Below are 67836 nucleotides of genomic sequence, written 5' to 3' on the forward strand. Positions count from 1 at the left end.
GATGTGAGACAGACGTTCTTACAGACACGTCCCTCCCAGAAGACCTCACTGGAATCGGGGGGTTTTTCTTTTTTTTCTTCACACACACACACACACACACATTTCTCTATCCTGCCAGTGCACCTGGTTCTTTCTCCTTGCCCACTCAAGGCCTTCCTCTGGCCACCTATTTGTTAACTATTTGGCTTGGAGAAGCAGGGCTGTGTGTGTGTGTGTGTGTGTGTTTGTGGCTCAGCCCATCTAAAAACACTGTCCATATGGTGCTCCATTGAAGAGGCTGTGATCTAATGGACAGGCCCAGTGATGGAATTCAGCTTCAGTGTCTCACAGACCATTGGCCATGACTGCTTTCTGGAAGGCTGTGAATTTCCCGTGGAGAATGGATATTATGCAGAGCCGCCCCCCGCTCTGGTTCACACCATAGTATAGAAAGCAGGATCAACACCTCTCTGATTGGGTGAGTTCTCCCGGCACCTCCAGGCTGTTTGGGCCCTCATCCATCCAGAGAGAGGTTGCCAGATTGGCCATAAACCCTCAGATTAGGGGGAGAGTGTTTTAAGGGGGAGGGCTGGGGGGTGGGGGGGGGGGGTCATGCTCCCCCAGAGATTAAATGATCTGATATTTCACTCCGAGCCCCAGATGGAAGGGGCGGGGTCAGGGTGGGGGCAGGCTGGGGGGTTGGGGGGCTGGAAGACAGATATCCTGGGAGGTGGCGGGGTGGGGTGTTGTTGTTGCTTTGGTGGAAAATATAGTGCTGCTGCTCTGTCCTGCTGATGGAAATTATCCCCTTCTCCTCATTGGCTCGTATCTCTTCCTCACACCACTGACTCTCCCTCTCTCTTTTACTCTGTTCTTGGCCATTAACCACATAGTCTGTCACAACCCAGGCCAAAGTTATTACTCTTATTATTATAAATTATGTCAGGCTTATTATCTGAGCAGCGCACGTGCAAGTTTGGAGCAGTTGACAAAACTGTGTGTGTGCTTGTGTGTGTGTGCATTTGTGTGTGTGTGCTTGTGTGTGTGTGCATTTGTGTGTGGTTTCGGATCTCTGTTCCTGTGTGTCCATCCTGTACAAAAAAGGAATGTGACTGGTAATTAAAACTCCTTTTTATCTTACATGATCTATCAGGAGGTCTGTGTTCAGTCTCCTATATTACTTCTCAGATAAACCTAAGATACACGTACTCCCACTCAGAGGAAGGGCTAAGTCAATAATTTATATTCTGTGGAGAGTTCATTTAATTTGAAAACAGTTGAACTATTTTTGACTAGGTACACTGCACCTCAGGTAAACTTAGCATTTTTGTGGGTAGGAAGAAAGGCTTTAGTGTGTGTTTTAGTGTGTGTGTGTGTGTGTATGTTGAGCACTGTGGTCTTGGAGCTTTATTACTGGAGGAAGTGAGGATTAGGCGGGGGCAGTGGGACCCCCACCCAGGGGGGAGACAGTCAGACAGTCAGACAGACAGAGACAGACAGACAGAGGGGATTTGATCCAGTCTGTCATTATAACTCTCATTCCTGTCTCATTATTACCTGCCCCTCGATCTCATTTTCACCTAATCCTCCTAGTCCAGCCTCTCAGTGGGAACCAGGAGGCAGGAAGTCTGGGGGCAGGGGTCTGCTCTCCAGGCTCAGACAGACACTTTAATATTGATGTGAAAAAATGCACGTTTCTGCGTTAGTGGGAAAGCAAGTCCCTAGTCCCCAGTCCCCCCACCCCCTCAGCATCTTTACAGAACGCATCCTAGAACGGGTTTGTTCATGTCCATATGAATTTTGTCTGTCTCTCCCTGTCGTGATTTGTAATCGTCGTAATCTGCAGTGTTGGAACCTAATGCCGCACACACGATCAGACGTGACATCGATGGCTGAACAGGGAGCAGATGGTGTCTGTTATGGGCCAGAGAGGGTCTACGACCCTCCACCAGGAGCCTGCTTCCTGTCTGTAGCTCCATGTAGACCCTCCACCAGGAGCCTGCTTCCTGTCTGTAGCTCCATGTAGACCCTCCACCAGGAGCCTGCTTCCTGTCTGTAGCTCCATGTAGACCCTCCACCAGGAGCCTGCTTCCTGTCTGTAGCCACAGTAGTAGGACAGCAGGAGTAAAGCTATGTCATGCTCTTTCAGGATTGGGCATGTGGAAACAAAGGAGGGATGGAAAGAGTGATAGAGCAAAAGGAAAGTAGAAGAGAAAGATAGAGTCCTGGGTTGGTATTGGAGTCAGGTGGCTGAGCGGTGAGGGAATCGGGCTAGTAATCCGAAGGTTGCCAGTTCGATTCCCGGTCATGCCAACTGACGTTGTGTCCTTGGGCAAGGCACTTCACCCTACTTGCCTCGGGGGAATGTCCCTGTACTTACTGTAAGTCGCTCTGGATAAGAGCGTCTGCTAAATGTATTGGCTAATGAGAATTCTGCTTTATTGCTGAATTGATACATCCTCCTTTTCTACGAAATGACCCGTTTTGGCACTGAGCTGTTTTTTCCTGAGTGCTTCGTTTTTCTCTTTTAGCTCATCGACAGCCGCCAGATGGCAACTGTCTGTCTTGGTGATGGTTGTTATGGAAACCGAAGCGGGTTGCGGCTCTGCCACAGATGTGGTGCGACGGTGAGATACGGCAACCAAAGAGGGACAGAAAGGGTCTGTGTGTGTGTTTGTGTGTGTGTGTGTGTGTGTATGTTGACGGGGACGGGGGGTCGGGGTGAGACGTGAGTTATGGTTTGAATCACATGAATAAAAGCTGTCTCAAGAATGATGGAAGCAGTTCTATACATATCTTGTCTTTCTGTACATCCCCCTCCGGCAACTCTAGTAAATAAACCCATCCCATGATCCCTCATTCTCTTGCAGAAAAACAATCCCATTCAGTCATCACAGACTTCTAGTCTCCTGCTGGGTCTACCAAGCCGATGGCCTTGTCAGAGATCTGACAGTCTCAATCCATTCCTGCCCCTGTCTATGTGTCTGTATGTGTGTGTGTGTGTGTGTGTGTGTGTACCACCCCCTCTGAGGTCGTGTCTGGGTGCAGGTCTGACTTCCTTGGGGGGCCCCCCTGTCTGGCTGTCTCTCTGATCCCCTCTCGGAGTCGGTTCCCACAAACTCAGGAACCTCCGCAGGAACAAAGACTTTATTAAACTACCACTGATCTCGGTTTGCTGTCCCACCTGCTGAGAGTGAGTGAGCGGAAGGGAGATCCACACACACACACACACGGGCAGACGCACACACACACACACACAAACATGTGGACACATACTCACGTGCAAACAGACACACACACAAACACAGGGACACACACCCACCCACGTACGGACACACACAAAAATACTAAGGCACCTTTCTCTGACATTTCAAGGCTTTGCTTTTCAGTAAACAGTTTGACTGTTTTTGGAGTAAATATAACTCCTAGTCATCTTAGTCATCATGTTTTGGAGACAGAACAGTCTCGTTTTGGAGGCTGGATTTCTTCCTGTGTGATATGAACATCTTTGATGTTGTCAGTTTATAACACATTTCTGTGTGAGAATGGAACAGCCTGACACTGTGAACCCAGCGCTGTGAGAATAGACCAGCCAATGGAATTAGATCAGGTGAGACTTCTGTCATTGTTGAGTCCAGATCCGACACCCAGCCTCTCACTGAAGGTGTGGGAAATACTTGGTCCTTGAAAGTTTGCCATGCAGTTGTAGCCGGTGTGTATCGGTGAAACTCACTCCTCAGGTATGTAACAGGCCGTTGGCGTAGTTGGTAGTGGTGGCGCTTGGGAAGCCAGAGGTGGTAAGTTCGAACCCAGTGCGGGACGATTTGCCCGATACCTCTGACGGAGCTTGCAAGACCACGTCTGTTACACAGTACAGTCTCAACTCTCCATCCATCCATCCATTTATCCATCCATCTCTCCACCCATCTCTCCACCCATCAATTCATCCATCAATCCATCCACTTTTCCTCATTAGAAAACACAGTGCAATGTTTCCTCCCACCATTGAATCCGGGGCCACAGCTCTATCTGTTTTGCTCTGGTGGAATCTATTTTAGAGGTGAACACATTCTCAAACACCTTGTGTATTGGCATATTGAAATGTGCCCCTCCAAATGTCACGGTGGTCTTTTCTTCCTGTCCACAATGACAGGCGGGTGAGTGGGTAGATCCACCAACAAATAAACAGATACATATGAATGAGAGGGATGAGGGACTCCTCAGGGGCAGGCATTGTTACCACGAGTATGGCAGGTTGCATGGCAGACTGAAAGGTTGACAGTAATGGGGTCTAGGGGCTGGGGTTGAGGCTGAGGTTGAGGCTGGCAGACAGGCCGACAGACAGGCCGACAGACAGACAGACGGGCAGGCCGACAGACAGACAGACGGGCAGGCCGACAGACAGGCCGACAGACAGGCAGGCAGGCAGGCAGGCAGGCAGGCAGGCAGGCAGGCAGACAAACAGGAGCGCAGACAGGCAGGCAGAAAGGAAGCCTGGCTCATAATAAAGTGATTGATGTGTGTCTAACTGCCTGTCCTCCAGGGCAGCCCTGACTGTTGATATAAGAATAAAGCCATTGAGCCATTTTCTCAGCACTTTCGTGTCAACTCACTGTTAATAATGTGGCCTGGTATCTAAACCTGCCAGATAAACAGTTCCTGTGACACACTCTCACAAACATGCATGTGCGCACACACAGTCCTCTGTAAACACAAAGGAAAACCGCAGGGATCAATTACCATCCACGTCTTCATCAGAAGAGCACCTTGAATATGAATAAAGCCTGTCTGCACTGTGGGTGATGCACACACACACACACACACACACACATACACACAGAGACCAGCCCAACGCAAAAGACATTCTCATAACCCTGTGATTGCAACTCCGTAAGCCTCTGTATCTGTCCAATTCAAACTGCTCTGTCGGAGAATGCTATCTCCCTGCACAGCTATCGCTGAAATACAATAGCAGCGTTGTGTTGATTGACAGAGGGAATCATCTTCTATTCAGCCTGTTTACCTGTAGAAACATCAGCCTCCACAGCAACAGACCAGAGCTGCTCATGCTCCCTGGGACAGAAGGGACGATAGGAAACAGATGTGACACTGTGTGTGTGTGAGTGTGTGTGTGTGTGTGTGTGTGTGTGTGTGTGTGTGTGTGTGCAGGAGAGGGAGATAGACAGAGTCAGGCTTACGGTTGATTGAAATCGTAGTCGCTCCCAGTCCTTGTCTGGCACAGCAGGAGGCTATGAAGAACAATCTCAACCGATAATTAGTGAAAGAATCCCATATACCTTAACATGGCGACACACACACACACATACACACACACACACACACATACACACACACACACTCACACACACACACACACACATACACACACACACACACACACACACACACAGGCACACGCTTTCCCTTGCCAGTGAAGGTAAACAAACAAAGACAGTGTCCCTCTCCAGATGCTGCAGCATTTGTTCAGCTTTGCTGCTGAAGTTTGCTGTTGGAAACTTATCAGAGGCTGAGAGAGGAGAGTCTGTCTGCCCAGCGGGGAGTGGAGATGCTCCTTCCTCTAATGGTCCCTCCATCGCTGGAGGTTCTTGCTGCCCTCTGATCTGTGGTTCTCATATCATCCCTCTGTTGCGGCGCAGCCTGTTAGGACCAGTTATGAGGCCTGTTATGTATGTTGTTAATCATTAAGGGAAACATACAGTAAAAACATTCCATCTGTTGAGGAAATGTTCTTTCATGTGAGTCCCAGATGTCTCTGTGTGTGCCTGCGTGGAGCTGGACTGCCCCCTAGCGGATGCAAGGGTTGGCTCCACTCTGATTCACACAATAGGCTGGGACTACAGACACCTTTGGTTTACGCCAGAAAATCTCTCTGTCTCTTTATCGATTGTTCAGTTATTTTCCCTCTTTATGTCTCTCCCTCTTTCTCGCGGCTGTAAATAAAGCTTGTTTGTTCCCTGGAAGGTGATGCCGGTGGATCTTGGTATTTAGGTGATGGAAACAGGTCATCAACCACAGAGTGAGAACTATTGTGTTCTGGTAAGAATCTCTTCAACTCCCATAGATCTTATCCTCTAGATGCACGCAAGCACACATGAATGCCCGCACATGCACAAGAGCACACACACACAGACACACACACTATCAGAGTGTATTGTGCATCTCAAACCTGTCTTCCTGTCTTTCGTTGCCAGCTTCATTCAGAGATAACCTCTCCACTTTCCCTCCTTTTCACCTTCTCAAACATCACCTACACACAATGCTGTTGTACAGGGGATCATCAGATAAGGGTTGATACCTGATGGGAGAGATATCTCCATAAAGAGCCATTGTGAGGGGAAAGTGAAGATCTGATCTGTTCTTTCTTCACACTGATCTGGACAGATCCTCAGTGGGCCTCTGTCATACAGAACAGAACAGCAGCCAGAGAGAGAGAGAGAGAGCGAGCGAGAGAGCGAAAGAGAGAGAGAGCGAGAGCGAGAGCGAGAGAGAGAGAGAGAGAGAGAGAGAGAGAGAGAGAGAGAGAGAGAGAGAGAGAGAGAGAGAGAGAGAGAGAGAGAGAGAGAGAGAGAGAGAGAGAGAGAGAGAGAGAGAGAGAGAGAGAGAGAGAGAGAGAGAGAGAGAGAGAGAGAGAGAGAGAGAGAGAGGTGGAGGTGTCAAGCAGAGCTGAGCAGAGAAAACATCCTGCATGACATCATTTGTTTTGTTGTGGTGTAATGTTGTAAAGTATTGAGCGATATGGTGTTGTGTTGTGGTGTGAGGTGTGTGGTGGTGTGAGGTGTGTGTGCGGTGTCTGTGGTGTGAGGTGTAATGTAAGGTGAAGTGTGTATGGTGTGAGGTATGGAGTGGTGTGTGTGAGGTGTGGAGTGGTGTGTGTGTGCGGTACAGTGTGGTGAGACTAGAGCAGTGTTAAACCCAGCAGGGGTGTGTTTTGAGGGCGGGAAGCAGAGCAGGAACATTATCAAGATGTGATGCGCAGAGCAAGATGATCTGAGCTCAGACAAAGAGTGACTGAGATGGAATAAAGCTCAGTCCTTTGTGCTGGGCTCAGACTAAGAAATACACCAATCATCTCTCCAGCGGACCGGTCCATTATTCCCTGCAGACAAGGATCCCAAGGATTAGATTGATTCCTACCACTCTCTCTTCTCACCTCTCCCTCTCCTCTAAATTGCATTTCTCGTATTACAAAAGGAGGGGAATCAGTGGCAGATTGAGAGAGAGAAGAGGTGTGTGTAGGTGTGTGTTTGTGTATGTGTGTGTCCATGGGGCATGGTAATAAGACTGAGAGTGATGAAGGAGGAGGACAATGAGATGAAGGGAGGAGAGACGTGCCAACTTGACAGACAGATCTGTCTGACTCCCAGTGACAAAGACCTGGAGTGTTAACCTGCTGAACCTCAGCTGTACTATCACATGTATTAAGGCAGGACAGATGGACAGAGACACAGAGCCCAGCAGACAGACAGACAGACAGACCTGAGAAAGGAAGACACCAATATGCTCTACAGAGACTAGGACTAGCCTTAACGTGAGTCCTTCCATGCTCCAGTTTTTTTATGCCAGAGTCAGTGTGGGATGTTGTGGGCCTGAGTGTTAGTATTAGTCCCTCTGTGTGGGATTGTCTAATAAAAAACAAAACAATATTTGAATATTTGTCAGCAGCATACAGGTTAACACGCGTTCATTTCCATTAAACGTGACCTTGAAACATTTCAATAAGTATACCAAATGCTGTTGATTGCTGTGTTGTGTATTAGTCAATTGCATCCACACGGTGGGGCAAGTGGCTCTCATATTCCACAGCCACGGCGAAGTAGCTTGAATCCAAGCTATAGCCTATTTTTCAAAATGTTTATTTTATAAATGTAGCTACTAAAAACACAAGTCGTTTAGAATTTCCGAACCCACAAGTTGTTAGCATTTCCGGACCCACAAGTCGTTAAATAATAAATAATGCCGCGAAGAAAGGATCTGTGTCTCGCATGGTTTTTCACATGACCGCACACACATGTGAAGTGTTCACTATACTGTGATCATACTACTAGCTATACCATGTGAAATAATGTTTAACTTTGTACATGTTCAATTAGTAATAGAACAATAGAATCTCACTCAGGTTTTTCCATGTCCCGTGCCTTGCATCCCCCTTTGCGCGCATCAAAACGCTGACATCTGCAGTTTCTTTAAAGACTAAAACCGCCTAGAAAAGTCGACATGGTCCGTTGACCATTAGCTAGTTTTGCTAGTTTAACTTGTAGGGATGAAGAACAAACAAACCAGAAGAAAACCACTAGGCAGGAGAATTATCTAATGGCTAGCAAACTTGCCAAAGGAGATGGAATCACTCTATCTGTTGAGGTTAACGTATGTATCGTTATTTCATTTTTGAGAGGTAGGCTAAATTGTTGCATATACGTAGTCATGTGAATGTAAGCCTAGGCTACATAACTTTAATTTATTTTTCAAAACAAACAAGGCATGGCTTACATAATGTACAGTGAATGAGAAAGAGACCCGATGTAGTGAAGGGAATGAGAGATTGTAGGCTATAAGTTGGATCCCGAATACTTCAGTGGTCAGATCTCCATTCCTCTGAAACCTCTCCACAGCCCAGCAGAGGTGATCAGCCCGAGGTCCGAGAGGGCAGGGGTGTCCAGGAGAAGAGCCCTGAGTCTACGTGGCATGGCTTCAGGCAGAAGATTCGCTTTCTGGTGCCCTACCTCTGGCCCCTGGGCAGTGCCTTGCTGCAAGGGTTGGTGATGCTGTGCCTGGCCCTGCTAGCCACTGAGAGACTCATCAATGTGTTTGTACCCATCTACTCCAAGAACATAGGTGAGACTCAGAAGACTGTTCGTCTGCCTGTTTGCCCTCTTGGACAGGCCTCTTCTGGCTATATTACAGTAGGTATGACGCCAGTAGGTCTCCTTATGTATTTTACTTGGATTCTTTCAGTACTGCAAGTTACATTTTATATATGTATACATATATATATAATTTTTTTCATGGTGCTGTTGAAAGTAATAGACCAATGAATGCCTGTCATACTTCTTACAACAGGGGGCAGTGTAATCCAACATGTACTGAGGATAGGTTTTAACAAAATATTTGATGAAAGGACTCAAGGTTTCCAATGATCACCTTCTGATTATGTTATTTTACACACACCCACACACTTGTTTGATGTTGCACTTAAGATATGATGCTATGTTGCACTAGTTGGGATACTTTTATTGTTTCACCATACCTCATTCCTGAGAGGCTGTTATTTTGTACTGTACCTTGTTATTTTGTAATGTACCTGGGAAATACAGACCGTTTCTTAGCTTTTCTTAACCACCGAAACAATGTCTTTTCTGACAACTTTCTGTACTGTATATACGCACCATATAAATGTCCCCTATAAACGTGTCTGCTAAATTAATAAAGAGGAAATGTCAATATACACCTAACTTCAGCCCCTCAGCAAGGGGCTGAAGTTAGGTGTATATGTGAAACCACCCTTCACACCACTTCGTCAACTCCCACCTCTGTTCCCCACAGCCAACAAACTATTTTGTCTCCCTCAAAGGCACCAGCGCAAAACCATCCACTCTGTCTCTCTCCGAGTGTCTGTGTCTCCTCTTTGCTTTCCCTCTCTCCGGTTTCCCACCCCCTCCCCCTCCTGCCACTAGCTGTAACCAGCCACCCTGTTGAAGCTCTGGAAGCAGAGGGGAGAGACCAAGTCGCACCGTTCAAGGGACTTGTCTGCCGATTGGCTAGTCGCCGCTCAGGAACGACACGATAACAGTTGGGCATTTGGAGCCACATGAAAGTGGAGTGGGGAGAAAAGTGTTCTTTTGTGTGGCGAGGGGCGAGGTGGAGGGGTGGAGGGGTGGGAGAAGGGGCGGTTTGGAGAGGTCACTCACCCTGCCAGTCACGATTAGGGGGCATTAGGGGCTTTTAGTGGAGTTAACACGGTGGTACAAGGGAGGTTTTGTCTGCGGCCCCCATCGCCCCCGTGCCAGGGCTGAAAATCAGGACCCCCATATCCCCCACTCCCCTCCTCCCCGTCACATCCCCTCTCCCGCCCAGCTGCCCCCCCCCCCCCCCTCCCAGCCACCAAAAGGCAGAAAGGGGTGTATTTTCTCTCAGGGCATTTACACTCATTGTTTCTCTCTTTCTTTCACCATTTCTTCCCGTCTGATTCTCAGCATCCATTCGTAATGGTAATGAATGTGAATGAGTGCATGTGTGTGTGTGTGTCGTAAGGATAGTTTTCTGCCAGGTTGCTTTTGGCAGGATTTAGAGAGCTCTTATGTGACTTTGTCTTTGGAAGTCAACCTCAGAGATTTGAAGCTGGTATGGTACTTAGCTAGTTTAGCAGCAAGAACACTTTTTTTTAGAAGCTTGAAGTTAGTCATAAGGTAATTCCATATGACATTATAGGTCTCATCACTTTATTATTCTAATCAAATTCTCTTGTCTGACTTATTTAATTTGTTATCACTTCTACTGATATACTTGGGTGTGTGTGTTTCCTCAGTAAATGAGTTGACTTCAGGGAGCAGCTGGAGCTCATTGGCCACAACGGTGTGTGTTTACACTCTGCTGAAGTTCCTGCAGGGCGGAGGGGCAGGTAGACACACTCACGCTGACACTCTGACATCCCACAGACATCAGACTGAAATTATTCCACTCATATTCAATCACCAGTCCTTTTTCAACACTTCAATTTTCTCATCCTCAATCTCAACTTCTCGCCCCAACCCGCATCTGCCTACACACCCCTCTCATTTTCCCATCCCTCTCTCCCTCCTCCCATCCTCCTCTGCTCCGCCCAGGCGCGTCGGGGTTCGTCAGCAACCTGCGCTCCTTCCTGTGGGTGCGGGTGCAGCAGTACACCAGCAGGGTGGTCCAGGTGCGCCTGTTTGCCCACCTGCACGGCCTGTCGCTGCGCTGGCACCTGGAGCGCCACACCGGAGACGTCCTGCGGAGCGTGGACCGCGGCACGTCTTCCATCAACAACCTGCTCAGGTGAGACGCCGCCGGCCGCCACCACGACCAGCTAGCACGCCAGACTTTACCATACCGCTGAGATTCACGGGGTTTAGGTCAGTGTTTCGTGTTCAGTGCCTACAGTATTGGAACTAAAGTCTTCTCTGTTTCTTCTTCCTCTCCTTCTCTGTCTCCTCTTCCCTCCTCTCCTATCTTCTGTTTTCTTCTCCTCTTCCCTTCTCCAGCTATATCCTTTTCAGTATCCTGCCCACCATTGCTGACATCATCATTGCCATCATCTACTTTGTCTCTTACTTCAGTGTGTGGTTTGGTCTGATCGTCCTCATCTGCATGGTGCTCTACCTCAGTGAGTAAACTGATCGCTCAAACACAACCCCCCTACCAAACCCAACCGAGCCGTAAGCACTCCCTAAAAAACCCTTAAGCTACCCTGAACCCTAAGTGATGGCTGAGTGTGACTACTCATCCCACGTGTCTGCGGTTGTTCTTTCCTAGCCTGCACCATCTTGATCACTGAGTGGAGGACCAAGTACAGGCGCGCCATGAACACCCAGGACAACGCCGCCAAGTCCAAGGCTGTCGACTCTCTGCTCAACTTTGAGACGGTAAGAAAGACCTTTCTAGTACCGAAGCACTGCCTCATTAAAGAGCCAATATTTTTTTTTACTGGAAAACAATGTGCGGTTTGTAACTTGAGAATGTGCAACCCTTTATTCTAGGTGAAATATTACAATGCAGAGAACTATGAAGTGTGTTGCTTTGAGGAGGCTATTCTCAAATACCAGGTACAGTAAAGCAAGAAAAATGAAAAGAATTCCAGTGATCTGGTTCCTTTTGACTGCTGTTTGTGCTTCATGTGTGTGTGTGTGTGTGTGTGTGTGTGTGTGTGTGTGTGTGTGTGTGTGTGTGTGTGTGTGTGTGTGTGTGTTTGATGTGTATGTTGGTCTGCATGAATGTGTGTGTGTAGGAGAGTGAATGGAAGACCAATGCTTCCCTTGCCCTGCTTAACCAGACCCAGAACCTGATCATTGGCTGTGGTCTTCTGGCAGGCTCCCTGCTCTGTGCCCACCTTGTATCCCAGAAGACCTTTCAGGTACAACAAGACCCCTCCACCTGTCCTCTCACCTTCAGACTACTATCCACCTGCCCTCTGACCTTCAGACTACTATCCACCTGCCCTCTGACCTTCAGACTACTATCCACCTGCCCTCTCACCTTCAGACTACTATCCACCTGCCCTCTGACCTTCAGACTACTATCCACCTGCCCTCTGACCTTCAGACTACTATCCACCTGCCCTCTGACCTTCAGACTACTATCCACCTGCCCTCTCACCTTCAGACTACTATCCACCTGCCCTCTGACCTTCAGACTACTATCCACCTGCCCTCTGACCTTCAGACTACTATCCACCTGCCCTCTGACCTTCAGACTACTATCCACCTGCCCTCTCACCTTCAGACTACTATCCACCTGCCCTCTCACCTTCAGACTACTATCCACCTGCCCTCTGACCTTCAGACTACTATCCATCTGCCCTCTCACCTTCAGACTACTATCCACCTGCCCTCTGACCTTCAGACTACTATCCACCTGCCCTCTCACCTTCAGACTACTATCCACCTGCCCTCTGACCTTCAGACTACTATCCACCTGTCCTCTCACCTTCAGACTACTATCCACCTGCCCTCTGACCTTCAGACTACTATCCACCTGCCCTCTCACCTTCAGACTACTATCCACCTGCCCTCTGACCTTCAGACTACTATCCACCTGCCCTCTGACCTTCAGACTACTATCCACCTGCCCTCTGACCTTCAGACTACTATCCACCTGCCCTCTGACCTTCAGACTACTATCCACCTGCCCTCTGACCTTCAGACTACTATCCACCTGCCCTCTGACCTTCAGACTACTATCCACCTGCCCTCTGACCTTCAGACTACTATCCACCTGTCCTCTCACCTTCAGACTACTATCCACCTGCCCTCTCACCTTCAGACTACTATCCACCTGCCCTCTGACCTTCAGACTACTATCCACCTGCCCTCTGACCTTCAGACTACTATCCACCTGCCCTCTGACCTTCAGACTACTATCCACCTGCCCTCTGACCTTCAGACTACTATCCACCTGTCCTATTACCTTTAAACTACCATCCACATGTCCTCCTTAATCCATCTTCTCTCCTCTCTATCTCGAAACTCTGGCGATAGTATGCTAAAGATTGCATTTCAAAATTGTTCATAATTGGCTAATGATCAGGTTGGAGACTACGTCCTCTTTGGAACCTACATCATTCAACTGTATACTCCGCTCAACTGGTTTGGGACCTATTACAGGTGAAACATGCAGCATGCAATCCCAGCAAACTCTCTGTAATGCTAATGTTTTACAGTCATGTCTGTATGTAACTGTCTGCTTCCTTCCTTAGACTGATCCAGAGTTCCTTTATTGACATGGAGAACATGTTTAAGCTCCTAACAGAGGAGAAGGAGGTGAGAGGAGGTCCTGGAGAATGTCAGGTTCCACTCAGGGTTCTTTTTCAGCTGCTGAAAAGCAACTTCATGAGTATTAAAGCTGGGGTCAGTTAGTCAACAGTCAGAGGTGTGTTACTGTAGCTGTCTTGGGTCACTGTGTATGTGAGAGTGTGTGCATGCGCACGTGTGTTATTGTGAGTGTGTGTGTGTGTGTGTGTCTGGCGCTTGTGGAAGGCCTGGCCTCTCTGTGGGAAAGCTCTCCCTGCCTCGGTCACCCTGCTCCTAGCGGAGGGCTCAGCATTCAAAGCCTCTCCAGATCCCCTTGATATGGTAATAGCCAAATGAATATAAACAAAGCCATTATTTGATGTTGAGATTTCTTTTTTTGATTTGTCTTGGGAAGCTGTAACCGTTCTTTAGCAGGCTCTGGGACCCTGCGTAGGAGGGAGGGGAGGGGGTCATTTAGTCGAGGGAAACCTTTTTTTTTTTTTTTTCATGTGGTGGCTGTAAGGTGGTTGTTAATATGCCTGTTGTGCTGCTCTCTGTGTAAACCCTGAGAGACCACCGCTTCACTCACTTCTCACTCACACGTTCTCAGGTACACGTCTTGGTCTCGTGCAAAGACACACTCTCTCACATTGTGTGTGTGTGTGTGTGTGTGCGGTGTCCAGGTGAAGGACGATGTGGACGCCGCAGAGTTGGTGCTGACCTCCGGCCAGGTGGACTTCGACAGAGTGTGTTTCAGCTACTCTGAAGGGTGGGCTAGCGCCAATGATGTCACAGACTCTGACTGCAGCTGCTGCCATTTAGACGCGTTAACCAAAAGTCTGGTCCTGGACTTGCTCTGGTGTGTCCTCCCTGTAGAGCTAGCCTGTTCTCTGAAGCGGTCTTGTATGTGTGTGTCAGCAGGAGTCTGATTCTCCATGACGTCTCCTTCACTGTTCTGCCTGGTCAGACTCTGGCTCTGGTATGTACAATACAAGCTGAACACCCCAGGGAATCACCGTAAAAATTTTTTTTAAAAAAAAACTTCACTGAAGCTTGTAAACAACATTTGTTCAATAGACATTTTTCTCTCACTCTTGTGTGTGTGTGTTCATGTGTGTGTGTGTGTGCGCTCGTTATGTGTGTGTTTGTGTGTGTGTGTGTTTATGTGTGTATGTGCGTGTGTGTTTATGTGTGTGTGTGCGTGCAGGTTGGCCAGTCAGGGTCGGGTAAAAGCACTATCCTTCGTCTGCTCTTTCGCTTCTACGACCTTCAGGCAGGAAGTATCCACATCGATGGTCAGGACATCTCTAAGGTGAGTGAGCTCACTGAGGCTAGACAGACACACACATGCACATGCTCACCCAGAGGTGGCCTGGCCAGCAGACTGAATAACAGATGTACTTCACTCTGTAAAGATAAAGATAGTAACCATGAGAGAGTGACTCTAAACTGTGTACCGTTTCAACCTCTCTCTCTCTCTCTCTCTCTCTCTGTTGGATATACTAGTAAAGCCAACTATAAATATGTATTTATATGCACAGTATATGGATGTAATTACAGACATGCCAAAGCTGTGATTGCACACATACACACACACACGCACACACACACACACACACACACACACACAGATGAACTGGACCAATCTGCCTCAGTGTCTCTCTCATCACCAAGTCAAGCTGCCCCATGTGAATAAAACATCCTGAAAGCCTTGTGAATAATGAATCTATAACTTGGGCAGCCAGCCACCCGCTTTTATTCTGACGTGTTGGTCCGACTCTGAACCCATTTGCACGAGCGTGGTCTCTGCGGAGCTGTGGTGAGCTCAGCACCAGGGAAGCGCCAGTCTCTCTACCCTGGGTCTTAGAGAGTATGTTTGGTGCAGTGGTGCTCGTCTCTGTACCCAATGCTAGATGTCCTATGCTAATCCCTCTACTTCATGTTAGCCTTCACTTATGCAGGTCGAGCTGGCTGCGCTGAAACGTCTTTTCAGTAGAGACCTAGGTGGTAGGCAGGAATGCGTTTAGTTGATTGATTTGACTTCTTTTTGGCTGAATACCCATAGAGGTGCTATTGATCTTTAGGAAAGTCTTCCCTTGTTGGCCGGGTAGTGCTGTAGCAATAGCAGCTCTCGCTGTGGCATGTTCAGTGATGTGGTGAAACTGTTGCCGTTGGACCAGGTTTCAGGGCCAGGTGTGTGGAGGGTTTTGGGCCCCGATGGTGCGGTTGCGGAGTGTGTAATAAGCTGTACTTAGTGCTTAAGGGGAAATTGTAAACATGTTTACAAACGAGTGGGGACAGTTGTTTACAGAGACACACCTGTCGGTGAGGGATTAGAGACCTGAACGCTATGAGTTCTAATTACACCACAGGAGAGCGCTTTAATTACACGGACACACACACGAACACCTACACACCATCTCACAAGACTCACACGCACGTTGTTTCACACGGACACTCACGCTATCTCACACACACACGCACTATCTCGCACGGACACACACACACACACGCACTGCCTCACGGACACACACAGTGTCTCACATGAACACACACACTCACTTGGACATGTTAGAGAAAGAGCTCCGTTCGCACAGGCGGATGGATGCCAGGGTGTTGGCTTTCTATCTCAAGATTTATGGCTTAGTTTGTAAACGGATCCATCTCTCTGTCTCCATCTCCCTGTCTCCATCCCTGAACTCTACTTGTGTGTCTGTGAGACCTAAATAGCGTTTACCCTGGAGTCGGTGATAATTGCCCATATGTGAAGCTGTGGTTTTTTGTTTGTGTGTGTGTGTGTGTGTTTGTGTGCTGAGTGCGTGTCAGAAAGAAAGGAAGTGAAGGATTATTTGGTGTTGGGTAGTGTTGACAGGTTTTTCAAAGGCGAGGATGACGGTTGCATGTGTCCATGTGAATATATAGAGAGAGAGAAGGAAAGAGGGGGGGGAGGTGAGAAATAAAGGGAGGAATGAGAGTATTGCTCTATTCATAGCCTGTCCACATGTTCCAGGGGCAGAACTCCAGATTCAGCTCCCCCATAAAACCCTTGACAGTTGGACACCATGAGAGATACATTCCCAGTACCAGAAAGACTGAAGGTCTGTCACAGGCCTGACGCCAGGGGTGAAGGGTTCCCACCATATTAAATAACAATCAATACTCTGTCTAGTTGTGTCCACCGGAGCAGGGTATGATTGTTTTCTGCTCTTTGCTCTTCGGAACTCAATTTAGATCCTTGTTCCTGCCCTGCAAAAGTAATGAGTACCTGGGTAAAGTTCCTAGTTACGGGGGAAGGTTCCTGGGGTGGTACTTACATGCATTGAGAAAATGATCTAAGATCAGTAATACAGTGTTAATAATAGTTGTGTCTGGCCATACTAGAAAGGAAGTAAGTAAGAAGTGAAATATGGTCTTTCCTGGTTGACCACCCGGTCAACTCTGATCAAAGACACCCCCTATTTGCGGTCAAGAGGTTAGTGCTACCACTTACATTCCACTCATTACCCCAAACCTAAAGGCAAGGGGTCGAATATCCCAGCAGTTTCTTCTTATCCTGCTGTCCCTCTCTCAGTTGTCTCTGGAGAGCCGGACTTTATCCTTCTGTTTTTAGACAACAAAGGAATGAGGCTGGCATTCATCTTATCTTAGAATGTCTTTACTGGAAGACAGAGAACAGCAGGGCCAGTCCGGGGATGAAAGGGGGCAATCTGCACGTGGAGGGTCTAGAGATGAGAGGAGAGGGAGGAGATGAGTAGAGAGGGAGGAGAGAAGGAGGAGAGGAGAGGGAAAGAGGGGAGAGGAGGAGAACAGAAGGGAGAAAAGAGGAGTAGAGGGGGGAGTAGACGAAGATTAAAGAGGAAAAGAGGGGAGAGGAGAGGGTAGGACTGGGGAGAGGGAACGAGAAGAGGGAAAGGAAAGGAGGGGTGGACTGGGACTGTAGCAACACATCTGTCAGCTCCTCTGTCGGCAGCTCATTTCCCATGGAAGCCCCTCCTTCCTGGGCTGTAATGGACCGGGATGGTTGCGGCTGGCCGCGTCTCTTTGATGCCTGTCCTGTCACCTGGGGCTGGGCTCATTCTTCTACCGGTCAGTGATTCAGCCTGGCACGCTGCACTGTTGACGCCTGCGAGTCTGTGTTTGGAGAGAGGAAGCTGATGTGTAACAGGACACTGCGGCCCCAGCTGTCCAGGCAGGAACACAGAGGTGAAAACAATACAGGATGAGTGAGGAGGGGCAAGACCACAGTGTTCTGTGAACATGGCTCTGGGCAAGGCCCTTCCCAGTGTACTCCTGGTGCAGAGATCATGTCCTCACCCCCAGTAAGCCCCAGTCAACAGCTCAGGTGTCTGACCAGACAGAACAAACTATTCTGAGCATAGTGAAGTTGGTATAGTTAACTACATGTATGTATGTGACTGATTGGAACTTAGAAGTAATTAGTATGAGTCTATTGAGGCAAAGCCTTAATGTGTAAGCTGATGGTTTGGTCCCTGTGTCCTCTGAGATCATCCTTCCTTCCGTCCATAACCCTCCAAAGAGGAAGAGGGTTGGGGGGTAAAATAACTGAGGGACTGATGCCTTGTAACAAGGCCCTTAGATAAAAGGAGCGTGAAGTATTTAACATTTCATGTCAGAGAAACTCCGAGGGTCATAAAGATTTTTTTTTCAAAGGCATAACAAGGGGCCTTTTGATGGTGGAGTATCAAAGTTGTTTTGCCAGTGTGCCGAAGGAGGCGGCCTGCTGAGGCTCATTGATCTAGTGAGCGGCGAGCGCCGAGGAGCCTGAGGAAAAGGGCGCAGGCAGCCAGGCTCACTAACAGCTGACGGACCACATGTTCTCCTCAGCAGCACATGTGGCAGTGCTCTCAATGCACTGCTAGGCTAGGCTAGAATATGCTAAGCTAAACTAAGCTAGGCTAGGATATGCCAGGCTAAGCTAAGCTAGGCTAGGCTAGGTTGGGCTACACCAACACATTCCAAGACATCAATGAGGACATTTTGTCATGTTAGCCATTGTTAACAGTTCATGGCACTGCATGTCTAGCATCTTGCAAACCTTAGGCTAGTGTGGGCTGCAGGAAGTAGTATTAGCCTGAAAACAAACATAAACCAGACCACAAAAAAGCTGTGGGTAAGCTCTGGTTGTGTTACCATGGGTTTGACAACCACAGTTTAGGAGAAAGTGTGTTTAATTACAGGGGAATTGTGAATGGAAAAGATGATGGGGAATGTTACTACCAGTCCACAGCTGTATGTTAGTCAGACTGTAGATGCTGATATGGGGTCATTATTAGCCTGACTCACTTATTTGTGTTGTATAAATGCTGAGTCTTAATCTTCGTCATCTCCAATGTTATTTACGTTCCCTTTGTGACGGTGTTGTCTTATATTGCTAGCATGTGTAACATAGTGGGGAGCAGAACTAGGACCTGAACATGTGGCGGGTTCTCTCTGAATCCGTGACTTGCCTTTAGCTCAGCAGGCGAACACTGTAGATATTGGTAGACCCACCATACTGTAGGTAATGACCTCAACCTGTATATATGGAAAGTGTTTAATGGAGCCTGAGGTTTGGCTCTATTTAGGTCTTAGGACTGACTAGTGGTGGTTGTGGAGTGTGGAGTTCATATAACAGCCCTGTGAAGTGTTAAGCAGAGCAGGCTGTGAAGGTTTCGTGTAAACAAGATGTTATTCCTACATTTGGTCCAGGTTAGGCACACATGGATAGTTAGCGGCTCACAGGAGCCGGTGGGTGCCTTGTGAGTAAACGGTTGCAGCCCCAGTGCGCCAGTCACATGTTGCCACGCAGGGAAACTATCAGAGGAACCCAGGCATGGATAGAATTTGCTGTGGATGGAGTTTCGTGTTGTCCGTATCAGAATTTCATACGTTTCCTTTCATTCATCAGACTCCAACCTTCTGTGACAAACGCACTATAAGTGGACCGCGTCTGCTAATGTAACAAGGCAACGTTTCCAAATCAATGTCATGTTCCATCAATCTCTTGCACACCCTTTCATTCCCCCCGTCCTTCATCTCTCTCTCTCCTTCTCCTTTTTTTCCTCTTTTCTCGTCTCTACCAGCAGACGCATTTGATCTGCGGTTTCTCTGTCTGCTTTGTCCAGACCAGAACGGGATAAATACGAAAACACAATAAAAATGTAATTAAGGGAAACTGAAAGATAACCCGCCAAGAAAGGCTTCCAGGAAATGAGAGCAGTATTGTGGTGGTTTCAGTGTGAAGTTTTGATGGATTCCAGCTCCAACTGAACCTAGAAGTCATTGTGACTGTTACACTCACAGAACATCAACTTGATAATCTCTCCAGTCAGAGCCCCCTGTATAAGTCATGTTTATTTGTTTATTTCTCAATCCATCTTGGAAGAAGTTGAAAGAGAGTTGTAGTCATCCACTTGTGTGCACTTCACATTCTAGAATTGGGATTGCCAGACACTAAAGGACAACAGCAACGACATCCCTTCCAAAAGCACAAGATGTGATCATTGTCATCCAGAGTGATGTCATTTCCTGTGTGTGGCGTAGCAGCAGACTGAGCTAGGCTCACCAGATGGGCCGGTGGAGATGCTGTGACTTCAGCTTTAGTCCTGTATCATATGGCAGCAGTGAGTTTCTCCCTAGTCGCTCAGCCTGTGGATGCACCAAGCAGGGGGACTGTAAAAGTGTGGAATTAAAGTAAAACACAAGGTTGGGGAGGGGGGGGGGGATTTAGATCAAATGTTTTGAAAGGTTAGAAAAATATTTTCAACAAAAGGTTTTGAAGTTTAAAAAAGAATCTACAAAAAGTTTGGAAAAAATATTTGCCATTTCTTTTCAAAAATATGTTTGCATCATTGATGAGGACTTGATGAAAAACTCTACTGTACTTTATTGTTCTCTTCTCTGCTTTACTATACTCTGTTTTAGGGTTCTCTGTTCTCCTCTCTCCTCTCCTTTCACTGTGTGTGAATAACAGTTTTTGGGAAAAAAGTTTTGAAAGGTTGACAAATATATATTTTTGAAAGTTTTGAAAGGTTACAAAAATATTTTTGAAAAAAAGTTTCAAAAGGTTGAAAATATTGCGATATACTGTATATATATATAATATCACTGTATTGCTTTATAAATGGCCAGACTGTAATATACAGGGGGGGAACCACTTTCCTCTGGCCTCCAGGGAAATCTGTTCCCCCTGTGTTGTCAGTGTAAAAGACTGGTGTATTGATCAAACTTGAAACATCAGACCTGCGGAGGATTTCAGATCCTCTCAAAGGCACGCTCCCCCCCAAGGCTCTCCCCGACTTACCTCTTGGAGATTCTCGGTTCAGTCATCATCCACCACAACTCCACCTTGTTGGTTGTAGCTGTTATCATCGGCAGACATCTATGGCTAATGACATATTGACTGTGGGGCCGTAGTAGCCTTGTTGGGTTTTTCAAATAAATACAGCTGCCCAATCAATACAGCTGATAAGAACCATTTTTTTCCTGTGTGACCATGACCAGGTTGAGCAGCATGGTAAAACCCATCCCTGACATCCATCCTGGCTAGAGAGGGATGTGCTAACCTCAGCTAGCTGGATCAGACTGGGAGAGTCTGGACAGCAATCATGCAATGGAGGCCAGAACAGTGATGAATGGTTGGATTAGAGTTAGACCAATCAACACTGATGAATCCGGTTTTTGTCGGGGTCTAGAAGACAGACATTTTCAGGGATAGGATTTTTGTGGTCTGAAGGAAGTTATTGTTAATTCGGCTATAAATGTAATATCTATACATGGAAGTATGTGTGACTGTGAGAAGCTTGGAGCTAGAAGTATGGAACTGGAGAAATGTGTCCTTTCACCACAGAGTAATGGTGGATGAAGACTGAGAAGGAGATGAGAGACAACAACTCAGACCACATGTTTAATGGCCCATCTCAACAACCCAGGCATCTAAATTCATATATAAAAATATAAGACAATAATAGGAATAAATATCTGTGTGAATGCGTGTCTTATGTGTTTGTGTCAGAGTGAGACCCTCAGTACTGTACAACACGTGTCCCATATTTCCATATTCTGTTCTAGATTATGTTGCATTTGATCATGCAATACGGTATCCATTTAGGACCTCAGTCTCTCTGACTGACTGACGATGATGTCAGTCATACAAGCCAGCATAGACAGAGTGCATCTGCCTGAAACTTAATGCCCAGCCCCAGCCCTTCTCCCAGCCCTTGAAGTCAGTTGGCACTACCCCGCAGAGTCTGCCAACCTTTGGATCTCAACAGGGGGGCTACCTGAGCAGCCCTCTCTACCATCCCCTTCCAAAAACAGTTCAACATGGGGAGATCGCCATGCAGCCCCAATAATTGGTTCTTTCAGATCTTCAGAGAAGAGGGCTCTTCCTTTACCCCCTGTGCACCTGGCTCTCTAGAGCTTTTCAAAGTACAGAGATGGGAAGAGAGAGAGAGAGAGAGAGAGAGAGAGAGAGAGAGAGAGAGAGAGAGGGGGGGGGGGGGCGGGGTCTGAGGTGTTGATTTGTTGCTATGAGAGAACACTAGGAATACAGCAGCAAACTGAATGGAAAAGCTGCGTTCACTCACACAAAGACACAGATGTACATACTCAATAGGGCCATATGGCATATCTGTCATAAAGGTTTTGACCCTCCCCCCTGCCTGCTCCCCTCCCCCGGTCCAGGTGAGCCAGTCGTCTCTTCGCTCCTACATCGGTGTGGTTCCTCAGGACACGGTTCTCTTCAACGACACCATCGGCAACAACATACGCTACGGGCGCGTCACCGCAAGCAAACAGGAAGTGGAGGACGCGGCCCTCGCCGCTGACATCCACGACAAGATCCTGACTCTGCCTGAGGGTGAGACACCACCGTGATGAGGATGATGAGGATGATGAGGATGATGACTGTTAACCTTGCCCCTCCAGGCTACGAGACTCAGGTAGGGGAGAGAGGTCTGAAGCTGAGCGGGGGGGAGAAACAGAGAGTGGCTATCGCCCGCACCATCCTCAAAGACCCCCGGATCATCCTACTGGACGAGGTTAGAGACCGGACAGAGGGCTTCTCGAGTTGTGGGTTTATTTACAGTCTTGCCTCAGGAGTTCCACGTCTTTCAATTGTCTTCACCTCCACGTTCCCCTGCCCCCCACCTCAGGCCACCTCCGCCCTGGACACCCAGACGGAGCGCAACATCCAGGCCTCTCTAGCCACCGTGTGCTCCAACCGGACCACCATCGTGGTGGCTCACAGGTGATTCTGCCGGCCTGCATGGGAGGAGGGATGAGAGGGTCACCACTGTGTCTGTGTGGCTCTGGCTGGAGACGGACCAGGGTTTCCAGTGAGGTCATACCTTTAGAGACGCCACCTGGAGTGACAACAGTAGAGGGAGATGCATCCATGCTGATATCTCTTGTCCGACAGAAGGAACTGGGCTTGTGTGTCTGTCTCCAGGGCATTACGCCATAGAAGGCGCAGACTAGCTCTCTTTAGAAGCTCCAAAGCCCTGACTGATCCAGCAGATATCCATCTATTGACAGAGTTTTCAATAGAGCCATCTGTGGAAGGTCTGGGCCACTGATTAAATTGATTACGGCATCCTTAAAACCCTCAAACCAATGTCTTCAAAGTGACTGTGTCCCAAAGTGGAGTTGGCTTTGAAAAGGCACGTGTCTATATTTATTGAAGCTCACCTCCCCCGGAGCCAACATGAATACACTTACGACAGAGGTTTCTATGAAATACGGAAAACAGACATGCAAATATTGAATTGTGCTGGGGTGTAGGAAGTCAGACCATCGAGGTTTTACTTTCCAGTGGATGTTTTAATCAACACACAGAACTTGTAAGAGAGAGCATTAATATTTAATGGTAATTCACTCCAGTTCACATAGAGTTCCTAACAAGGAACATGTGTGCGTGTGTGTGTTTGTGTGTGTGTCTGCTAGTCATTACACAGGAATGATTATGTATTACAGCTTTTACGAGACAACTCAACACACTTGACATCCACACAGCCAACTCTTCAAGTTCCCTCTTCTGCACTCTCTCTTTCTTCACTATCCCTTCTGTCTTTTTTCCTCTCCTCCTTATTCTCATCACCATCCATCTCCCACCCCCTTCTTATTTCACCTCTCCTTGCTGTCTCTCTTTCTTTTAACCTTAACACTCCTTCTCACTTCAAGACCCTCTTTTCTGGTTTAATGATATCTTTGTTTCACTTCTTTCCTCCTTTCTTCCCTGTGTGTCTTCCTCCTGTCGTTCCTTTGCGTCTGAGCGTTGTAAACAGACAGGGATCAGAGCGCTCTACTTTGATCCTGCTCTGATGCTGATACTGTGGGGCAACTTTGATCTGAGACAGGGCAATCAATACAGTCACCCTGCCTTGTTTCAAGATGAAGGGGACTGTGTGGTGTGTGTGTGTGTGTGTGTGTGTGTGTGTGTGTGTGTGTGTGTGTGTGTGTGTGTGTGTGTGTGTGTGTGCATGGGTGCATGTTTCTTTGGGTATCTGTGTGCGTCCATGCATGTGTGTGTGCATTCTGACACCACTTGAAGGGCATCCATGTGCGATATCACCTAAATACCCTTCCATAATTCCGCCAACCATGTTTGTGTCCTATTTCAGATTGTCCACCATTGTTGGCTGTGACCAGATCCTGGTAGTGGATGAGGGCCGTATTGCAGAGAGAGGGAGGTGAGTCGGGCCAGACTGAGGCAGTAAACCCGGCAGCTCAGCCATGCCCGGGGAGCCCTCACAGAGGCACCCTGGTCTGCATGGGAACCAGGCGCTGGCTGGAGGGAGAGTGGGTGTCTGAGTGCTGCAGTTCTCTTATCTCCAGATCAGTAGTGACCTCCGTGTGTGTGTGTGTGTGTGTGTGTGTGAGAGAGAGAGCGAGAGAGAGAGAGAGAGAGGGGGAGAGAGAGAGAGAGAGGGGGAGAGAGAGAGAGGGGGAGAGAGAGAGAGAGAGAGAGAGAGAGAGAGAGAGAGAGAGAGAGAGAGAGAGAGAGAGAGAGAGAGAGAGAGAGAGAGAGAGAGAGAGAAAGGGGTGTCTGACTTCTCAGCTCCTATATCAAAGGCAGCACGGCCCAGAGTTTGAGTGTTGTTTCCTGTGGATGAGCCAGGTAAATGGGCCAGAGCTATTAGTGAGGGAGCGGCCACCTCAGGGCAGTTAGAGAGACGACTGGGCCAGAGATGGGACTGGGTAGGGGTCTGCCTGGTCACAGGGAACACACACATCATATCTGGATGAAGACACACACCTGCAGGCACGGGGATGTAACCCCACACCCAGGACCATTCAACTCTGACTGACACTGTGATGTAAACACACACACAGACATTTTAACCTGAAGGGACCCCAGCTCAGGATACACACACACACACACACACACAGGAAAAGAGGGTTCTAGATGAGGGGGAGGTGGGTGGAAGTGGAATTTGGTGAGGGGATAGTGCCTTCAGAAGGAAGGCATCAATTGAACTGAACCACCTTGTCCTGGGCTTGTCTGCCCCAACAGGTGTTGCACAGCTCTTTTTACTTATTCATACTTGAAAGCCTTGAAGTTAGGGAAGTTTAGAGTGTTTGGGGCTGAGTGTCCCAGGGTCAACAGAGAGGAGAGGCGTTCCTGGTGTGATGTTCCATTTTTGGGACAGCTTGTCTCAGACTGGCTCCTGGCCTGATACAAACACCACTTTAATGGCGTCTCAATGTCCACTCATAGCTGAGATAACTTCCACCTCGGCTATGTTTGAACATAACTAAGAGGTGGCATTGAGAAGTCTTCTACTGCCTGGGGTTTTTCTTCGTGTTTAAAGGAGCTACCAATGTTAAGAACATCTCTTTCCCTCCCCCATCTCTCCTTCCTCCCTCTCTGTCTGTAGACATGAGGAGCTGCTGGCCCAGGGAGGGTTGTATGCAGCCATGTGGCTGAAACAACAGAACTCAGAGACAGACACACAAACTGACCAGAGATGACCCCAGCCATGCCCTCAAGCTTCTTGTACATATCTTCAAACTGTGTTTCGAGGCACATCTCCGTGTGTAAAAAAGACACAGATCCAAAATCATCACTGTGTCTACTGTTTTATTTATCACAACATCGTCCAGTTCTGAAACACTTACATAGTCGACCATCATTAAAGTACGTGGCAATAAATACAAACATACCTACTGTATGTACAAAAGTTAATTTATTTCCCAATATGTACATCTGCTTACACAAGTTATGATTTAAAATACACAGAAAGCAGGATTATTTCAATCCTATTGCCATCAAACCTAATCATTCATTGAGCAGTACAAGACAAACATATTTACAGAGTAGAACATGTAATTGTTCTGGCCTATACAAAACCTTTTTTCTTGTTCTTGTTTCTTCTCAACACAAAGTATTGTTGCATTATTGTGAAGGGATAACGAAAAGAACCATGAAGGGGAAGGGGTGGGGGGAGGGTTTGGAATGCTTCTCACATCGGCAGCAAGGAAGGTCAGAGCTTCTTAAGTGATGGAGCTTGTGTGTGTGTGTGTGTGTGTGTGTGCTGAAGGTGTGTCTGTCAGCACTGGAGTGAAATCTCTGGCCTCTGGTCTGACTGACTGCTCCGGTGCCAGGGCTGTGGTGAGGAGGCCTGTCTGAGAGCGCGTCAGAGACACCAGTGTAGCTGAGGGCAGTACTCGGTGCCTCATCATTAAACCATAGGCCTAGGGCCTCGCTGCGTTAGCTGGCTAAGCCGATGGCCGTTCGGGGAGGAGACTGGAGATTTGTCCTGAAATGTTAAAGTGGCCGTGAGGTGTGGGGCGGAGTGGCGTTGTCAGCGTGAGTACTGACCCCCAGCAGAGAGCGGTCCGCAGAGCGCCCGTGTCCCCCGGATGAACCCCGCGTTCTTACCGGAGCGCAAACGGACACCCCCCTCAGGACGACTGTCACAGTCACCGACGTTCCAGTGGCAACGCAGGAGGTCAGAGTGAGGACATCTAACACACACTCACACGTTTTGGTCTTACATCAACACACCCACCCTCTCCTCTCCTATCTAAAAACACTTAGGGGCTGTGCACATTTACTGTATGAGTGTTGGGTTTATGACTGAGGCTATGCAAGGAATTGGAACGCTTTACTAGTATCTGTTGGGGTTGGTAGAATGAAGAGACAGACTGGGATATACAGTAAACCAACTTTTTAACCAACTCACAAAAAGTCAACAAAGGCATCTACAGTCGTTTGTTCTGTGCCAGAGCACGTGTGGTATGCAGTGCGTTGGTTTGTGTTAGTGTGTGTGTCATGTGTGTGTGTTTCTGTCTGTGCGTGCGTGTGTGTGTTTAAGATCTTAGTTCTTCCTATCCAGGGGTCTTCCCCGGCGGTTCTGGTACCAGAGGGCGGTGGGCAGGTTCTGACAGCCCATGTACTCTCTCCTCATCTCTGCCTCTGTCAGGGGGGGAGTGGCGTTGCATGGAGCCCCCGCCAAGGTCACGTTTAGTAGGCTGGCTGTAGAATCCAGAATGAGAGGCATTCCAATCCCCTGAGAGAAATGACAGGAGGAGAAAGACATTTAAGGATACTGACAGTTTATTTTATTATGTCCATGTACAGTGTTGCATGGTCCGATAAATAATTGGAATCTTAACATACTGAGATGGTTTACATTATACATTCCTATGCAGCCTTATATAGCCTGAAGAGTGGCAATGTATCTCTTTGCCAGCTTATAAGGCCCTCCTCAGATTCCTAGTTTCACGCACCTTGTTGAGGTGGTCTATGACGCACTGAGCCGGGTGAAGGGAGGCCCAGTACTTGGCCATGTCTTCCCTGGGCAGGCTGTTGAGAAGGACCACATTGAGATGCTTCAGGGACCCCCGCAGTCTCTTACTGAGGACTCCACTGTAGCTCTGCTCCACGAAGAGCAGCACCCTGCTGGCCTTGCAGCCTGCCAGGTCAGCCAGCAGCTCCCCCACAGAGTAACGCTCCTTCAGGTCTGCCTGGGGGTGGGAAGGGGAGGGGGGGGGGGGGTACACAACCAGGAGTCAATACTAAGTCCCATTCACACCAAATAAACTTCACTGTGAGAAGAGAGATGCACTGTGTATGTGTGGTAGTTACGTTGTGCGGACCAAGATGTTGATTATTCACACTCATCCACAGTGTTCTTATTCTATCTGTGCTGCTGTTATACACGCTGCAAGACTTGACTGTCGTGATGTGGAAGGGAGAGGGTGTTGTCAGTGTGGAGGGTGTGCTGTGGTATTGTCTTAACAGGCTGGAGGAGCCCGAATACATCAATATGGAGAGCAGCCCCCCTCTCCTTTCTGTCCGGTGGTCCACAGCGATCATGTGTGGTCTTTGTCTCTGGGGAGGACTCCTTTGTCCCTGTCTCAGCCAGCTCCCCTCTGCCTTCTTGGCCTTTTGGGCCTGTCTTACCTGTCTGACTACTAGCCTGTCTACCAGCCCACTTGCCAATCTGCTTGTCTGTTTGCCGAGTGCCCCGGCCTGCCTGCCTGCCTCTCTGTCTGTCTGTGTGTCTGGGGATCAGGTTCTAGTCCCAGTCTCAGGGGAGTCTGAGTCTCTCTATTGTCACAGAGGGCAGGGGGATTACTGTTCAGTCCAGCCACTCTGTCTCTGCAGCCCTCCCAGCATATGGCCTGGATTACTTTGACCTGTACCCCATGAGAGGTCGGAAGGGAAGGACAGGCCGCGAGAGAGAAATGTGGGATTGTGGGACATAGACCGAACAGAAGGGGAAAGATGAGTGCTGTTGAGAGAAGGGAGCGGCGTTGTTATTAAACAAAGGTGTGTTCCAGGCTGGGCGCATTAGCACAGAGATGAAAGAGAGTATGGGGAGGCGGGTGGGAGGTCTCCTCTACAGATCCTGAGAGGGTGAGGATGTGTGTTTGTCTGCAAGTGAAATTGCAGGCTTAAGGAGGCTCTGGCTGTCCTTTCTCCATGCCTTTGTCACTAAGCCCCCTCCTCGGCCCCCTCGACTGTAAACAATGCTGAAATGTTCGGGGCTCCTGAGCAGTGATGCAGGGGGATGCTGGGGCGGAGTTGGAGTTTGCTGTGGGCTTATCCGGAATGTCAGATGTACACAACGACAGGGGTGGCGGATTTCTTTCTCACACACACACATCCACCCCTCACACACACACATCCACCCCTCACACACACACATCCACCCCTCACACACCATATTAGGAGCCAGATCAGCACGCTGGAGGGTCTGGAAGATTGACACCAAAGGAGGAAGCATTCCTCTCGCCATCAATAGAAGGGATGGGCAGCTATGAGGGGTTCGGGGCTGAGGTATTTACTCCAGTCATGTGGTGGAAACGCCTGCTTGTTCCTCCAGGGATTGGGCGCCAGCCCCTTTGAAGTGGAGAAGGGGGCTAGTTTATATGGGACACACTGGACCCATTAGCACCCAGATAAGATGAGAGTCCCTGCATTCCTCAGCTTCCTCCACCTCAACTTCCTACTACCACACACACACCAATGGATGTCTGTGTGTAAATAGAATGGTGTGTGTGTGTGTATATGATCTACTCACGATGCCATTGTAGTTGCCGTCCCAGAGCAGCATGGTGCCATCGTTGCGGGTGGGGCTGTTGAGGTAGAGGACCAGGGTGTCAGCGCAGTGCTGCTTACGACAGATGTAGGAGATGTGGTTCCTCATCACCCCCTTCTCCGTGGCGGGATACGCCCCCTCAGCCTCCTCCACTGCACACACGGGACGTGGACGGGTGCGGTGTTAGCGGCATGATACCAGGTTAGATATACTGTAGGTGTATGGGTTTGGGTAAATGCTGGAGGTGGACGGCTAGCTCGTCTGGATCATGTGCTGCCTCACCTGGCAGCTGTCCGTTCCCAGCGAAGAAGGTCTTGATGTGGTCCTTGTGGAAGCCGTTGGCCCTCAGCATCCTGTAGAACAGCTGCAGGTTCTGGGCATGGCGCTGGTACGTGATCTGCTCCTGCCAGCCACCTGCACACACACACACACAGACAGACATTAAAAGAGTGGTCCAAGCATAGGAAAAAGAATCAGGGTTTTGAATCACATGGTGGCAGGTGTACCTGATAGCAGCACCGCATGGTCGCAAGTCTGATACAGGCGGCAGGAAAGGTGAGTGGCCAGGGGCTGCTGGTGGCAGCGACGGGTGTTCTTGTTTAGCTCACAGCTGGACACTGGCAGGTTGGGGCTGGTGAGCGGCAGAGGCTGGGGACAGCGGGCAAAGTCTGGGTGGTCTGGGGGAGGGGGAAAGGGAAACATGACTGTAACTTACAAACTTCACTTGGCGTCAATGAGGAAATCTTTGATCTGTATTGGAACTGCTCTGCACATGGCCAGCCACCATGGTAGATGATGAGCCACGGGCTGTCAACACCACAGCATGCTTACATCGCTACTTTACGGTGGGGTGTTGACAGACATTTGCTGTAGTGCTTCACAAACATCCAGACACAATAAGTGCCATGCAGAGCAGTGAAATAGTATTTCAATTCGAAAGTACTCAACACTGAGTAGCAGTGTACCATTATATCCTTGAATAGTAGTACACAGAATGTTGTTCATGTACTCACCTACGCAGCGCAGCCTCTGGGTGCGGTTGGCGTCCCTCACCCCCACCACCAGAGGCAGGAAGTGGACCTCACAGAGCCCCGCGCTGCGCTCCACCCGGCCCGGCTGAGGTAGGCTGGTACGGTGGGTCCGCACGTTCCCCATCAGCCTGTCGCTGGCGGTCTGCCGGCGCTTCAGCTGGTTCTGACAGCGGCTCTTCAGAGCCAGGGTGAGGCACTCCTCACCTACAACACACACACATACCAAACACTCTTATTTTACTAGTTAGTGAGACCAAACAGAATGGATACTCGTGAGGAGACCCATAAGGAGACTCGCTCAAGTTATGTCTTCCCGTGTGTGTGTTCCCTTTAACTAGACAAAGCTGTGGAACTGATATTAATTTCCTGTCATGAGACAAAAGTGACAGAGATGTGAGAGAGGTTTACCAGTCATGTGAGATGAATACTCACAGTGAGCAGTACGCTGGTGTGTGTGTGTTTGTGTGTGAGAGAGAGACTTAGATAACGAGAGGTTAAGAATGAATGCATGAGAGACAGACACAAATGATGTGTGCCTGTTTCATGATTTTTACAATGTGTCTCATTCTTTTCATCTATAAAACATAGCCCATGATGTTTTAATGGAGGAAACAGAACGACAGCGTGCAGCAGAAGCTTCTCGTTCCATTTGACTACAGATATCATGGATGTGGCTCAGTCAGTGCCCTTGAGTGGAGCGTGTTGTCATGTAAATGCTAGTGGCTGACAAATTTGCAGAAATATGAAGTACCATCGTCTTTATCCCTCTTTCAATCAACTGATCAAACCACTTCAAGCCACAACTGAACATTTCCTTTGCCCACAAAAGCTTTGAGAGGATGGAGCAATGCAAAGAAGCAGCTTTCATGTTCTCCTCTGCGGTAGCTAATTTCCCTGCTCCCATTATATTGAATACAGAGAAACCTGAGTGAGTTTCAAATGTGGTAAAAATAGACGTTTTTTCCCTTTCTCTGCAATTTCTCCCGCTTAACTTCAGATGAGGTGGTCAAGCCTGGACACACGCAAACTTTCAAAACATTTCCAGACGAAGCCCTAACGTGACTGAACTAAACTCCAAATAATCCTCTCCTCCCCTCAAGCCTACATGTGGCCTCCTCCTTCTCTTTCTCCATTTTCGTCTTCTTCCTTCATCCGTCCTGCACTTCGGTCGGGACCCCACATCTCCAAACTATGGTCTACTCTCATCCAGCAGCTTATTATCAATGCACTCATCAATATGTGTCAATATAAAAGGTGTTGACTGCATAACTATTCACAACTATAGCTGTGAAGTTGTTGTCTCATCATGCTGTGAGCCTGAATGTTGTGTACCTCTTCTCTCTCTTATAGACTAGGGATCCGAGACAGGACACAGGACAGGGGATGGGAAGTGAAGAGGGTCAGTTGAGAGTAGAGTTATTTGTCAAAGTGCATCAGCAGGATGAAGGCAGCTGGGGGCTGAAAAGGCCATTTTGAGGGTACTGCACCTCAGTGTGAGGACATGAAATACACGCACACACACCTATACACACACTCTGGATAAATTATTGACTGGTCTGATTGTGAATGCATGACTACTGGTTCAACCATGCGTCTGGTATCCCAGCAGGGAGTCAGGACCTGGCATCGGCACACAGCTCTGAGAACACTGCTTACAAACACACACTGACACACCTCACGGACTCCATAGACACACACACACAATGGACACAGCCACCATGCACACTCACTCACGCACACTATGCCAAACCATATCTTTTTATTGCTCTCTCACACTTTCTCACAAAAACTGAAATAAAGAATCAACCACACACATACCGTTTCAGGATCTCCCTTGCTTACACACACACACACACACACACACACACACACACACTGTTATACACTGCCCAATCTTGGTATCACAGTACTTGAACCTCTACGGTTCAGACTGTATTGTTAAGATAATAAAACTCTAACTTGTCATCAGTTGCCTTAAGTCTTCTCTGTGTGAATTAGACTATTATTAAACACTTTCGTGAAAAGATTTTACTGACCATCAAATATCTAATTATTATCACTGACTCCTTTGACTGTCTATTTGGTTAAGGGTTACTGTTACATATTTTGAGTGTGTCCGTTTCAATCACTTACCTAAATAAATGCCTTCCATATGCGCACACTTTTTCTTGGTGGTGTTTAAGTCTACATAGAAAAGGACTACGGGATGCCCAAAACTCTCTCCCGGACTTGGATCTATAACCAGCACCGCATCATGCGCAGTCGATCCAGGGAAAAAATCCTGATTACGCCGGCTGTCCTCCAAAACCGAAGTTATGCCATAGCCGCTTTGTTTTGATGGCGTCATCCCTGTGGAATATGAATCTGGAAGAATAGCGAGAACTTTCTCAGAGTTTGGCTCTGAGACGTATACCGCCACCGCACTGAGCTGGAGGTGAGACAGCCGCTTGCACTCTCCCTCGGACATGGAGGAGACCCTGCGGCAAAGGTTCAACTTCAGGTACTGAAAGCCCGTCTTCACCCACTTATCCAAACGACCAAATTTGACCTGAGAGCCACAGCAATCGCCGATAAATAGAACCAAAATTACAAAAAATACTCGACTCGAAAGAATCCTCATATTTGTGCTCCAAGATGCTTGCCTTGGCGGGACAATTTAGTTACGCACTTAAGTTTTAGGAGAAAAAAAAAACTTTCCCTGCTTAGACTGTAAGTCAGAACAAAAATGTACACGTTTATTATAGACATCAACGTTCTCAAAGCACAGACTCGACTGCTCTTGACTGTCTTATCAAACTGTCTTCATTAAAAGGGGACTTCAAAAGGGGTCAGAGCAGCATCCAGATGGAGAGTAATCTGCAACAGTGACTCCATCCCACTGGCTCTGACATGCGGGAGGGGGAGGGGGAGTGGGTGGGGTAGAGACGAGAGTGTGGGGCAGGGAGGCCGAGCAGAGTGACATTCAAGAGGATACAGGGCCGAGGTCTGTCATTGCGGTGCCCAGTAGAAGCGTGTATGACTTCTGCCCACTTTGCTGAACACAGAGAGGGCAGTGCTTTTGAACATACAGTGCATTATTCATGATTCACATGATTCAAGTATACCCTCTTTTCAACATGTGTGTGTGAGTGAGAGGGAAAGAGTGGGATGGAAGGGGGGAGAGATTCAAAACATAGCTCCATATCCAACAGGTGGAAGGCTTTTGTGGTGGGAAAACATGAAACCGGTTAAGCATGGATGGTGCCATCCAGTGGTAATAACACAAATAACGTAATCATCACATTCCCAACCGTGTGTGGTAGCATATTATATTATTGTATTTTTTGTAATTTATTTTACTTATGTCTCTTTAGACCAATCGTTTAGTCGCATTTCTCACGGTGTCATACAACTTCTTTGATCATTCTTGGGTTTGTGACTTTTTGATTTAATTTGTTTACCCTTTTCAGCTGCTAAAGCATGCAAGAGCGTACGTTGCAGTTCCCCGTAAATCCTTTAAGGGTCACCGTTGTGCAAGCTAATGGAACGCTTTGGGAAGTCCTTCTATGGCTCTGGGGAAGTGCATTCTGTGCGTTCTATCAACCCAGTTCATGCCCGCCTTGTGTTACTTTGTCCCATTGTGTAAACCACCACATTTTACAGCCCTGCTAGAACCAAAATGTAGGCTATTTAACATTTGTGGCACCCCCAAAATTTAGGATATAGGCTTACATACCAAGGAGAAAAGTCACCTGACATGGTTTGGTTGGATTGTCAGACATTTTCATCCATGTAACAGGGAGGTCACATATTTTGACGACAGCTAGGCCTATCAAAATATGTGACCTCTGATGCCCAGGTCTCAATTGCATCTCTTACATCGCCTGGTGTTTTAAACAGTTCTCTCCGTGATGCATGTCCCATGCAATGGATGGGTCACATTCGAACATTAGATCAAGAAAAATATGAATATAACGCTGGTTTGGGACTCCTATTCCTAAGTATATACTGTGAGTGGAATGTGTCAGTTATCATGAGTGCTGAGTCATCGCAGAATGACCTACTCTGTGTGAATTGGAAGTGGTTTGTCACTATGCATTATTAATCCTCACTCAGTGTGAGATGGTGTTTGGTTACGTGTTTCTGCTGTAAAAGAGTGTCAAATGACCAGGTGGATTAGGTTCTTTTTGATGAAGAGCTCAGATCTGTCACTAAGCTATTTTAAAAGCCCAGCTGCAGTCTTGTTTGTGCGGGATTCATTGAGAGGCTTGAGCATGTGGAATCATGTAAAATGTTACAATGTGGATAAAATGCTGTACTAAACTCGAAATATATCCTAGTCTGGCATGTTTGTTGGTTTTTGTTTGTTCTTAATCAATAGGCTATGTGGCTTCAGAAAATGCTTTATGTTTGACCTGTGCTGCCCAAGTAAAAGTCGCCTCCGCGTCTGTGGTTGCTAGGGGGACGCAGCAGCAGCCAGCGTGAGGGATTCCCTTGTCAGCGCGGGTAGACAGACACACCGCAAAGGAATGCACCGTGTAGTTTTGTCACCCGTCGGACTCAGTGAGGTAAGAAACTGAATCTTCAGTTGCAACTGATTACGTAGGTATTTGGTATTCTGTAAAAGTGTGTTCTCTGACATTGAGTGACTGGTAATGTACGCTTGTGAAAACCAGCGCGACCAGCTAAGTAGGCTACGCTCCTGTAGATACCAGATGCTAGGAGTTAAGCTAACGCATTAACCCTTTTCGATAGCCAGCTAGTCAGCTGGTAAGGCCCCGTCACTGCAGCCTCGTTGTTGCCCGGTTTCAGTAAACCAGCTGGCTAACTGTTACACCATTATATGGATATTGGAGTTGACATTTTGTCAGTGTAGCTACCTATCAAGTTTTCAAATAAAACTCAGAAGTTAACTAGCTAGGTAACATTTTCCCCCGGTGACAAGTCAGCAAAAAAATTCCAACAGTTAGCTAGAGATAGCTAGCTAGCTAGCTAGCATACTGTACTGTTAGCAATTTCGACACTGTTGAATAGCTTGGCTGGCTAACTTGGCTTCCTAGCTGTCACATTTTTACCACATGGCTGTTTGGGCTGGTGACATATCACCTAGTAGCACAGCGATAGATAAGATAGATGTCGCACTAGATACTTTAGCGACATATAATGAATGAGATTTTCATTATATTACATGTAGCTAGACTCTGGATTTATAGCTAGCTAGTTGCATTGATTGTCCAAATATTATGTGGACCTATATGAATTGATTTCAGTGTCAATTAACTCTAGGCATTGCCTTTGTTTTTTCAGAACCAAGCAGAGCCCCCAGTGGTCCTGATGTGTCTGCCAAATCCCATGCCGGGAGGGTGTATGATGGCAATTGATGGCCTCCAGTGAAGCGGAAGACCTGAATGAGAAGACCTCCCAACCAGTTTTCACTGTGCGAGTCAAATCTGCTGCAAACCCTCACGTCCCCTTCGACCCTGTTGAGAAGAAACAAACCCATTTCCAGTCCCAACTCTGCTCCTCAGTTCACTGTAAGCATGTGGCCCAGCCTAATGAGCTGAGCGTGGATACAGATTCCCCCTACTGTGCCTCTGAGACTCATGTTTGTTCTAAACGTGCCTACAGATCTGTGCCTGCAGCCACTCTCATAGCCAACCACGCTGAGCGCCATTTTAGTGCATGTGCCACCTGTGCTAACGTGCTTAGTAATGGACACACTCAACCAGGTGTTCCTGTCTCCAAGAACACACAGCAGCCAACTGTACAGAATAATCCCAGACCTAACTGGAATTTGGATTTATTCAAGTTGAGGTCTGGGCTTTTGGGGAAAAGGGCCTTTTCTCCCCAGCCTGCAGCAAGTGGTGCCTATCTCACGTGTCCTTGCCCATCTAAGACTTCTTCCCCTGGTGCGCCGGTACCTTTCCAGGCAGCTCAAAGCAGCATGCCCACCAACCAGTCCTCCCCCTGGGGCAGCGTGAGTCTCAAAGACCACGGCAAAGCGGCGACCACCAAGCCCACCTCCACCACAACCACCAGGGTTAAAGTGCCTTCCCGTCCTAGTCACGGCCCCCGCCAGGGGACCAAGAACCCGACCAAGCCTGTGCCCCCCCAGCTTACCCAATCCTTCTGCCAAGGTGGTGACACAGGGGATGGGAAAACGCGGTTTACTATGCCATTGCAGGCTCAAACTGTTTCCCAGGATGTGTCAATGGACCACCTCTGGAGGCTCAACGACACATTGAAGTTTGAGAATGGAGTGACAGCAGACATGGAAGGGGTTAAGGAGCACGCGCTGGTCTGTACCTCCAATGGAGGGGAAGGTCGTCCTACTGGAGGGATCCACAAGGTCACCTCGGAGGTGGTGTTCACCGAAGCTGTAAGGAAACTGACCCAGAGCACAGTCTCCCATGCTAGGAACAAGAGCGTTGTAAACGGTCGAGCTGTTAATGGAGAAAAAAGTGCACATGCCAAAGCTACCAACCTCAGTCCTAGTTGTCACAGTATCCCAGCCAAACCTTCACCACTCTGCCTTACCAGCACGGCCCAGCAGGCCTCCTCTGTGGAGCCCATGGAGACCTGGGAGATCTCCACCACAGGGACGTGTGCCTCCCCAGCCTTGAATCCAGAGGTTCCTACTACCCAGGCCAGCGCTAGTCCTAGTGTCACCCAGGAGAGGTCTGACGACGCAGTGTTGGGGTCTCCTCCCACACCCTCTGTGGGCTCAGTGACCACTCAGATATCTGCCATACACCTCACCAGGGAGGGGTGCCCCTCCAAATCACCGTCTCCATCCCCACCGCTAGAGGAAGGGCTGCCTACAGAGTGTGATGCCTCAGGGTGAGTTGTGAGTCTCCTGACAGGTCTATGTTGTGCTGTGTTGTGATGTGTGTTTGATATTCCTGCTTTGTTACCATATGGAAGTCTTAATGTAGTGTTCTTCTCTGTCCTCAGCCTGGAGAGTGTAGCCATGCTGCAGGATGAGGACGGGGAGTTCCAGGATGTTCTGGAGGGGGACAGCAGTGATGAGGGTAATGCTAACAGCCTGTTAACATGCACACTTGGGTAGATTACATGTTAATAATCGTGCCACTTTATGGCCAAAGTATATTTACTTGTGAAACAGCGTTTGTAGTGTTCAAGTTTTTTTTTTTTATTGTATGGGGCTAGCACCTACCAGTCTTTACCATACCAGAGTTTATGGGGCAATGAAATATAATATTGTTTGTGTATTCCAGATGGATCTGATTGCTCTTCCATGAATGACTCTTCGTCCACGGCCTCCATGTCAGCCCTTTCTAAGTAAGTCTGCTCATGTCTCTGCTGTTGGAATCTTTTTGATTAACATGCCTTATATTTCTACATGTTGTAATTGGGAATGTCCCCCTTCTCATGTTTTAAATCATATTCTGGAAAACATTGTCTGGCTTTCAGGGAAGATGTTCTGTTTGAACTGATGTTGATGCTGGATAGCAGGGTCATGTAGGTCATGTTTTGTACCAGATAAACCATGACTGAAGAGAGAACTTAGAACCTAAAGGGCTAACCGTGTTACAAACTTGAAAATGATTTTTGGACAACAAAGGTCAGTGTGAGGAGGTCTCACACATCAAGACATCCGATGATGGATGAAGGATCGTCGTCAGGCCCTGTTTTCATTCCATTGTGTCTAGATCTCTGTAGAAGAGCCATTCACCCCACTTCTATGTACCTCCCTGACCACAACACCTGACATCTCCCTGCTAACCACAAAAACCCAGGAGAGAATTGAAATTTTTATTATTGTTCTGGCAGTTGGGGGGTATTGAAAAGACTGAAAGCACAGAGGCTAGTGGAAAGGTCTCCCAATTGTCAATCATTGATAAGAGTGGGACCGTCCCTTCCATAGTGGCCAGAGGGGGGGGACGTGATTCTGTGACCAAATAGTGCTGGGCCTGTGGGATCATTGTCATAGCATGACGTCCCGGGTGAATAGTTGATAGGTATCGGGCTGCAGGTTTTTTTGACTCCCCTCACCTCAAAGCTGAAGGCTGCGTAGAGTAGAGTATAGTTCCAGGTCAGAGTCAATGGGATTTACTGTCAGTTAAGACGGGTGTTTTTTGAAGACGAGACCAGGATAACGTTTCCCATCCTTCATGACTGTCATGTGAGTTCTCTTTTTCTCCTGACGGGTCACCCAAGAACCCTGTTTTTTTTTTGTTGTTGCCGTCAACAAGAGTAGCTGTCGTGGTGTTTGTTAGATAATATATTCTTGTTTACTCGTTAGTGTGGTAAGTAGTGTTCCGTCCAGAAGATATGGCTTTGATTCTGTGCCAAGGACGACTTTCATGCTAACTTTGCGTACGCTTGTATTCTTTTGTCCTTGTTATGGATGATTAAGCAGTAGGTATGCTACTGCTTTTCTGTCCAATTTCAACAGTATCAAAGCAATCAGAGGTGACTCGGTTTAACGTGAAGTTTTTGGTTCAAACTTTTTTCAAAGTTGTGTAAAAAAAAAAAAACAGCCAGAACTGTGAGCACGTAAAAGAAAAAGAGCATTTTTTTTTTTTTAACTGCTCACTGTTCTGTCTGTCTTACACGGGGCTGTGGCAGGGCTGTAGCTAACAGAGTTCTGGTTCCTGACAGAAATAGTCCACTCACTGTCTCTGGATGACATTGCTGTGTTTCCTACTCATGTTGTAATTGTATAACATGATTGAAATCGCTTGTCATTCTAAACCTACGCTGTAATTAGTTGGGCGTATCTCGACCAATCAACCCCTCTTCCCAAGGCCTTCTTGTGTCTTTCTCTGACTCGGGTGTCTTTGTGTGTGTCAGTATTGAGGAGCCAATGTCGTCCGAGGTGGAGGATGAGAGGGAGGAGAAGCCAGCTCTGGTGCCCAGCATGTTCCCCCACATCCCCCCCACGCTGTACTTCAGCACCGACAACGAGAGAGGTCAGTCCTGGAGCTACAGCCTCCGACACTGCAGACACCACATGACAGCTCCAACACAACATTCCACAGGGGATCCTACCACTACAACTACTGTACATAGTGTCAATAGGATTGTTGGTTCTGTGTAAAGTTCCAGTAACACACGATTTCTTAGGCTGGTTTCCTGAACACTTGCTAAAACTGAAAGGCATCTACATTAGACCGAAATGCTTAGTAGTGACAATTGGTCCAGGCAGGTACCTCTATAGCTTGAGAGAATAGAGTGGTGTTTCTTTATTGGTTTTGCAGTGTGGTGTTTCTGTAGTTGTTATGGTCATTGGTAGTGAGATGCCTCTGTAGCTGTATTGTGTTTCTGTTCTGCAGTGGAGCTGTTGCCACTCGAGCAGAGACACCTCCTGAAATGGAAGATGAGCTCGGTCACACCCAACGTGGTGAAAAACACCATCACCCGGTCCAACTTCAAAGTCACCAAGAGTGAGTTCTCGCACGCCCTTGTGAAACTGGTAGCGATGGTAGAGACTCTAAATGAAATGCCTTTATTGTGTGACTGTAGGAAGCCATGACTGGCTGGGGTGTTGGGGTCATCACATGAAGTCTCCTTGTTTCAAGGCCATTCGAGAATACCAGAAGGTGAGGAAAAGAATCGGCATCTGCACCTATGGAATAGAAAGACAGCAAAGTTTAAGGGTGTAGATTATACATGTATACACCCACTTATTTTTTGGGGGGGGAAACTGCAGATTGTCCCCTCCCATCACTTCTTATGAAGAAAATTATGTTTATCGGCCGCATCCTCAGTTCTATAAAAAAGAAAAGAAAATCTGTCGTACCCACGTTTGAGAACGAGTCCTTGTGTGGAGGTGTGACCGTGTGTCTCTGCTCCCCTCCCCGGCAGCTGAACCACTTCCCCGGGTCCTTCCAGATCGGCAGGAAGGACCGCCTGTGGAGGAACCTGTCCAAGATGCAGGCGCGCTTCGGCAAGAGAGACTTTGGCTTCTTCCCGCGCTCCTTTGTGCTGCCGCAGGACATCAAGCAGCTGAAGAAGGCCTGGGAGGACGGCAGCAGCCGGCAGAAGTGGATCATTAAACCGGTACACATGTCTGTCCATCAATCTCCAGCCCTCCATTCCTTCCTCTCCATCCCTCCATTCCTTCCTCTCCATCTCTCCATCCCTCCATTCCTCCCTCTCCATCCCTCCATTCCTCCCTCTCCATCCCTCCATTCCTTCCTCTCCATCCCTCCATTCCTTCCTCTCCATCTCTCCATCCCTCCATTCCTCCCTCTCCATCCCTCCATTCCTCCCTCTCCATCCCTCCATTCCTCCCTCTCCATCCCTCCATTCCTCCCTCTCCATCCCTCCATTCCTTCCTCTCCATCTCTCCATTCCTCCCTCTCCATCTCTCCATTCCTTCCTCTCCATCCCTCCCTTTCCTCCCCTCCATGCATCAGCACATTGACATTATAGTGCGGTAGGTATTGGAGCATGGTAACAGGTTGCTGACAGATTCCTTCTCTCATCACCAGCCTGCCTCCGCCAGGGGGATCGGCATCCAGGTGATCCACAAGTGGAGCCAGATGCCTCGCAAGAGACCTCTCCTGGTCCAGAAGTAAGCACTGGACGCCGTGTGTTTGTCATTAACAGGGTGTGTACTCTGGTCAGTGTATGGTCTGTTTTGGAGCTCGGCGAACTAAAGTTGGTATTGTGTGTATTGTAGGTATCTGCACAAGCCCTACCTCATCAGCGGGAACAAGTTTGACCTGCGTATCTACGTGTACGTGTCTTCCTACGACCCCCTGAGGATCTACATCTTTTCAGACGGCCTGGTCCGCTTCGCCAGCTGCAAGTAAGAGCCCCTTCCACCAGGGACACTGCCATAGTCTGCTCCAGGGCCTGGCCACCGCCCTCCCCCCCCCCGGTAACATTCTGCGTGTTTCACCCCGCAGGTACTCCTCCTCCACGAAGAGTCTGGGGAACAAGTTCATGCACCTGACCAACTACAGCGTCAACAAGAAGAACTCAGAGTACCAGAGCAACAGTGACAACACGGCCTGTCAGGGACACAAGTGGTGAGGGGACCGGCTCTGAGACCCAGGCTGATGATGGGATACCAAGCAGTGACTCACTGTTGGATTGTAACCGGTGTGTGTCTCTGTTTGTGTTTGTACAGGGCCTTGAAGGCACTCTGGCAGTACCTGGGTTCCAAGGGGGTCAACACCACTGTGATCTGGGAGAAGATCAAGGACATTGTCATCAAAACCATCATTGCGTAAGTTCCCATGGATATGGCATTGCGGAAAGGGTTGTCAGTCTTTTGGGTGTTAGTAAGAAAAAGAGGAATGAAAGAGACTGTAGGGGTCCAGTCTAAAGGTGTGTGTGTGTGTGTGTGTGTGTGTTGCAGGTCAGATCCGTACGTGAACAGCCTGGTGAAGATGCACCTACGCTCTCCATACAGCTGCCACGAGCTGTTTGGCTTTGACATCATGCTGGACGAGAACCTCAAACCCTGGGTTCTGGAAGTCAACATCTCACCCAGGTACACGGTGTGTGTGTGTGTGTTAGAGAGAGACCATTGTGTGAGTGTGTCTGTGTGTGTCATTATTGTGTGTGTATTAACATCCCCCTGCTTCTCCCCAGCCTCCACTCGAACACAGCTCTGGACGTGGCCATCAAGGGTCAGATGATCAGGGACGTGTTGAACCTGGCCGGCTTCGTTCTTCCTCAGAGGGACGACGTGGTCCCGTCCTGCAGCAGTGCCTCCAGCTCCACCAGCAGGTCAGACTGTAGCATAGCACCCTGACTGTCCTCCAGCAGGTCAGACCGTAGCACAGCACCCTGACTGTCCTCCAGCAGGTCAGACTGTAGCATAGCACCCTGAATGTCCTCCAGCACGGAGGGACACACTCAATATTAGATTTATTCCTGACGTTTATAAAATAAAATACTGAATTTGTCCGTTTCTTTCTCTTTCTTCCTCCCTACGCCCCCTTTTTCCATCTGTTTGTTTTACTCTTTTATTTTTTTCTGGCACCTACTGTGTGTGTTTTCTGATGCGCTGGACTGTGTGTGTGTGTGTGTAGTGTGTGTGGAGGGACACGGGAGAGATCCAGATCTGACCTGTCTACTGATGAGAAAGTCAAACGAGCCTTCTACCTGAGCCAGCGCTTTACAGACCAGGTACAAGCACACACATACACACACACACACTGGTGGCACATGGAGCGCTCTACATCCCAGGCCTGTGCGATGACCACTGTACAGAGATGTGGCATGTGTGTTCTCCTGCCGTCAGGCCTTGCTCTCGTCCGTGCTGGACGTGCTGACCCCCGATGACGTGCGTGTCCTGGCCCACACGGAGGACGAGCTGTGTCGGAAAGGAGACTTCGAGCGCATCTTCCCCTCCCCCACCTCGTCTCGCTACCTCCGCTTCTTCGAGCACTCGCGCTACCTCAACATCCTCCTCGACCAGTGGGGGCAGAAATACAGCCAAAACGAGAGCAAAGGTGTGTGTGTTTGTGTGTGTTTTTTTTTTTTCTCATGCATTTGTGGGTGTTTCCCCTCATGGTCTGGCAGCCCCTCGATCAAGGGAGCTCCACAGTAATTGCAGGTTGGTGTTTGCGTCTAGGGATCCATCTGCTGAAGACACTGTGTCAGAAAGGAGTTCATCTAGGCACCTCAGATCCCGCACACATAGTGAGTATCGTTGTCTGTGTTTTTTTTCCTTTCATTTACCACATGGTAGACATGCATTAACCTCTTGGTGATGCTGTTTCTTAGTGGTCCAAGAGCAGCTATGTTCCCAGACAAGAGCTCAGCAGATCCAGGTGAGCTCTCTCTCTCTCAGACAAACACACACCACATCATAGATTCTGCTGTACGCCAAGTTCATGCTGACTGAGTCCCTGTTGTGTCTCTGTGTGCCAGTGTTGTGGTGAGCCACAGTCGCAGGTTCCCGCCAGATGACGATGACTTTTCCGACCGGGAGATCCAGTCTGTTACCTCCAGCCTACCTGACATCAGTCTGATGGACTCCCCCGGCCTCAGCCGCTCCTCCAGCCCCGGCCTCAGCCGCTCCTCCAGCTCCAGCCCCAGCCCTGGCCCCATCTTTACCCAGAGTCTGCCACCCAAAGACTTTATATGAGTGGTGACCCAGAGCTCCACCACAACACTGTTGGCACCTGTCCCCTTGGGCTTCCATACTAACAATTGCACAAAGCACGCCATTTCTTGGTTTAGGAGACAGGGTGTAGGTGCTGAAATGTGGGTGTGTTATTTAACCACTAACAAGAGTTCAGGTCCACACCTGCTCCCCCCTCCATCTCTCTTTCTTTCTCTCTCTCTATGTTCTCCTGTCTCTTCTCCGGGTATGGATATTGCCGTTCCTTACAGCTGTTCTCTGCTGCTATGTGGAGTTCGAGAGACAGAGGGATTGGACAGAGGGCTATAGTGTAGTGAAAAGTGTAGTGTGAATTATTGGCCAAATGAATGACTGTTTTAAATCACTGAGTGTTCTTATGGCTTTTCCATATTGTGGAGCGTGTGATTGGCTGAGCTGGACTTTTTGGGGGCGGTAACGTTGGCGAGGGTGGGAGGGTTTGGGGAGTGGGGTGGGGGGGGCCAACCAAGGCTGCTGGCGTCTGGGTGGCTTTCAGCAGGGTGCCACGCACTGACTGTCCCTCAGAGGACTGACCGCAATAGGACAACAGTGCTTCATTAATTCTCCAGAGGCTTGGCTGTTCCAGGCACTCTATTCCTATCAGCTCTGCCCCTCAGCGCCCGCGCCTGCTGAACACACCCACCGCTTGTTGCAGTGACACGATCCAATCAGATCTCGCCTGTCAAGGTGTGTTTACATTTCAGCCTTGCTTCTGCAGGGCTGGTAGCTGCATCCTGGTCCTTATCTAGAGTACATGTGAAGTTTGAACAGAATTTCATTGTTAAATAAATCGATAAAGAGGTATTTCTTAACGTTTATTAACAATTGGTAGTCCCAAACTGAGGGCTAACGTAACTGCTCAGGTTTAAGTTTTCACATTAAAAACTGACATTTGAAAATACACTTGCTTCCGTGTGTTGTCTTTTCACTAAGAATCAAGCAGACAACCTCACCTCACAGGCGACATTTTTGCTGGTTTCTTTTTTGGATTCAGTTCAAGCTGACAGGAACTCGGAGACAAACGCACACAGACATCCAGGACACTGGGTAAAAGTTGACCCCAGTTGACTGTTGTGACAGACTTTGTTTGGAATGCTGCTGGACACAAGTGTATATACACACACATACACAGGGAGTGTTGTGTAACCAATACTAGAAACACTTTACAGTGGAATGGCAGTTGCTTTAACATACTAGACTGTAAGTGATCGGTATTCACCATCTAAGCTCTTAATATCTGGTGTCCTGATTGTTGTGTATTACCATGACGTTAATGTGTAAGTATAATAATAAGAATCATCCCATAATGAATGTGTGTTCGCTGGCCTTCCTCTGTGATATGAGGAGGTATTGTGTTTCCGCCTGCTGTGGGAAGCATTCCTGACCAGCCTGGTAAATGTCTTGCAGCTTCTCAGTATTGTAATCATACGGTTGAATTCCCTCTTGCCAGTGTTGCATAAATCTGCTGTCCAGGGTCTTGTCTATGATGTGCTGAGTGAGCAAAGAGGGATATGAGAGCAGAGAGACATTCATCAGGTCACCAGAGATAAAAATAGCATCATCTGTAATGGCCCAGTGAAACTCCTCGCAGCCGAAGGGATGGACAGCTTTTAAGACGATGCCAGCCAAGGCTTGTGGGTGATAGCTGGTGTGTGTGACAGCAATGTGTACAGAGCCTTTCCTCAGGTCAAATTGAGTATAGACACTGTTAGAAATATTTCTACGTGCGTGTTATGCAAGCTAAAATAATACTTTTGTACAACATATCTTAGAGTGCAGAAAGAAGGAACCCCCCAAATAAAGTTAGACATGCTGATAATTACTTAAACAGACTGACTGTTACCCTAACTTAGCATGTAAAGATTTTTTACTCATCAAGTAAGCTAAACAGATGTCAAACTCCATATTGTGTTGGAACCAGGGTCAAACTCCATCCACTCCAAACTGAAGATGTAGTTCCCCACTCAGACACACGCACATAAGCGCAGGATCTATTAGCTAGACAGCTGCTATGCAGGGGAGCCAATGAAAGAAGAGACATGGGACAGTTGCATATCTGTGTATGGACCAATGACTATTGAGAACTGTGTTGTATAAATGGGTTTTCATGGAGACTAGTCTTCAGACCACTTTGTAACACCGCGTCAGACTTGTCTCCTTGTTGCATGCCGCAAGAAATAAACTGCCTCGACTCCAGCGACTCTGTGCACTACTTGAGAAAAGATTTCCCTGACAACTCAGGTATGAAAACCCAAACTGCATCCATATGAACTCATCATTCTTACAGTTTGGGGTTGTAAAATGGCTGCTTCTTGTAGTATGTCCTTCTGAAAATCGTTCCTGTCCCCTTCCCTGGGCAGATGAGATGGGCGCTGCTAACCCGAGCCCTGTAGCCTTCCCTGCTAAGCCATGACTGAAGGCATGTTGTGTACACAGACACACTCAACACCTCCCCCTACCCCTCTCTCTCCCTTACTTGCCGCTCACTCGCCACGCCTCTCTCTCCCTTGCTCTCTCTCCCTTGCTCTCTCTCTTCTGTCCAGTAGCAGGTGCCACTCCCTCTCCCCGTCTGACCAGTCCCCTGCCTGCATGCCTTGACCGTCCCCCATGCCCAATTTAGATTTGGTCTCTCTGTGAGACTGGAGCTCAGTTGGATCATGCTGAGGACGTGACAGACACAGCCAGTTTTAGTCTCCCTGTCTACCCAGCCAGCCACCCAGCATCGCCTCTTCTCAGCCCCCAGACATGGAGCTTCTACCTGAGGTAAGGCATGAAGCAGGGACCCCCTGTCCTTGGTGCTGTGGGTGTCTTGTCATAGTAGATCTTGTTGTCAGTGTACTGGAGTACAGAACACTGTTTGGCTCTGCCTATGTGCTTGTGTTGTTTAGCAGTGTGGATTATAATAAGAGGCTGGGTGTGATAAGAAGCAGACTAGATTTAGCGTCTTTTGGAATGACTGGATGGAGCATTTCTATAACAGAGCTGTGCACTACAAATCAGGAAGTCCGTTTAGTAGATTGCTCTAGACCGGAGAAGTTATGTTGTCAGGGAGAGCCATGTGTCACAATCCCAGTCCTGCACCATGCATCTGACAAGTTTCAAGCTGCAAAGCTTTAACTATTTGCCTCAAATACCTAATCACAATCCCTACCCTTCTTTTCTATGCTGCCTATTCTACTACATTTAATACAGTCAAAATCAGTGAAAAGAGTTGATGTGCTACGAGGCTCAAAATACTTCTCGTTGGTTCTTATGGAGTTTCCTGTTCTATATGGGGAGTATCATTGTGCTGTCAGAGTTGACCTAGTCCTCGTTGAGCATGTAGCCTGCCAGCTTGTGAGCTGACCTCTGACCTCTCGACCCTAACAAAGATCAGCGGCCTTGTGCCTCATTGTGACCCCCAGCTTTGCTAGGGGTTTATTTTAGTCAGAAATACAGCCTGTTAATTTGAGTCACAAGCTGTCAACTCTCAATGCTTCTTCCATCATTGTAGATGTAGTTGTGAAGGGGTTCTCACTTACCTGAATTGGTCATGATTGTTCTCTCTCTGTGTGTAGGTCCCTTTCTTTGAGGAGGATGAGCTCTCTATGAAGGAGGAGACAGGTAACTCTCGGGTGTTTAGTGTGTGTGTGTTTCTGCTCGCGTGTCAGAGTGTACTCCCCCATGTGGATTAGGGTTTGTCTCTGCGCCATCACAGTAGCCAGAAAGAGATGAGTATCTGTGTGTTAGACCACTGAGACAGACTGACGGACCTGTAGCAGGGTGCCCCCCCTCTGCCCCCCCTTTGCAGACCGAGCCGCAGACCCTGATGCCAACGTCTACATGAAGTTCATGATGAACCACTCCTGCTACGATGCCATTCCAACCAGCTCCAAGCTGGTCATTTTTGACACGACGCTGCAGGTACACACTTATACGAGACATGAAACATCTCAAAGTTGAATAAGAAGCACACAAATTCCCTTCCTATCCAAATCCTCTCAGTGTGTTCATTTGGGACACATTTCCATCCCGTGTGTGCGTGTGTGTGTTTAGGTGAAAAAAGCTTTCTTCGCCTTGGTGGCCAACGGTGTTCGAGCCGCGCCTCTGTGGGACAGCAAGCTGCAGTGTTTCGTAGGTGAGACAGACATTCGGAACATGCACAGGCCAAACACCTTTAACCTTTAAAGTCCAACAGGTCAACTATGAGGCAGACTCACATTACAGACACCTGGTAACATCACTACAGCCATTCCCATAAACCTCTGCTTCAGGTTCAGCTTTCACCACTCAAGCCAGATACCCGGAAACTATAGTGGTTGACTCATAGGGAATGTGCTGAGGTATGGGTTTAGACTGTGAGGGTGTTTGGATGTAGATGGAAGTAAATGACAGCATTTTCTCTGTGCTCTAGCACCCCCTCTACCACAACGGTAGTACTGCCTAGTCTTACTCTGCAGTCTGGATGAAATAATTCAAACGTGTGCCCAACAATTGATAGAAAACAACTCCATATTGATACACAATTTCCTTAAAAGCTCTGCATGTGTCAAACATGTCTATAAAGCCTTGTTGCAGGACCCAGAGGAGCCCTTAGGTAGGAGTAGAAATGAGACAGGATCAGGAAGGAGCCAGAAGGAGCCGGAAGGCTTTCCTCCCGGGTTTGGAATGGTTAGGATGACCTGACTGGCCTGGTCCAATCGCCTCTGACTTGTAAGATTGGTGCCAAACTTCTAACTTTAGTGTAGCACCTGGGCCCCAGTGTCTGCTTGGCAGGACAATCTAATCCCCCACACTCTCCCCTGGGTTATTAATAACACACACCCTACCCCTGTAGAAACGGGTGCGGCAGATTGTGTGTGGGTGTGTGTGTGCGTGTGTGTGAGAGAGAGCGAGAGAGACAGACTTTTTACCTTGTGGTCGTCTCTCTGCAGGTATGTTGACCATCACAGACTTCATTAACATTCTTCACCGATACTACAAGTCTCCCCTGGTGAGTGAAAATAAATGGAATAGAATATCTTAAAACAGACAATTTACTGAACATAAGTGGCATATGTTGTATATCTGTTTTGGCGTCTTCCAGGTCCAGATCTATGAGTTGGAGGAACACAAGATTGAGACCTGGCGAGGTGAGCGAGTCTCATTTCCTTTTTCTGTCTGCCATCACATCTCAACATCTCTCTGCAGATTCTGTTGTGACTGTGCTGTCTTCCCCCTGCTCTAGAGGTGTACCTGCAGTGCTCCTTCCACTCTTTAATCAGCATCACTCCAGAATCCAGGTACTTCCTACGCAGGTTTCTACTGAATGCATCAGAATCGGGCCCTGTTGATAACATACTGTACTTGTTGTCCTCTCCCAAGCCTCTTTGATGCCATCTACTCTCTACTGAAGAACAAGATCCACAGGCTGCCTGTCATTGATCCAGAGTCTGGCAACGTGCTCCACATTCTCACACATAAACGCATCCTCAAGTTCTTACACCTCTTCGTAAGAGCTTTTCCAACCAATCTTGATGTGTTCGAATGTTGATCCTAACCCAAGAAAAACTGTCAACTTCTTAATGTTTCCTCAGAAGTGTGCTTCATGTGGTTTATTCGACAGGGACAATGCTCATTAAGACCTGACTGTTGTCTGTGTTCTTTGGCTGGTTCTTCTTAGGGATCCATGATCATCAAACCACGTTTTCTCCAGAAGCGGATTGGAGAAGTGGACATTGGAACGTTTAAGAAAGTGGCCACTGTGCAGGAGTCAGCCACAGTGTACGACGCTCTCGCCATCTTCGTAGAGCGGCGGGTCTCTGCCCTCCCTGTTGTCAATGAAAAAGGTATCTGGAGGAAGTCCCTGTGCGTTTTCTTTAACGTGAGCTGAGCTTGTAAGTTTAAGCTGATTGACAGCCTTGCCCTGACTTTTCTATGAACTTTTTCTGCAGGAAAAGTGGTGGCACTCTACTCCAGATTTGATGTGATTGTAAGTCCAACACAAAGCAACACTGAATCACACTGACACACAGGTATATTGGTTAATAGTTTCAGGCATTCTGATCAGAGAGAAATTCACACTGACTACACTTCCCCAAGCGGTAGCTTTGCCAGGCAGAAAGGCCATGTATGCACTTGGAAATGTGAACATTTTTGTAAGCGCAGTTCAAATATGTACCACTTTGGGGCAGTGTCAAGTCCTAAAAGGAGTTTGTCGTCGTTGTAGAACCTGGCAGCTCAGAAGAACTACAATAACCTGAACCTGACGATGCGGGAGGTGATTGAAATGAGAGCGTGCTGCGTGGAGGGGGTGCTGAAGTGCTACCCCCATGAGACTCTGGAGACGATAATAGACCGCATCGCAGAAGCTGAGGTAGCGCTGCTCTGAGATCTCCGATAAGCTGCAGCCCTTATCTGTTGATGACACTTTCTAAGCTAGGCTCCTCCCCCTTTAGGTTCACCGTCTGGTGCTGGTTGACAGCGAGGACCTGGTGAGGGGGATCGTGTCGCTGTCTGACCTGCTCCAGGCCCTGGTTCTCACCCCGGCAGGTATTGATGCTCTTTTCTCTTAGCACCTGTGGGGGTGCCCTCCACCCCTCCAGCATCTCCATCACCACCACCTCCCCTTCCCAGCCCCCAGCCCCAGGTAGGCCACCACCCTTCACCCTGTCAGCCTCTCGCCCTCTTGGTCTTTCACTTCCGGCTGCCCTCTCCTCTCCTGAGGTTGTGAAGTCCCCCGCCCCCCTAGACACTGATGTAAGGTCAGTTTATTTTTCTTCAATCATATGTTTGTAAATGAGCCTTTAGGAGCAAACTGATCCTAGACCAGCGTTTAGGGGGAACTTCACTGTGGCACTATTCTGAACCTGCTGCTTATTCTCTGTGAATGCCAGTGTTGGTATCAAATGTTACTTTACAAAATATTTAAAGGGAATTCAAATTCCGTTTGTGAATTTCAATTTGCCCCAAAGGGTTTTTTCTCTGTTCATTTTTAGCACTGAGATAACCCATCTACTCTGCATTGCCTGTCCAAACGCTGACATCCCCACCCCCCTCATAAAATAGACACAGGGACCCACCTCTCCTTCTGCCTGCCTGCCTGCTGGCCACAAGATGACTTGAAACCAATAATGTTTGTATCCATGATTCTTGCTTATAGCATTTACCTTGCCGGCTGTACTTTGCTTTTCTAAAGTCTTTCTGGATGTTTCTGTATGAATGCTGGTCTTTGACGATCACATTAGTGTGATTGAAACCAGTGCAGTGCATGAGGCAATACTTCCCTCTCATCGACAAAAACACATATTGTATGAAAGATATTTACGTTAATAGTCTAATCGTTTGAGCTATTGTACCAAAGCTATCATCGTTTTTTTCTCTGTAGATATTTCTGAGAGGTCGAGCGAAGTGACGAGTGACGAGTGAAGGCTTCAGATGATTGAGGAAGCTGTCCTGCTGCTCACTCTCAGCAACACTTCAATGGTCTTTTAAATCATTGTGAAATAATTCAATTGCCAAAATGTACTCATTTTTATACTTTTTTTTGTCTATACAGTATTTATTTATGAATTTCTGATTACATTTCTAAACTTCAGACATTTTTATTCATCAACGTGCACTGTCATTTTATGTTTCATAGTTCTTGACACATGACAACAAGTGACAAAACTTACCGCTGCAAACATCGGATATGAATATTGTTGTGATGATTCTTAAGTGTATACAATTTAGACTTAAAATAGTTTGTGAACATGTGCAGTATTTGTAGAAGCTGAGCTTGTATTTGACTCCTCAGTAACTTCTTAGTTTCAATGCTATTTTTAAGTCTTACAGTAGCTCGGTGAGAACAGTAGATGTTTGTCAAATGTCTTCTTCACTAATAATTCTTTTTCCCTGACAACGTTTGTCCACAAAGAAAATAACAATGTTTCATTTACTTTACTCCTTCCACATCTTTTTCATTTCTCAATAAAAAAAAAATGTTTATTACAAGCATCTTCAACAATGGATCATATATTGATGCTTCTGTATGTTTTGAGAATAAAACAAAGGCAACTTACAAAACATATTTTGAAAAATCTGGTGAGATTTGTTATTGAGCAACCAAACCATTGGAAAGGGGAGAAACGGGATAACACAGGGGGAGACAGGACACTAGGTCGATGAGCAACCTCATCTGCCCTTTCATTTCCCACCAACCCTGTGTGAGCAGACACGTAGTAGTTAAACTGCACTACCATCCCTGCCCTCTCCAAAGCCAGCACCACTATCAATCAACTCTCTATGGCTCTGGACAGGACATAAGGTATTCAGACATGTTATTAATGTGTTTTAGTGTATTGCTTTCCTTTTGTTTTCATACCTGCAATGTGTCGACTTTTCAATGTGTCGATGTGTTTTACTTTAGTGGTTTCCTGATTTTAATCAATTCGCAAGACTAGAGTGGAAGGGTCAGCGGCCCCATGACGTCAACTGCCAACCCGGAAGTAGTGCGCACACAAGCAGTTGATCGTCAGCTGTCTACAGCTGCGTTGTCAACAAAATCACAAGATTGTGTTTACTTTAAGATTTTGAGTTCGATATAATGGCTGGCACGGCGTTGAAGAGACTGATGGCTGAGTATAAGCGTGAGTTGGCAGCTTCAGTGTTTTGTTAACTAGCCAGTACTGTAAGATAGCTACCTTATTTGACAGATAGCTATATTGCGCTAGCCTAAAGGGGCTAGTTTACCTAGGTACTCGTCATCAGATTAGAAAGCTAGGCTAACCCCCACCAGCTAATCAGCCAGTTAGCTCACTTGCTAACTTTTTGACGGTTGTTTGGCAGAGCTAATTACAAGTTGACATGCTATGACTCAAACTATATTTGTGTTTTTCTTTACGATGCCATGTTGCAGAGCTGACATTGAATCCACCAGAGGGGATTGTTGCTGGTAAGGGATACGCAGCTACAGTAGTTATTTTTAACGCTCAACAAACACAGTAGTTCATTCTGAAATGAAAACATTTCACGTATTACACATTATTTTAACAAGGGTTATGTCTCATGTAATTATGTATTTTATTTTTGTAGGTCCGGCAAATGAAGAAAACTTCTTTGAATGGGAGGCACTCATTATGTAAGTTTGTAGCAATATTAGGTTGTAGGTTAGTAAAAGCAATCACCTCATGTCTTGTAACAAATACCATATAGTCAATGATTGCTCCAGAAAGTAGGATTCTATGCAGAATTCTTGGATACGCACACTGGCTGTATTTCCTTTAGACTATTTGGTGTTTAATACATCAACACAAAGCTGTTAATCAGGCAGGCAGACAGAGGAGGTCTTTGTTAGTAGACTCCGAGAATTGTGCAATAATACAACAACAAACCTTTAAATGATTGATTTAAACGAGTTGTATTGTAGATTATTGGTCTCTAGGTGTCCCTCTTCCAAGCAGTGACTGCTAGATCCTACATAGCTAGACAACTAAATGCTGACTCGGTTGTGCAATATACTACACGTGTAGGTCAACAGGATCATTTTTGTTTATGTTCACTCAGTAACTGAATCAAAATTCAATGCTGAGTTTTAGCTAGAGCCTTAGATAACGGGATACTTTTCAGATACCTTGGTTTCTTAATAAAGATATAAACACTCCATTGAGCTCTACTGTTGCAGCCATGACAGGGTACCATACAGACCTTAACCAATAGCCCTACTTTTGTAATGGTAGGCCCCTATTGCTTTTTATCCTCCATGTTGTAATTTTCCTCACTGCTAACTTCTGTTGTTGGAGTCTCCCAACGCCTTATGCTACAGCCTGGGCTACAGGCTACCAGGAGAGGGACAGAGATTAGAATTCCATATGGTGTAATAGCCCCTGATACTTAAACCTCCACAGCTCACATAACCATAAACACACAGAGCAGGAGCAGCAGCGTTCCGTGACAGCTGTTTGCCACTCTCAAAGCCCTTCAGAGATGAGATTGCCTGAGATTTTGGATTGGAAACCAGGTCACAAGATATAAAACATATGCCTGAGTATAGACACTCATGACTGTCCCGCTGAACACCCGGCCGGACCACAAGGTTCCACAGATGGGGAGAGATAAAGCAGGAGCAGCCATAAATCAGCTGATGAGTAGCTGAAAGATCAGATGGGGATTTGTTTAAGTGATTATGGTTTTTGCCAATCAAAACAAGGAAGTGGGTCTGACGGGCCAGCCAGGTTTGAACTCTTAAGGAAATTAGATTAAAACTGTTCATGGTGTTCTCATGTCGATGATTCATACCTTCCAGAAGACAGGTTTTGATTGTCAGGCCAAAACGGTATGCAAAAAGGAACATGAAGTTCTTTTTATAGATGTTTTGGGGATCTGTCTTGGTCACACTGTTTACATCTGTATCTACTTGGCAACATATCAAGTACAAGAGCAAATCATACATTACTGTGGGCTCCATGACCAGCACAGTAGCCAATTGGTGCTCATAGAATGTCATGGTACAGTAGGGGTCAGATGGCTGAGCGGTTAGGGAATCGGGCTGTTAATCAGAAGGTTGCCGGTTTGATTCCAGGCTGTGCAAAATTACGTTGTGTCCTTGGGCAAGGCACTTCACCCTACTTGCCTCGGGGGGAATGTCTCTGTACTTACTGTAAGTCGCTCTGGGTAAGAGCGTCTGCTAAATGACTAAATGTGATACAGTCAGACATTATCACGTCTTCACTTGCTTTCCTCATATCTATATAGACCTTGTTCATTGTCTTTCCCAGCTGTTACATCATCCATACACCAGGTTCTGTAAAAAGTGCTCCCTATGTGAAGCATGACACCCTGTATAATCCTAACCCAGGGCAGGTAAACTACTTCTGAACCCATCTCATTTTGTGATGACAGAGACAAAGGGACACTAGATGGAGGTCCAGACAGCCACCACTACAGGAGCATCATCTAACCCTCTCATAAGCCCACCTCTCCTGGTCTGATCTGATACTCAGCCTGGCTGGCTGGATAGGGAGCGAAGACCATGTTTGTGTGACATAGCACGATCTGTATCACACTGTTTTAGTCTTAGTTTCTTCTCTTTTATAACGTGTGCGTTTCCCTCCCCAGGGGTCCTGAAGACACCTGCTTTGAGGGTGGGGTGTTTCCTGCCATCCTGAGCTTCCCCTCAGATTACCCCCTCAGCCCCCCCAAGATGAGGTTCACCTGCGAGATGTTCCACCCCAACAGTAAGTGGAAATCCATACACAGTATCAACTAGGCTGGGGGTGAAGTAGAAATGGAGAGAATCGTGTGTGTAACTCAACAGTTTAAAAGCCACTGTTGAACACTTTTTTTTTCTTTTTTCAAATGTCACACTATTGTAGTATTGGTGATTCATCCATCTCCAGTTTCCTTTGTTGATGTCAGGGAGAAGGGGAGGATGAGAATGCTAGTGTGTGTGTGTTATGTTGCTGGTGCCCTCTCTGTGGAGCCCAGGCCAGGCCGGTCCCATGACCTGGGCTGTAAATAAGAGAGCACGGTGTGCGTTGATCTGAGGGGGTTTGGAGCACGCTCAGTGCAGCTGATTAAAGGACTAGGTGTCCGTGTTGCCTCTGATGTTTCTCTGATGTGTGAGCTAAACTACCGGCACATGAACGCACACACTATAACGTGGCCCCGCTATTGTGCTCGTCTGGCATGCAGCCAGACAACTGCTGGGAGAAATGGTCTGTGTTTTGTTGTGTAGTCAGGTGGTGTTTCCGGCTTTGTCTTGGGTAAGTGGTTGTCTTTTTGGTCAACATGAGAACGAGCCGATAAAATAGCTGTTTGGCTTTTTAGCCTACAGCCAGTTAGTGGTTAAGTGGTTGCGAATGAATTTCAGTATGAATCCTTGAGTGGTTTAACACACACACACACACACACACCAGATACCCCCAGCCCTTATGGCCCTGTGAGAGCCCTGTGGTTAGTTTTTCTGCTACTGTTACACTCCTCATCAAGGTGTACTGTATCTGAGGGCTCCGACGGAGGGGGGGGGGGGGTCAGATAAGGGGCTTCCTGTTGGCAGGGTGTTATCAGTCTGGTGGCCCTGGCAGGTCTGAGAGATGGAGGAGCTATCAGATGGCAGGGCCGGATCCATATCTATGCCTACCTGTGCCTGTCTATCTGTGGCAAGCCTGGCAGAGCGGTAGGGCCACAGCCTGGTCCTGGCTGTAGATAACAATCTACCGCTGCATGTCTGAGGGGCTGTTGGAGCGCTAGACCAGTTGGCTTTGATATGGACCCAGCACAGGTCTCTGTCTGTCTGCTTGCTTGTTTGTCTGCCTATGAGGAGGTTCACTCTCAATAGACCTGCATCTGTATCTGTCAGCAGAGTTACATTGTCTATTCCTAATGACTGCTCAGGTGTGTGCGTGTACATTGTACTGCCTTCAGTAACGTTCTCTCCTCCCCGGTCTCCAGTCTACCCAGATGGCCGCGTATGTATCTCCATCCTGCACGCTCCCGGTGACGACCCCATGGGCTACGAGAGCAGCGCAGAGAGGTGGAGCCCCGTGCAGAGCGTCGAGAAGATCCTCCTCTCTGTAGTCAGCATGCTAGCAGGTCTGTGTGTGTGTGTGTGTGTGTACTTACAGATGTATGTATCATCTGCCATTGTCACAGTCACATTGTGCGTGTGTGAAGGATCTCGAGGGCTCCAGTGGATGTCTACATGTCAGAGTATTAGGAGGTCAACCCCAGGGAGTTTCTGTGCTCCGTTTGTCACCCGGGCTGATCAGATGTCAGTCCCACACAAAGAGATGTGCTGTGAGAATGGAGGTGGCGACAGGTCTAAGGGTGTGGAGGATGAAGCTGTACCGTGTAGAGTTCCATCTGCTGGAGTTGACCCGTTGCAGTAGATCCTACCCTGCAGACTCCCTGCCCCGGGCACATTCCTCAGTCGCATCTCAATACTCTCCTGGTGGACTCTCCAGAATAATACATAGCTTGATTCCTGGCCCTTTTACATGCACAAGGGAGGAGAGGAACTGAGCTTCTGTACACGGGACAAGGGGGTTTAAACAAATCTTTCCTTCAAACACCTTCCTTCTGTCCTTCACACACTTTTCCAATGCATACTTATTCCAACGTCCTGACCTGATGGTCTGATGATTGGCAGGGGAGTGGTCTTAAATGGACTGTGTTCTCATGCCGACCTTCTCTCTGCCACCTTCTCCTCTCTGCAGAGCCCAACGATGAGAGCGGAGCCAACGTGGACGCCTCCAAGATGTGGCGCGAGGACAGAGAACAGTTCTACAGCCTGGCCCAACAGATCGTCCGCAAGTCGCTGGGCCTCTAATGACGTCATCTCCCTCAGCGTGCTGGCTCTGCCTAGCCTGGTCCGCTCCCATTTCCCCTCACACAAGCTTGTCAACAAATCTGTTGCCGGGAGACGCCAGTGACAATCGAACTGACTATGGATGCTACTGGAGACTGCAAATGACTCCACTGTCTTGGACTGTTCTTGTCCCAACCTCGTCAGTGTTCCACAACCATTCTGTTCAGATAACCATTTATATCATCATCATGCTATCTATCTATCTCTCTATCTCTCTCTCTCTCTCTCAATATCTTCTGTCTATCTTCTCTTCCGCTCGCTCCCTTTCTGTCTTCTCTCTTCTTCCTGGCTCTCTCTGGCTCTCTCTCTCTTTGAAGCACTTTATTTTTCCAAAGGAGGATATTTTAAGCAATGTTACTACTGTCCAGAATGCCACTTATTCGCAACATAACTATATAGTGGTGCTGTGACTGAAATATTAGAATTGTTTATAGTGATGTAGTGTGTTTGAGGACTCCTCAAGCTGCATGGAATAGAACATGTCACCTGGCAATAACACCAGTGACTTCAATATGTATTGAGGTGAATGCAGTAATGTTGAAAGCTAGAAATTAGCTACTGTCACTTTCATGCCCAAGAAACACCCACTGAACATAAACAGCTATTTTACAGAAGAATTCAGCAAATATTTTACATCAAGATTTTCTATGCCACAGAACTGTAGAAGGGGTGGGGGGGGAAGGATCTGGAACATTTGACAATGTTGTCTGGGGGGAGGGGAAGAGTTTATTTAGGCTATGTTTGTTACTTGTGTGTCTCTTTTAGAGTTTTGATAGTCATTGGACTTGTGTGTACCCATGATGCTACTGCCTCATTCATAATGATGAAAAGCCTCTCTTCATCGTCAACTTCCTGTTTGCACCGTGTATCTGTTAGAATGGCTGACAGTTACCATGAGAGTAGCATTGGACTAGGAGTAGTGTCTTCATTAGTAATGTGAACAGGGGTAATAAAGAGACTCCTTGTCGACTATAAGTATGTCTGATGTGTCAGTTTTTCACACCATCAACTATCAACATAACAGCATATAGAAAGGAGTTGCTGAAAGACCTTGACCTTTCAACCCTTAAAGGTATAAACAAGGTTTACCTCGAACTACGCTTTGGGGATGTCAACCTAGAGCCTTATCACAGGGTCAAAGGGTCACGACCTTGCCTGTACTTGACACTGTCGTTCAACCTGTGGATTGACCAAAGAGGACGATGTCATAGCCAGAAGACTGACTGGAGCTTGGGTATTTCTTGAGGTCAAAGGTTGCTGTCCTACAGAAGGGTTTGGTAGAGCCAAGAGTAATGATAAGGCAAGTGTCCTCTGCTCTGCGGATAACACACCTCTCTGACCAGTTTACAGACTAAAACTGGTTCCTGGAGCACCGTAATCACCACACACCACTGGTGCTGCTACAATGTCTACCGTAGTTCCTGATCTGGGGTCAGTTTATTATCCTCATTCTCAATGGTTTAGGTTGAGGGACTGTCAGGGTTAACTGACTCTAGATCAGTGCCTGGGGGCAGCTGCAACCTGGAGTGGCTGGGTCCTGTCCTGTGGTAATAAGTGGGGCTTGTCTCCTGCCCTGCCTCTACTGGGGTGATTACAGGCTGTCAGGGTAGCCGCCCAGCCATTACAGCAGTGTTTACAGATCATTAGAGCTGTTTCTCCCAGCCGGCCTGCTCAGACTGGCCCGGGCCAGAGAGCAAGGTCTGATCAGGGCACAGAGCAGGATGTAGTCACCTTCTTACATACTGGAGTTGGTTTGAGGAGACAGAGTTGCAGAATATAATGTACTCTACCCCTCAGGCAGCCATTTGACCCACATCTTCCTTTACCTGTCCATCCTTTCCTGTATTTTGCCCTGACTTGCTTGAAGCTTTGATTCAATCTTTCTGCAGAACCGTTTGGGGAGATGTTTGTTTTTGGACCACGAGGGGAGACTGTGCGAGACGTTTTGTCCAGGGCCATGGAGTGGTCCGACTCCGCACTGAACCCTGAGAGTAACGGACAGAAATACAGCCGACAGGGAGATGAAGGGACAGCAGATTATGAGGTTGTTTTCCTTGGCAGAGGACAGGACAGGGAGGCAGGGATGAAACATCCAGCTTCCTGCTCCGCTCACCTCCAGTCTGCCCCAACGCTGGGGTTTGATGGACAGGTCCGTGTTGTATCTCCCCAATCCATCTTCACACCTGAGCCTGGTGCCTGAGGCCTCGGCCAGGCTGCCTCGTGCTCCGGGACGCAGGCTGTGCCTATCACCCAGCCCACAGAGCCTATCTCTCTCTCACACATTAAAGACCACTGTGTCTCTTTATCTCCAGAAAGAAAACAGAGATGAGAGGGGCTTTTGGCCACCCCCGCATCAGTCCGGGGCAGATAGGCTGAGCATGTTCAGTACTGTGCAGAGCGTCACTACCTCCCCCACACAGAGCAGTTTATCATGTAACTACCGCAGTCAGATCAGAGGAATACTCACACTGGGGATGACAGAAGCAGCTGGCAAATCCGCTTCTGGACTTCAGGTGAGGGGAGTCTCCCGAAGAAAATAAAAAAACACTTCCCTTTTTCACATTACATTGCAAAGCAATGGCACCATGAAAACCTTAATGCCCAATAATTACACCGTGCGGTCCTAGGTCATTTTTGATACCTTTGATACAGCACAATTCAAGTTGCTATGGTTCCCAGCTTCCACCGTGCTACTGTTGATTCGTGTGCTGGTGTCAATAATGTGAAGAGGATAATGAGAGAGGAGGTGGTGCTAATCCTAGCATTAGTGACTGTGTAGTCAGTCACTCCAATGGCAGTCAGCTCCCTGATCGTTTACTGTATTTTCCCGTCCAAACATGTCATGTTTTTCCCTCATGCTGATACAGAAACGTAAACAGAAATCAAAGAGCAGAGAAGCCCTCAGAAAGTGTGTGAGAGAGAGAGAGAGAGAGAGACCATGTGGAAAAGAGGAAATGCTTTCTGACGGTCTCTCAACAGCTTTCAAAGAACCATCAACATCAGCTGTCGCAGACATGTGTATCTGAACGGGACACTGGAGAGCCGGCGGAGCTTCTGTCCTCAGAAGGACGGACCCTCTTCTGAGCTGAGGGAATGTTCTATCGCTGTCTCAGGTTTGAAAACACACTTCATTCTTCATTACCGTCGTAAAGGGATCAAATGATCAATGCGAAACCTTTAGTCTTCTGGGAACAAGTGAATCCAACAAGTCAACTCACCGATCCTACAGTTCTGTTCGACAATCATGTGGAAGTTTGAAAATCCACTTTGACCTGGATCAGCCTTCAGTTATGGTTCTGAGTTGCACCCTTTTGCAAACCCACATCTTCTGTAGCTGTTGAAAGGTTTGCCCCCAACAACCTCCACCAGCTTCCTCTCTTCTATACAGACACAAGCTCCATATCAAATCCTCTGTAATTACACCTGGAGCATCGCAGCTTTCACTCCATGCAGAGGAAATGTCATCTTAATAATGAAACTTTCCCTATTAAACGCCCCTGGCTAGCTGCGACTGAAGCAATTATTTCGATTTCAAGAAAAAACTGCTTAATCCTGTAACTTTAATTTCAATATGTTTTGTTCCTTTTATTTGACAGTGCAGTGTTTGGGCTCAGGGTGAGGTCGGGTTAGGTGAGTTGAACCATCTCCTTCAAAAACTCTTGTTTGCACACGACAATGGTCAAATAGTCCTTGTGCATCTCAAACAGATCATGTCTGTCTCTACTTGACATTTTAATGTATTTCACTTTGTTTTGGATCATTTGCCTCCTGGAGCACTTGGGAGATGTCTTGATAAGGCCTTTCCACAGGCGGTCTCTAACCCAGAGTGCTGTTTACATTCTTCTGCTCACACCCTCTCTATCCGCTGAGACAGGATCACATCCATTTGAGTTCATCTGAGAGAACAAAACAGTGAAGACAAAATAAACTCCTGACAAGAAGATGGAAGATGAAAGAAACCAATGGCTGGGTCTTAAGTATTCCAAAAGATACATACATTTTAGATTGACAACTTCCCACTCGGTGTCTTGATTCTTGTTTTGAGCAGGGTGTGTGTGTGTGTGTGTGTGTGTGTGTGTGTGTGTGTGTCACAGTGCAGTTAGCAGTAAGCTGGGGACAGGCACAGGAAAGACAAACGGCTAATAACAAATCTATAGGTGCACAAAACTGTGAAGAGGTTCACAGTAACCTTTTAGCTCACGGTTTTAGTCCTAATTATACCTTTGTGTCTATCATCGCCACAGCCCAGCTAGTATGGAATCAGGGCTTTGAAGTAGCGAACCTTCAGAAGACTCAGTTGTGCATGAAGTTCCTTGTTGATTCCCTTCAATCTCCCTCCTCATCTGGCTTCGGGCGCTCCACCCTTCCTAAGCACCCTGGCTTTGACGTTCTTTGGAACTGGAAGGTACATGTGACTGATGAAAGTATTGCCTCCGCAACCTTAACCTGAACTGCTTCTGATACAGCGAATCATGTAATATGATGGAACTAATGTAGCATTGCCCTCCAATGTGCTGAACTATTACATCAATCATGTGCCCCCCGGAAAATAACTAAATAAGTATGATAGTTATGGACCATGCAGCCAAGTGTGTTACCTGGGTTTCATAGTGTTGTGCTCATTGGAACCCTTAGCACAGAGGAGCTTGTCACTTTTTGCTTCAGGAAGTGAAATCAGATAGCGAGACCACAATATTAGAAACTTTGCAATCTCTAGGCAGAAAAATCCCATACATACATATATATCTGATCCTCTATAATCACAGTGGGTTGTGAGGAGCTAATGACAGCTTGCTCTGACCCATCGCGGTGAAGGGCTGACGATGGAGAGAGATGGCAGGAGGATATAAGAAGAATGGAGGGGAAGTTGCAAATGAAGGAGTGAGGAAAGTGAAGGATTGTGGGAGGAGGGAGGGAGTCCAGCATGGGGAGATGGGAGGGAGCAGATCAGGGACAGCCCCTCTCTCAGCTGGGAAATTCCTCCCCTTCAACTCAACACACCTGACAGGGACAGAGACAAGCACATCCCTCTGGATCTCTGAAACTCTACTCCCCCTCCCTTTTCCCCTCTCTCTTCCTCTCTCATCTCCCAACTGTCTCTCCTTCTCTCTCTCTCCAGCCTCAACCCCTCCTCTGAGCAGCTGACTTGTTCTCAGTTAAATGTGTGTAAAGGGACAGCATTTATCCACAGAACTCTCAGGTAGACTATCTCTGTGTCACACTGACAGGACCAACAGTGGGTAGAGCACAGAGGACAGCCCTTCATCATGACACACTCTGAAAGGACAGCATGACAAGAATATTATTTTAAAAAGTGTTCTTTACTTTGGAATTGAATTTTTTAAGGATTTAAAAAACACAAGGATTTAAACAACCAACCCAAAGGATACTTTGTGACTGATGGAATGGTCTTACCATCAAGCCGGACACAGTCTGAGGGACATTAACACATTACCATGGACCTGGGTTGTCTTTTGGAGCTTCCCTAGTCGACAGTGATGCTGTTCAGGCTTCATGAGACTCACTGAATGATCTACAATCACTGCAAAGCTCCAGTTCACGTCTTCATAAACCCGACAAGGTTTCAGCTCTTGGAGGATCTCGGTCACGCTGGTCTGGAACGATTTCTGCCCTGTGGTAGGAGCCGGTCTGCCAAGGAGGCTGCAGTAAGCTCGGCATAACTGAGCTGAAGTGGGACCCAAACATTCAAATGCTCCATCACATCGTTTCATCAACAGACAACCTTTCAAAGACGTTAACACAATCGGTCCAGGAGGTTAAATGTCCTATGGTGCTGAGCACAGAGCTTAGCAAGCTCCAGTATATTACCTAGCTGTCCTGTGTTCGCCTGGGAGCAGGTGGGTGACATGCAGGCCGGGAAAGGCTCCCGAGACAGAGTTGAGTACAACCAGGACCAGGACCAGGCAGGTCTACATTGAATGGGGTCTGGCCCAGTGAGAGGGAGCCTTGATGTCTGTCCTGCAGTTGGCCTGTCTGCTCGTCTGCCTCGGGGCACCTGGGGATCAGGCTGGGCTGTGGAGACCATGCACAGGTACCTCTGTCCTTAGATAAAGCCAAGCTCAATGTCCATGTCTTTAAATGAGTTGACTGGAATATATTTTAAATTGCTATGACTGAGCATATGCCGGGAATTGCATTGGTTACAAAATTGCTGAATGAAGTAAATTATGTCAACGTTTGGTTCTGAGGAGGTGTATGAAGATAGGAAAGAGAGATCCTTATAGTCTTTCATACTGCAGTTAGATACACAAACATGCACACACACATACATACAGACACCAGCACTTCACAACACACTACAATAAATACTCCACTTCCTCTATGATAGCAGTACCCTGGATAGATTAGATTAGAAATGAACACCAGGTGCTGTTATCTAGCCAGGATACAGAAGCATCCATCCTGTTCTTTCTTCTAGAGCAATCTAGTCAGCAACTTTCATCTCACACCGCTTACTAACATTAGCTATGGTTCTGAGGACAGGCTGACAGACGGACTGTCTGACTGATGGCTGTCTGATGCATGTCTCATGCCTGTGGGGTAATGAGAGTTCATTGTGGTCACGTCTCCTAGCAAGCTGACATCATCTAAGTGTACAGTGGCGGTGGCAGACATGTATTCTCTGTCTGGTTCTCACCTCACACTCACGCACACAAGCCTCCCAGCATCTCAGCCTCCCAGTCTCTCAGCCTCCCAGCCTCCTAGCCTCCCAGTCTTCCAGCCTCTCAGCATCTCAGCCTCCCAGTCTCTCAGCCTCCCAGCCTCCTAGCCTCCCAGCCTTCCAGCCTCTCAGCATCTCAGCCTCCCAGTCTCTCAGCCTCCCAGCCTCCTAGCCTCCCAGCCTTCCAGCCTCCCAGCCTCCTAGCCTCCTAGCCTCCCAGCCCCCTGACCCCAGCTTGTCAGTCTCCTAGGAAGCTTGCAGCAGGACACAGAGAGGCGAGACAGCCCAGCACTTAAGACAGATACACTCTGAAGCTCATATAAGCAAATTGTACATTTAAAAGAGACGGTCTGAGAGGGGCTCTATCTTAAAAATGTTGGTGATTGTGTGAATTCTCACTGCAAGGTGTAGTCTTGTTTATAACTAATGTGTGTGTTAGAGTCCATGTTTTAAATGTATTTTGTCAGGGTTTTCCATCTTCTTTTTCAAACCGTTTTCTCCTGTTTTCTTTTTTGCACGACTTTGAAATGTGATCCATAAAGTAGTCTCTTCTCTCCTGGGATCAACTCAGGTGGAACTAAACAAAACAACACAGGACCAAACAGACACGGCTGGCCTTTGGCTTTTTCCCACGCGATGAAGGATTGAAGACATTAGGCTGGACTTGGTCAATTCAGTTCACTGAGGAAAACCTTCGTTTTCCTTTCTTTCCTACACCACTGATAATGATCACTGTGTGTCGGAAGATTATCTTTGGAGATTCTCTGATATCCACTTGTTGATTCCCATCACTTCTGCATGGTTGTTGATTTGCATTGAAGAGCTGATAGAGTCCATGTAATCATGATCCACATCTCTGAGAACTGTCGTATAAGCAGTCACTCAACACAGTAAAGCAAGGGACTTGTGGTATTTATTCAGTCAAATCACCTTTCTCCTAACATGAGTGATGTCTGTAGAAGTCCTGGAAGTTCCGTGCATGTGCATGTATGCTTGTGTGTGCATGTGAAAGTGTGTGAGAGAGTATGTCCATTCCTGTAGATAGCAATCTTAGTGAAAGCTTGTTGTTTGGGTTGCATTCCTCCCGCAGATCTGTTACCTCTGGACTTCCTGTCGCGGGTGCTACCAAGGGCAGGGGAGGCCCCCCTCAGTGAGGTCCGCATGGTACAATCAAGGGGGGCCCGGGGCCTCCAGCTGGCTGGGGCCCAGTCAGCACCCAGTTTCCCTGCCTCCCAGATCTTCAACAACTGTGACTTTTTCCCAGGAGAGTTCTCTATCGTGGTCACATTCAAGATCCCACGCTTGACTAACAAGGTGAGGGAGAGAGGGAAAGAGAGAGAGAAAGAGAGAAATAGGGAGTGGAGGAACTTCATACTTGCTTGTTCAGTAGTAGACCTGACAGTCCTCTCTTGTTCTAGAGGAACGAATACATCTTCTCCCTGGTAGAGGAAGACTCTGATGGGCTACTGCTAGGACTGCGTGTCTCCCAGGAGAAACTTCACTTCCTGTACCAGGGTGCTACGGGCAGGAAGCGGGTCACCTTCAAAGCAGTCAGTCTGGCAGAAAACCAGTGGCACACACTGGTGCTTGCTGTGACTGGGCGATATGCCACTCTGACTGTGGACTGTGGAATGGCTCTGGAGCTGTAAGTCAAACCTGCTGGGGCTGGGTTTACGTTACTGCAAAATCAAAGCATGTTCATTCTATTCTATCTCTGACTAAATCTGATCAAATGTGAGTAATTTCAGTGGATAACTGTGCTCAATGCAGGGTCCAGGAACAGCCCTTCCCCACAACACTAAGAACCTCCAACTCCAGGTTTTACATTGGCAACAGGAGGCGATGGAAAGGACGTTTCTCTGTGAGTTCTTCTGAAAGTTCCTTAAAGAACCATTGCCATACAAGAGAACGTTCCCTCTCACCTTCCCTCTCACACCTCTGTCTCAACCAGGGTCTGCTGCGACAGCTGGTTCTGTTGCCAGGATCTGATGCCACCTCGAGGGTGTGCCCCTCCTCAGACCCCCGCCTGGCAGAGCTCTCCATTCCCGAGGCCCTGCTCACCCTGCCCATCGCATCTTCAGGGAACAACAGTCTCTACCCCTATGGTGAGGCTAACCGCCATAGCTTCCTCGGTGGATTTGCTGGAGCAGTTGCCCAGGAGACCAGCCCTGAGTCTCTCCTTGTCTTGGGTGGATGTTTGGTGATACGCGTCTTCACCATAGCTTCTCTTCAAGGGTGCTCAATCTGTCCTCAGTCCTCTCCTGAGCTGTGTTTGGGTTGTAAATAAGACACTGTGATGGTATCAGAAACCGAGTAACTCTACCATGGAGCTGTCTCTGTGCTTGACGGACGGAGACTCAAAACTCAGTGCTTCAGGTGTCTCTGTCTGCCAACAGTTTGGGGCGCTTGTTTTGTACACTGGGCCTCTGCTGAGAGACCGGCTGCGGGTTTAAAGGGACAGTTCACCCAAAACTCTCAGGCTGGTCAGATGTTTCCCAATTTCAGTATTGAAGCTGCATCAATGAGCCCACATCCAGCCACACACCCTCTGTGTGTGGATCCAGTCATGCTGCACAACTCCAGCTGTTCATTTCCCCATTTCTGTCAAAGGCTTACCAGACATCAATTGGTTATTAGACTCAAACCTGATGTATATGACAAAGCTCTTGTGTATTTAGAGCCTAATAGGTTCACACTTCAGTTATGTGATGAGAGTCCAAACCAAACACTTACTGTAGACAGCTCATTTCACAGGTCTTGTCATCGACTGAGTGTGAAAATGAAATCTGTCATTGAAGACTTTCTTATTGGTTTTGAGCTGGCAGAGATCTAGCCCATGTGATTCACTGTGGTTTGGCAGAGTTTCCAGACAAGGACCTGTCTTTTTCAAGGCGTCAATTCTCAGTTGGAGCTTCACCAGATTTTAATACCAGGCTATCATGGAGATAAAACTGTAAATTATGGTTTCTTCAAGCAATGTTTGGCACCGTGATCGACCTCAAGTGTTCTGATGAGATAATGCCTCTTTGTCTCATGACCTTGACTGTAGATGTACAGTACATGAAACAATTAAACTGTATTATTGGCAGCAGAACATGAATTGCTCATTACCAGTGAGTCATCTAGTCCCTCTGTCTGTCTATCTATCTGTCTGTCTGCTTGTCTGTTGCCATCCATCTCTCTGGTCAGAGGCGGAGGTGCGTGTGACCTTGGGGATCCAGCCCCCGTGTTCCAAGACGGAGCAGGGTCAGCTGTGGTTCGACACCCTGAACAGAGGTCTGTTCATGTGTGACGGCACAGCCTGGCAACCTCTCCTACAAGGTGAGGCAAACGTTTGGATCGGCTCCAGTCATGCTGCACAACTCCAGCTGTTCATTTCCCCATTTCTGTCAAAGGCTTACCAGACATCAATTGGTTATTAGACTCAAACCTGATGTATATGGCAAAGCTCTTGTGTATTTAGAGTATTTAGATCGACCTTGTGTTTGAATTCTTCCACATATAGCTAATGCTTGTCCTGCGTGACTCTGCAGAGAAAATGCGTCTGGATTACGTGGAGGACTACCAGGACCTCTACACCAGGTCAGAGACCTTTGACATTGAGGTGTTCCAGATCCCCTCGGTGGGACTGTTCATGGCTACAGCGAACCGTCAGTCCAGGCCCGGCTCTGGGATCTATAAGTGGGTGGATGGAAAGTTTGAGCTTTACCAGAACATCAGCACCTTTGAGGCCCGGGCTTGGAAGTACTTCACCATAGACAACAAGGTGTGTGTGCCTGTCCGGAGGGGTCCAATCTCGTCACTGTGTGTGTACTGTTTGGTTGGCCTGGTTACGCAACCACCTGGTTGGTGAGCAACAATGTGAAGACCAAAAAAATGGACTGGTGTGGGATGGCACAATGAACAGGGTAAGAGAGTTCACATGGACTCTGTAGGAATATTATCAGTGTTCTTTTACAAAAGATTCTTTTCAGCAGGTCATGGTCACATCTCCGAAGCAGCTCCCAGTGTAGGTACACAGAGAGAGAAGTCTTTTGATGTGGCTCTTACAAAGGGGAAGGGAGCAGAGAGAGGGGAGGCCTGGTGTTCAGCTCTTAAATCATATGTGTATAATCATAGAAATGAATTTTGTCTGATGTTAGCCTTGATTTATGAGTTGACACCCCTCCACTTCCCCTCAGAGTGACTCCAGTTAATTACAAATGAGATTTAAAAGGCTGGAGTGTTGGACTTGAAGCCAGTTTGGAGTTCTGTCAATACCTGCAGTGTAATTATCAACATTATCTGTTTTTCTCTGTTCATCTTGTGTTCATTGAGTGTTCATCTTGATAGTACAGGTAATACTATTTTCAGTCCTAACCCTAACTCCCACGTCCAGCTCCAACTCTGACCAAAGGTCTGACCTCCCTGTTTCTGTCTCAGATGTTCCTGGCTGTGGCTAACTCCATGGGGAGAACTGAGGGGGAGCAGGAGCTGTCCATCATCTACAAGTGGAGTCCCAGGAAACTGAAGTTCCTGAGGCACCAGACCCTGGAGACTCACAGCGCCCTAGACTGGGAAGCCTTCAGCATAAACAATCAATCCTTCCTGGTTGTGGCCAATCACAGACGAGGTATAGTGCCTGTTTGTGTGTGTGTGTGTTGGTAAAGGTTGTGTACTAGAATGGTTTAAATGTATGTACCTCAAACTGTATGCCAACTATATAGTTGAATAAATAATTTATAATAATTAATT

At 47.6% G+C, this 67836-nt stretch overlaps 6 protein-coding genes across 16 annotated transcripts in view; 5 read left to right on the top strand and 1 right to left on the bottom strand.

The window, feature by feature from the left end:
- The first annotated feature begins 8033 nt into the window (after positions 1–8033).
- On the top strand, positions 8034–25628 carry abcb6b (ATP-binding cassette, sub-family B (MDR/TAP), member 6b). 2 transcript variants are annotated; one of them, XM_062456756.1, is made up of 18 exons: positions 8034–8364; positions 8610–8832; positions 10523–10615; positions 10821–11013; positions 11220–11341; positions 11491–11600; positions 11715–11780; positions 11963–12088; positions 13261–13337; positions 13430–13493; positions 14147–14232; positions 14340–14442; positions 14671–14775; positions 22149–22323; positions 22392–22504; positions 22619–22713; positions 24086–24154; positions 25343–25628. In XM_062456756.1, the coding sequence occupies exons 1-18, from the start codon at positions 8311–8313 to the stop codon at positions 25434–25436; spliced, it is 1968 nt and encodes a 655-aa protein (XP_062312740.1). In that variant the 5' UTR covers positions 8034–8310; the 3' UTR covers positions 25437–25628. The 2 variants fall into 2 exon arrangements, with proteins under 2 accessions (XP_062312740.1, XP_062312741.1); XM_062456757.1 differs by having other exon boundaries at positions 14385–14442.
- si:ch211-67e16.11 (uncharacterized) lies at positions 25529–32896 on the bottom strand. The gene is made up of 7 exons (XM_062456758.1): positions 32179–32896; positions 30028–30249; positions 29521–29691; positions 29297–29428; positions 28997–29166; positions 27198–27434; positions 25529–26977 (listed from the first exon to the last, which is right to left on the bottom strand). Exons 1-7 carry the CDS (start codon positions 32663–32665, stop codon positions 26786–26788), a joined length of 1611 nt encoding a protein of 536 aa, XP_062312742.1. The 5' UTR covers positions 32666–32896; the 3' UTR covers positions 25529–26785.
- Positions 32897–34225: 1329 nt separating this feature from the next.
- On the top strand, positions 34226–43541 carry ttll4 (tubulin tyrosine ligase-like family, member 4). Of its 4 annotated transcripts, none has more exons than XM_062456761.1 (19): positions 34226–34592; positions 35332–36864; positions 36979–37055; positions 37263–37326; positions 38842–38960; positions 39324–39434; positions 39514–39590; positions 39856–40050; positions 40485–40567; positions 40676–40804; positions 40905–41027; positions 41129–41227; positions 41360–41494; positions 41596–41733; positions 42039–42135; positions 42251–42461; positions 42584–42651; positions 42736–42782; positions 42883–43541. In XM_062456761.1, exons 2-19 carry the CDS (start codon positions 35405–35407, stop codon positions 43097–43099), a joined length of 3450 nt encoding a protein of 1149 aa, XP_062312745.1. In that variant the 5' UTR covers positions 34226–34592; positions 35332–35404; the 3' UTR covers positions 43100–43541. The 4 variants fall into 4 exon arrangements, with proteins under 4 accessions (XP_062312745.1, XP_062312744.1, XP_062312743.1 ...); XM_062456760.1 differs by having other exon boundaries at positions 35339–36864; XM_062456759.1 differs by having other exon boundaries at positions 35342–36864.
- Positions 43542–45492: 1951 nt separating this feature from the next.
- On the top strand, positions 45493–51141 carry prkag3b (protein kinase, AMP-activated, gamma 3b non-catalytic subunit). 7 transcript variants are annotated; one of them, XM_062456764.1, is made up of 14 exons: positions 45494–45877; positions 46672–46717; positions 46905–47017; positions 47150–47231; positions 48028–48086; positions 48180–48225; positions 48321–48375; positions 48458–48584; positions 48756–48921; positions 49027–49064; positions 49302–49448; positions 49531–49624; positions 50141–50207; positions 50460–51141. In XM_062456764.1, the coding sequence occupies exons 1-14, from the start codon at positions 45860–45862 to the stop codon at positions 50467–50469; spliced, it is 1068 nt and encodes a 355-aa protein (XP_062312748.1). In that variant the 5' UTR covers positions 45494–45859; the 3' UTR covers positions 50470–51141. The 7 variants fall into 7 exon arrangements, 4 of the variants coding, with proteins under 4 accessions (XP_062312747.1, XP_062312748.1, XP_062312750.1 ...); XR_009929738.1 differs by having other exon boundaries at positions 45496–45877; positions 49531–49721; positions 50071–50207; XM_062456763.1 differs by having other exon boundaries at positions 45493–45877; positions 50141–51141.
- A 395-nt stretch (positions 51142–51536) lies between these two features.
- Positions 51537–57395, top strand: ube2g2 (ubiquitin-conjugating enzyme E2G 2 (UBC7 homolog, yeast)). The gene is made up of 6 exons (XM_062456768.1): positions 51537–51702; positions 51972–52007; positions 52148–52193; positions 54170–54288; positions 55505–55645; positions 56269–57395. Exons 1-6 carry the CDS (start codon positions 51660–51662, stop codon positions 56379–56381), a joined length of 498 nt encoding a protein of 165 aa, XP_062312752.1. The 5' UTR covers positions 51537–51659; the 3' UTR covers positions 56382–57395.
- A 4555-nt stretch (positions 57396–61950) lies between these two features.
- LOC134016359 (thrombospondin-type laminin G domain and EAR repeat-containing protein-like) overlaps positions 61951–67836 on the top strand; it is a 9190-nt gene continuing 3304 nt past the window's right edge. Inside the window, exons 1-8 of the mRNA XM_062455740.1 lie at positions 61951–62472; positions 64193–64416; positions 64521–64747; positions 64873–64963; positions 65054–65207; positions 66292–66423; positions 66636–66868; positions 67525–67714. Of these exons, the coding sequence (XP_062311724.1) occupies positions 62391–62472; positions 64193–64416; positions 64521–64747; positions 64873–64963; positions 65054–65207; positions 66292–66423; positions 66636–66868; positions 67525–67714 (1333 nt within the window). The 5' untranslated portion in view covers positions 61951–62390. The remainder of the gene's footprint in view (positions 62473–64192; positions 64417–64520; positions 64748–64872; positions 64964–65053; positions 65208–66291; positions 66424–66635; positions 66869–67524; positions 67715–67836) is intronic.

The sequence above is a fragment of the Osmerus eperlanus genome, chromosome 3 (genome assembly GCF_963692335.1).
Source record: "Osmerus eperlanus chromosome 3, fOsmEpe2.1, whole genome shotgun sequence".
Taxonomy (NCBI): Eukaryota; Metazoa; Chordata; class Actinopteri; order Osmeriformes; family Osmeridae; genus Osmerus; species Osmerus eperlanus.

Bases quoted from the DNA above. Each gene is read 5' to 3' on its own strand.
- prkag3b (XM_062456763.1), top strand. The intron at 47,018-47,149 runs GTACACACTTAT...GTGTGTGTTTAG, and splicing joins TTTTTGACACGACGCTGCAG to GTGAAAAAAGCTTTCTTCGC. The intron at 47,232-48,027 runs GTGAGACAGACA...GTCTCTCTGCAG, and splicing joins CAAGCTGCAGTGTTTCGTAG to GTATGTTGACCATCACAGAC.
- ttll4 (XM_062456761.1), top strand. From the start codon at position 35,405: ATGGCCTCCAGTGAAGCGGAAGACCTGAATGAGAAGACCTCCCAACCA. The intron at 36,865-36,978 runs GTGAGTTGTGAG...CTCTGTCCTCAG, and splicing joins ACAGAGTGTGATGCCTCAGG to CCTGGAGAGTGTAGCCATGC. The intron at 42,136-42,250 runs GTACAAGCACAC...TCCTGCCGTCAG, and splicing joins GCCAGCGCTTTACAGACCAG to GCCTTGCTCTCGTCCGTGCT.
- si:ch211-67e16.11 (XM_062456758.1), bottom strand. From the start codon at position 32,665: ATGAGGATTCTTTCGAGTCGAGTATTTTTTGTAATTTTGGTTCTATTT. The intron at 30,250-32,178 runs GTAAGTGATTGA...TGTGTGTTGTAG, and splicing joins TATGGAAGGCATTTATTTAG to GTGAGGAGTGCCTCACCCTG. The intron at 29,167-29,296 runs GTGAGGCAGCAC...CCGTGTGTGCAG, and splicing joins TGGGAACGGACAGCTGCCAG to TGGAGGAGGCTGAGGGGGCG.
- abcb6b (XM_062456756.1), top strand. From the start codon at position 8,311: ATGGCTAGCAAACTTGCCAAAGGAGATGGAATCACTCTATCTGTTGAG. The intron at 10,616-10,820 runs GTAGACACACTC...TGCTCCGCCCAG, and splicing joins CCTGCAGGGCGGAGGGGCAG to GCGCGTCGGGGTTCGTCAGC. The intron at 14,443-14,670 runs GTATGTACAATA...GTGTGCGTGCAG, and splicing joins CTGGTCAGACTCTGGCTCTG to GTTGGCCAGTCAGGGTCGGG.
- ube2g2 (XM_062456768.1), top strand. From the start codon at position 51,660: ATGGCTGGCACGGCGTTGAAGAGACTGATGGCTGAGTATAAGC. The intron at 51,703-51,971 runs GTGAGTTGGCAG...GCCATGTTGCAG, and splicing joins ACTGATGGCTGAGTATAAGC to AGCTGACATTGAATCCACCA. The intron at 55,646-56,268 runs GTCTGTGTGTGT...TCCTCTCTGCAG, and splicing joins TGTAGTCAGCATGCTAGCAG to AGCCCAACGATGAGAGCGGA.